The sequence below is a fragment of the Camellia sinensis genome, chromosome 12 (assembly GCF_055761805.1).
Source record: "Camellia sinensis isolate YWXY chromosome 12, ASM5576180v1, whole genome shotgun sequence".
NCBI lineage: Eukaryota > Viridiplantae > Streptophyta > Magnoliopsida > Ericales > Theaceae > Camellia > Camellia sinensis.
Window position 1 is genome coordinate 64,799,750 of NC_138972.1, and position 72,089 is coordinate 64,871,838.

Consider the following 72,089-nt stretch of genomic DNA (forward strand, 5'->3'; position numbering starts at 1 on the left):
CGTTTGAAGAACTAAGTGAGTGGTATTTTTAATAAAGCTATGTTATAATGTTTTGATAAAAGTCTCGTTTGCTTCGTTTTAGAAAGTAATTGCAAAGCATGAATGGTTATTCCTAATTGGAAAATATATTTATATTGTTTTGATGACATTCTTGGAAGTCCGTACGTGTTAAGGGACTATAAGCACTTGTAGCACAAAGTTTGGAAGTCCGTACGTGCTAAGGGACTATAAGCACTTGTAGCACAAAGTTTGGAAGTTCGTACGTGCTAGGGGACTCTAAGCATGAGTAGCACAAGTCCTTAGTGTCCGGGGACTATAATGCAACGACACCATTGAATTGAGATATCTCCCTTGTCTTGTCTTGTTCGCCACTGACGGTTTACCGCGTGGGTTTTGTTTGCCGAGATGTCATCACTTGTATTGTAATGATGTTAGTAAGCATCCTTGGAACTTGGCAGATTTGCTAGTTGGACTTGGTTCATCCTTTGACTTGCACTAATTATGTTATGTATTGTTTGATAAAGATCTTGAATACCAGTCATGCAAACCCCTTTATTTCTTATACCATTCACTGAGTATCCAAGCTCACCCTCTCTATATATATGTAGGTGATGAGCAGGAAGGCGGTGACGCCTAGGTGTGACTCGCAAGCTTGTTTTGGGTTTTTGTTATGTCGGCTTAACTTGTGTTCATGTCGGCAGTCTTGAAAATTATGCTTCTCGGCTTATAATGCTTGTAATTTACACTTGTCGACTGGAGAAGCCTTTTGACCAAGATGTAAAATGTATTTTTGTACCTTATTGTATTTGTATCCAAGTTGTAATATTATGTAAAGTTGTATGCCATTCCATGTAACTTACGCACTGCTCTTATGGACCACTTGTATTTTAAGATTTATGCTTCTGCACTTGTGAGCCCCATATATATAATTATACTCTGTTTGTGTGTGAATTTTGAAAGTTGGCCTTCGGTAATCTCGGATTACTGGCCATCACGGCACTAAACTACTAGGGGCGGTTTGGGGTCGTGACAGTTGTATCCTAGAAGTTTGATCCCATACCCATATAGTTACCTAAACACATACTCATGTTAAGCAATTGACATTCTTTCCTAGCATGGCAACCCATTATGGCGCTAGCCACTTCCCACGAGCTCAAGGTATTCAAACCTGGTTGGCTCTAATACCAATTTGCAAACCCCCTAATTACTAATAATAAAACATTGCTCATAATATAATTAATTCTACACCATTCTTCACCAACCAACAACATTAATCCAACACCCTCTTTATCATTGAAATACAACCTCAAGATAACAAATGTCATGTTCAACTTTTAGTTACATCAACATTAATATAGTTCAAGAAGTTAGAGGAGATGATACAAAAATGCCCTATTGGCTTACAAATATCAAGGTCACGCCTTGTTACAACAAATGGACTCATAGTCCCAAAACATGTATGCTCGGAGCTTCCATAAAATATATTCATGAGCTTTGCGCTCCAACCAATACAAAACTTGCACTTCCTTCTCATTAGGGCGGTGTGGCACATTACCAAGTCCTGAAATGTTAGACAAGAATGAGTTAGATGCTCAGTAGAAATTTTTTTAACAAGTATCTAGTTATTCAAAGACCCATATGGTATCATCACAATCAAACCGTATTTAGTTCAACTAATAGTATTACTTTAAAGGAGAAAGTGAGAACCCACTGCTTGTACAAATTTGATAAATTTAACACCGGGGGTAAATACGCTATGAAGTCCCTAAAGAGAGTCCCAATACATACATATATATAGGTTTACATCGAAAAATATCCCCACATTAGCTGGCTATTAATACGGCGGGAAATGGGCACCCCAAATCATCCGTTTTTCCACTTTCACCGACTATAATATGGCAGGACCAGTGGACACCCAAAAATATTTCCCCACATTCGTCCGACGATATAGTGATTCTTGTTTAGACCCAACCCGTTGATGTTTTGGATCTGGGTTTCATTGTCTTATACAATTTTTCATGTCTTATTTCTCCTTATTCCTCATTGAGTTTGGTTATTAAAGTGTCTTGGTTGCATTTGGAACAAGTTGTGAGTTAGTTTTTCAAAATGGTTCATGTCTCTTCGCTCGAGCGACACTTCTTGTGCTCAAACTATTTTTGAGAATTCTTAGTACTTTTGTAGGACTGTAGAGATACTAGGAGTTGGCATTCTACGCTCGAGCGGTGTTGGCTTAAGTAGTCCTTCTTGAGCTCGAGCTATGGTCCTCTGTCCATAAAACTTCTGGAAGTTTGTATTCTTTGCTCAAGCGATAAACTTCTTCACTCGAGTGGTCTCACTTATTTTGTCTAGTCACTCAAGTGACACTTCCTTCGCTCGAGTAGTCTGCGTGTATATCAGTCCATAAAAGTCACTTTTTGAGTCACTTTTTCATATCTCTCTCTCTCTCTAAACATTCTAAAAACCCTAGTTCTAGAACTTCTCTCTCTAAAACTAACCTTCTCTCTACAAATATACTCTCATCCATTGATTTCTCAGCCTTAGTCCATTTGTTAAAAAAGGTAGAGCTCATCTAGAGCTTTATTCTAATCGGAACAAAGTTGGGTTTCGGCGTTTTTGAAGTTTCTCCATTCTCTCTTGTCTTCTAAGCTTGAGGTAGGGATTCTCTACACTTTCTTATGATTTTTAACTTAGTTATATGCTATTTCTAAAATAATATTATGATTTGGAGATTTTTGAACAAACCTAGGGTTTTGGTTTAAAAATCAAAATGAGGTTTTCAAATGGTTATGGGATTGGAAATGAGGTGGAATTGGGATAAAATGATTGGTTTTGATACTTGGGATTGATTGCGGAAGAAAATGGGATTTTTGCCCTAAATATCTGAAAGGTTGATTTTGTATAAATAATTGGAATTGATGTTGGAAATATGAAATTGGGTTGATAGTGATGAGGATGATGGAGTTGGGTATGTATTACCACTCACATCTTGGAAATTGGAAAGTTTATCTTATGAAAATTATTTATCTATTTAGAGATATCTATTTTGGGCTATCGGTGGAGGATAACTCTGATTATTGTGGAAATTGTATAAGAATTAAGATAATTGAGATTATTTTCTCATCCATTGCATTGAGCATTGTTGCATATTTAACACATTGAAACTGTTGTTGTTTTGAGAAAAATGGGTAAATACCTAGGTGAATCTGAGTAGGAGTGTAGTTGTGGTATTAAGTTGGCTTCTGTGTCCTTCGCGAAAGTCTAAAAACCCGCACGGTTAGGTGTTGAGCCTTCCGTTTAATATAAGTAAAAATGAAAATTTGGTAATGCTTGTAGCCTACTTGCAGACACGTCCTAGAGATTCACAGGGTTGTATTCATTGCCATGTTTTCTATTGTAAAGGAAGTGACATCATGAATTGAGATATAAATTTGGCACTACACAGTTTTGGAAAGAGAAATGAAAATGTTTTGGCATGGGCATTTCATATGCATTCACCTTATATCTTTGTTAAGATTCATAAACTGTGTTGCAGTATCTTTACTGGGCTTTGGCTCACACTATGTGGGAAAACCATTTTTAGGTGCTGATGATATGCCTCTGCCAAGGCAATAGCTTGGGAGGACATGGAGCTGAAGGCTTCTTTTCGTGTATCGTTGTATTCATTTTGTACAGGCCATGAGCTTAAACTGTATTGGATTTAAATCCATTTTGATTGTAACCAAGCATTGCCTTGGAAAGATGTAGCCAATAGGGCACTATTATATATGTTTAACCCTTACTTCATATCTTTTGTTTATAACACATGCTATAGATTCAGAGTTAAGGCTTATGAATATATAACTGCATGTTTTATCTTTTGTACTATGGAATCATGTGAAATGGAAGAGATATTGTATTTAGAATGGTATGATTATTATTAATATTGTGGATGGTTCTATTGTAATTATTTTTGGGATGTTACAGACGATAGCTCAAGACATGGAAATTGGGCACCTAAACTTCCCCGTGCGGGTACTAACCATACACAACATTTTTCCAAAACCAACTCTCTACCCAAACTCTCATACTATTTACGTCCTCCTTAATAATCTTTCCAAAGCTTCCGAGTATTTATACATTCATCGGAATAAAAGTATTCTTTCATCAGCCAAGCAATTTGGGGCAAATATAAATGACAATATCCAATATCTCAAGAACATTCCAAATTCACAATTCTCCATTCAAATACCACTTTAATATCATAAACCAAACATCAATTTAAAGAATTACGGGTTAATTTCATTTTTATTACATTATTTCTAAAACTCTAAAATTATGGGTTTTTTTTAAAATAAAATTTGGAGCTTTTGTCCCTCCAACATATATCATATTAATTTTCATCAAAAACTTCCATAATGCATGGCTAAAAGTAGAAATCTTAAGAAAATTGTAGGGAAAATACTATTTTTGTAAGAAAAACTCAATTCATAAACTCAAACATTCATTAACTCATCAATGTCATGGCAACACCACATAATCATCTCCAAATTAAAGAGATACAAGGTTAAAAGTAGTTCTACCTCAAGAATCAAGACAAAGAAGCTAGGTTTTTGAAGAACTCTTTGTAAAATCAAGTCCAATTGGTCGAATCCAAGATCTCCAAGTGAACTTCAATTTTTGGAAGAGCTTTTAGCTTGAATCTTAGTGTAATGAGACATTTCTAGAGAGAAATAGCTAGGGTTTTTGGAGCTAGAGAGAGAGAGAGAGAGAGAGAGAGAGAGAGGAGAAAAAGAAAAAGTGAGGAAAATGATCTAAAAGTCACTTTTTAAGTGGCTGATATCGCGGAAACAACTCAAGTGGTCTTTTCAATGCTCAAGTGGCGAATGAAACCTCTTAGTATCTCTGCAAGAAAAACGAGATACTGGGAACCCCTCATCTTTGCTCGAGCGACCACTTGTTTGCTCCAGCGGTACTTCGACCTACAAAACAAACTATTGAGAGCACTTCAACTCTGTTCAAGCTGTATTTTCACTACTCAGTAGTCACCTTAAACGAATTGTCACAATCTCTCCCCCTTAAGGAATTTTGCCCCCGAAATAACATCAATCCTCAACACAACATCAACAATATGATACCAATACAATAATAACCAATTCACAACCATTCCCAAATAGCAAACAAACAACTTCTAATAGCAATATAAAGAAAATATAAGAGGAATGACATCACATCCAGTTTACTCCATATCAAAGGAAAAGCAATTCAAGTGAAAACGTTACACATTTTGAAATAAATCTGGGTATTTCTCGCGGGCCTTAGCCTTACGCTCCCAAGTTGCTTCCTCAATGTCGTGATGATGCTAAAACATTTTAACTAGCGGAATGGTCTTACCCTTTAATACTTTTTCCCGAGTGTCTAGGACTTGAACCAGTCTCTCTGCATAAGACGCATCCTCACTAACCTCAAGATCTATCCAATCTAACACATGGAAAGGATTGGGCCCATACTTACAGAGCACTGGCTCATGGAACACATTATGCACTCTGGAGAGTTATGGTGGTAAAGCAAGATGATAAGCAACTTATTCTATCCATTCTATGATGTCAAAAGGACCGATAAATCGAGGAGATAATTTCCCGCTTCAAACAAACCTCGTCAATCCCTTTCTAGGTGATATTTTTAGAAATACATGATCTCCTACCTCAAAGGACAACAGCCTCTACCTACGATTGACATAACTTTTTTGACGGCTTTGAGCCATAACTAATCTCTTCCGAATGAGAGCCACCCTCTCGGTGGTCTCACGAACCAACTCGGGCCTAAGCATATTTGAATCCCTTACCTTGGCCCAACAAACTGGTGATCTACAAGGATACCCATAAGGAGCTTCGAAAGGTGCCATCTCAATGCTAGCCTAATAACTATTATTGTAAGCAAACTCGACTAAATGTAAATGTTTCTCCCAAGGCCTTTTGAAGTCTAACACACAAGCTCTTAACATGTCTTCTAAAATTTGAATGGTGCGCTTGGATTGTCTATTGGTTTGAGGATGGTAGGCGGTACTAAAGTTCAGTTGAGTACCCAAGGCACTCTAAAGATTCTGCCACAATCGAGAAGTCACGCAAGGGTGTCTATCAGAAACTATACTCATCGAAACTCCATGGAGTTGAATAATTTCACAGATGTAAAGTTCGGCTAAATATTCAACAGAATCCCCCACACTCATGGCAAGAAAATAGACTGACATGGTGAGTTGATCTACAATCACCCATATCGCATCATTACCCCTTTGCGTTTTAGGAAGACCCATAACAAAGTCCATGTTGACATGTTCCTATTTCCACTCGGTAATAGGTAAAGGCTGCAATAATCCCTCGGGTTTTTGATGTTCGGCCTTGATTTGCAAATAGGTTACCTAGACACAAATGAGGCTACATTCTTCTTCATACCCCTCTACCAAAACTGACGACTAAGGTCATGTTATATTTTTGTGCCTCCCGGATGTACCACAAGGTGAGAGTAGTGGAGTTCCTGAAGGACTTCGTCTCTAATAGGCTCAGGTACAAAACAACCGGTCGAGATAACAAACACTCAAATCGGCGTAAATATTCAAACACTTCTCCTCCTTTCCCTTGGAGATTCTCTCTCAAATTGTCTCCACTTTCGAGTCACCCTGTTGTGCTTCCACTACTCTTGTGACAAGTGTAGGTTGTACAAAAGCGATGGACAAGGTGGCTTGTTCTGTGGACTTGCGAAGTTGCAAGTCAAACTCACTAATGTCTCCCATCATCTTCCATTCCCTCACTGTGAGACTAGTTAAGGTACTTATGAATTTTCTACTCAAGGCATCAACCACTACATTAGCCTTTTTGGGGGTGATACTGTAACTCAAAGTCGTAATCCACCATAAATTCCATCCATCTCCGTTGACACAAATTCAAATCTTTCAGAGAAAATAGGTACTTGAGACTCTGATGATCAGAGAATACTTCAAATTTTTCACCATACAAATAATGTCTCCAAAGTTTGCAGGCAAAAATGACGACATGAAGTTCTAGGTCGTGAGTCAGAAAATTTCTTTCATGAATTTTTAGTTGTTGAGTACCGTATGCCACTACCCTGCCCTCTTGCATCAAAACACACCCTAACCCTTCCTTAGAAGCATCACAATGAACCGTATACCCCCAAACATGTTATGCTATAATGATAATAGGAGCGGTAGTTAACCTAAGCTTCAATTCTTGAAAGGGACTCTCACAAGCTTCACTCCAAACGAATTTTAGCCCCTTACGAGTCAATCTAGTAAAAGGTGATGTTATAAAAGAAAAATTCCTTACAAAGCGATAGTAGTAACCAGTTAGACCAAAGAAACTATGGATTTCATAGGCATTTTTATGTTGATCCCAATTCTGTACAGCCTCAATTTTGGAGGAGTCCACTGTAACCCCGTCCTCGGAAACTACATGACCCAAAAACTTCACTTCTGAGAGCCAAAACTCACACTTTTCAAATTTCGCATACAAACGATGTTCCCTAACAAGTTATAAAACCTTACAGAGGTGCTCCTCATGCTCCTCTTTGGAAGTAGATAAGAATGTCATCCACAAAGACGACAACAAACTTGTCAAGAAATTCTCAGAAGACTCGATTCATTAAGTCCATGAATGTAGCAACCAAACGACATTACTAGAAACTCATAATGGCCATATCTGGTACAAAAGGCCATTGTAGGAATATCCTCGTCCCTAAACCATAGCTGATGATAACCTGACCTCAAATCTATCTTCGAAAAACAACGTGAACCTTTGAGTTGGTCAAAAAGATTGTCTATTCTAGGCAATGGATACTTATTTCTTATTGTACTCTATTTAATTTGCAAATAATCTATACACAATCTCAATGAACCATCTTTCTTTTTAGGAAAAAAGGTTGGAGCTCCCCACGGCGAAGTGCTAGGGTGTATGAAGCCCTTAGCTAGCAACTGTTGCAATTGTTCATTTAGAACAATGAACTCGGTCGGTGCGAACCTATACGGTGACATGGAGATAGGTGTTGTGCTCGGCACCAAATCTATGGTAAACTCAACCTCCTGGTGATGCGGTAATTCAGTGAGATCCTCTAGAAAGACATCTAAATACTTACAAACCACTCTAGGAAATACATCTCGAATCATACCACTCCCATCATCTAAGAAGGTTACAAGGAGGGAGCTAAGTTTGCCTCGACCACGTGGGTCATACAATGATGGCAACAATATTTTTGTTCTATCCCCTAGAAAGGAGAATCAATCACCACTCGATGTGCACATAGTAACTCTTATACGGTAGCAGTCGATAATGGAACGGTTAGAGGACAACCAATCTATGTCGAGGATGACATCAAAACCCGACATATCTAATAACATAAAGCTGAAAGGATGTCGACGGTCAGCAACCTTAATCACATACCCACGACATCCTCGATTCAAGACAATCTTACCCTCACCAAGTGACTCTACCATAAGTGAAGACTCTAGTTCCACAATTTCTGACCTTAAAATAGATGCGAACGCAGATGCTATGAATAAATGAGATGTCTCGGTATCTATTAACACACTACCCGAGTATTGAAGATAAAATATGTATCTGTAGACTCGACTTTCTTTGCGCACCCCTCTTTCGGAGAGGCACGAATAGGTCTTACAGTTGGGGCTCCTGTCACGGTTCTGAATCTAGTCTCACAAAGTGCAATGTGAAAATTGATAAATCACCAAAGAGTCCAAATCCGGCAAATCGTTTTGAAAAATTTATTTTTAATCAAAAAGCGCCAAAAATGGGCTGCTTTGCCAGATTACAAAGTCGCCACCTAAATATTTTATTTTGGGAAAATTTAGGAAACCTTGACTCGTGCCAAAGGCCACGTGTCTGTCATCACCAAAGTTACCTCGGCTCAGGAACTTGGGTACGAGGGGGGAAGGTCTTGAAATGAGCACCCCCGCTCGCCCGATCAAAGGATCGGCCTCTACTAAGCATGATATGTTGTCTTATAAACACATGTGTTCTTATCCGGTTATTAGCTAACTTTACTATGTGATGCGCACAGCATACAAGTATAGACTAAATCACACGAATTGGAACAAAACAACTCATGTTTGTTTTCAAAAATAGTTTGAAAGCGCCACCCTCAAGTGGGCTTAAAACATGATTTTTTTGCCACTTCGCAAAGTGGACTTAAAACTCACATTTGATGAATTGTTCCAATTCAAGCAATAAAGCCTTCATCCACAGGCATTCATGCAGTTAATCATTTAAGCAAATAGCCTCATGGCAAACATGCTATCATGGCAAAACTCACACTCATGTAAGTATGCTAAAGCGTAAAACTCACAGTGTACTCCAAGCCAAAACAAAAACTAGTTAGAAATAGGCATGATCCTAACTATGCTAAGTTCCTAATGCAACACATGCAATAATGAAACTAAATAGGCTCGGTTACCTAAGATGGCATATGAATGTAACAATTTGATACATGTATTCAAAGAAGTATTGAAATGCGATGCAGTTTGAATGATGCGCCGAGCCCGGTGCATGTAAGACAAATGAATGATGCAACATGCAAGCATAAGGTATGCTAATCAAAACGTGCCCTAATCTAACCATCGAAAGCAGGTAAATAAAAGGGAGAAAGACGTGGGGTTGGAAAACATGTACACACACACACACGCTTATTACAACATTATGCCCTCTCGAAGGAGGGTCCGAATAAATAAACTAAGCTACACTAAGCTAAGCTAATTATTACAAATCAAATAATTAACTATTCTAGCTAATTAATTATTACAACACAATTTGAATAACTAGTTATGCTAAGCTAATTAAAATATTACACAAACAGATAAACTAATTAATTGCAACACATGTACTAATTAGCTACAACTAGCTAATAAAGCAATAAAGTGGCTGCACGGGCGAGAGAGACATGTATGCTCGGTTGGCTTCGTCCCGAAAATCCACCACCTTGCCTTTAGATCCCTCTGTTTACACATCTTTGGACCTCTGAAAATTATGCCAACCTCCAGATTGCAATTATTGCCTCGGCTATAATTGGTGGCCATCGGCCAATAATGGTGGCCGGTCGGCTGGCTTTGTTGGCCGATCGGCTAGTAAATGTGGCCGGTCGGCCACTTCTCTCCTGAACTTCCTCCTTATGCTGCAACAGAGAGCAAACAGAGGCAAGGCAGTATATTTTTCAAGGAATGTGTGTACTGCCACCTTCCTTATCATTTCTCAAGCTCAAAGGAGTGTGGCACTTGGCTCTCAAGCCATCAATCAAGCATTTTCAATACAAGATGGCCAAAGAACCAAACTTGTACAAGCTTAATGAATGTACAAATAAGGCTCTAAGGACCACCACCCTATCATGCATGATCAAGGGTGACAGAGACAAAGGAGATTGACTCATTTCATCACTTTGAGTATGAAATGGACCAATCTACCTTGTGTTCAATATTACGTCCGATTGAACACATGCAATGCAAATACCACATGTTTATCTTGGTCATATTTTACTTGATTCATTTTGTTTACACATTTTAACATTACCAAGTCATTCTTTAACTGGTTAAGTCCAATGTGAAAGTCCTCTAATGAGAGAGGGGTCAACCAAATGATGATTTAAGACATGAGAGAGATCATGCCTTTTACTAGGAGGAACCCTCAAAAGAGGGTTAAAGCTATTGAGCACAAGCTCTATCTCAAGCTTAAACACAATCATAAGGTTAACCAACCTTCAAAACAAATAGAAAATGCAAAAATGAGGGAGGTTGCAGACTTTTTTAGTGCTGAAATGACATGCAAAAGAATACTACAACATGCAAGCGACTAATGCACAACATGTTAAAAGCCAAAACACTAAAGCTAGTGAAGAGCACTACACTAGAGGCATGCAATACCAAGCTCAAACAGCCAAACCAGCTCTAGACAGAGCTTAAACATGCCAAAACAATGGCTAAAACATGCTGAGATGGAAGCATAAATGGCAAGAAAAACAAGCTCACATGTTGGCTCACAAACAAGACTCAAAGCACAACTCTCAAAGGCAATGAAAGAGTGATATAAGTGAGAGTGTGACAAAGATATATGCACTGAAATCACATGTTAAATGATGCTATAACATGCAATCATCTCAGGCAAAGCATGTTAGCGGCCTTAAAACACAAAGCTAGTGACGCCATTTGCACTACAACCATGGAAGACAAGGCTCATATGACCAAGACCACCCAAAACAGAGTTAAATCATGGCAAATTAGTAGCAAAAACATGCTGAGATAGAGCTACAAAAAGGTAGAAAAACATGCTCACATGTTAGGCTATCTACACTGGCAAACAAGACACAAGGAGGGGAGGCCAAGGAGGGGAGGCCACCCCCTCCTATTTTGGACCTGAAAACCAAGTTTTTTCCACTGAAATTCCCCTAGAATTCAGTGGTTAAAAGGCCAAAAAAGAGTTTTTTGAAAAGCTTTAAAAGATGGCACAACATTTAGCAAATAAGCTACAAAAGAGGGTGGACCACCCGTAACTCCAAAAAAGCCTTAAACCATCATTTTTAAACCTTAAAAACAGAGGTTTTTGTAGTTGAAAAGTAGGCCAAAAACAGCATGCAAAGGAGGCCAAACAAACAGCTAAAACAAAGCTTAAAAGGGGATAAGCCTATACCTTTGAAGCACATCAACAAACAGCCACTTTTCTGAGCCAAAACCAGCTTTAGAAGCTCAAACAAGGCCTCCAAGAACCTCAGCTCCAAGGTGAAGGTGTTTGGCTAAAAGTTTCTTTGCAAAATTGTAGAGAATTTCTATTTTAAAGCATAAAATAGGAAGAGAGAGAGAATTCTAGAGAGAGGTAGAAAATTTGCCTGAAATTTTCGAACCCCAAAAATGGGGGAGAGACCTCCCCTTATATAGAAAAACAAGCTACAAGCTTGTATTCATCCCTCTATACACGTGTATGGAGATGAGCATCAGTGACCAACAGCTGGCACAGCTGGCAAACAAATATCTGAAAAAGGAGAAAAATGGCTGCCGGCCATCATTGGTGGCCGACCGGCCACCACTGATGGTCGGAAGGCACAAGCCATGGCCGATGGACATTAGGGATGGCCGACGAGCCACCCTCTCCTCCAGATGCAAAGCAACAATCTCTTGGTCCACAACCAAGCACAAAACAAAAAGGGTTTAGAGGCTCAAAGACAAGGCGCTCAGCCGAGACCTTCGGGCACTCAAAATGAGCACAAACATGCGCAATCATCGAGTACACAAACGATGACGTCAAAGTCTTGAGGTCGGTCAAAAATGGGATGTCTACAGTACCTGTCACAACGGATGGTCCTGTAGACTGCTCAGATGTGGTGACGGTATATACCCTTCTTTGTGGCCTCTGCTTTTCTAGGTCACCTCCCAGAACATAGGCCTACTACATAGATTGTGCTGATATGGCCCCGTGCACTACTCTGGATGCTTGGCCTGACTAGACTGGCTGATGAGACTACCGCTGCCCCTGCCCTGTCTAGAAACCTCCTGACTGACGAGATCTCGATACACTAACCGACCCTGCTCTCTGTGGGCAAAACTTCTTCAAATGCCCTAGCTGACCGCACTAATAACAAGATGGCATCGGACCTCTATTCTGAGATTGGCTCTGGGAACGAGTTGACTGAGACTATGGCCAGCCCTTCTGTCTACACTCTAAAGCTTTCTGACCCAGTTAGCCACATCGATAACATGTACCATGGGTTTGACTTGTGATCCTGGAACTTCCCCCTATCACAGAACCCGAAGACTTAGTCTACTGCGCTGTGGTGGTGACTGAAAAGAAGACGAACCCCTAGATTTCTTAGAGGGCTCCAAATCACCCCGTGATTTCAAGTATCCTGACCCCTTCAACTTCTGCCTTGCCTCCTCTGCCTCTACCATGATTTCCACATGTGCTGCGGCCTCCACTAACTGATTATAATCCCTAATCATGTTACTCACAAACTTCATCAAAATTTTCGGTCTCAATCTCTTCTCGAATTCTAAACATCAGCACTCTTCTATCGCTACAAGCTCAGGTGCAAAACAGGAAAGACTGGTAAACGTGGTTTCAAACTCAGCCACTGGCATGTCAAACTATAATAGCTCCTTAAACTACCTCATCAATCGCTCCCTAGCAATGAGAGGAAGGAATTTCTCTTGGAAATCTTGTGTAAATGCCTCCCAGGTATGCTCAATACAGTTCTTGGCATATTTTCACCACTACCCGTCCTCTTCTTTTAGTTAGCAGACCGCCAATGCCACCCGAAGTTCACCCTCACGGATGTCTAAGATCTCAAAATATTTGACTATATGTTCTAACCACTCATATGCTTTAATAGGGTTAGGCCCACCACTGAACTCGGCGGGGTTGGAATGAAAGAATTCATTTTTTAGAAAAGTAGTTCTAGTTTCTCCTTCTACGGTCCTAGCCGCTTGCTTGGCACTCAATATGTCCATGGACTCTCTAAGAACCCCTACCATCTCTCGGACCAAAGCTCCCATTGCATCTTAGGCCGATGAAGCGGCCATGTTGTTCTGACTCACTCATTCTTCTTAAAAGGAGATCTTTGTTTGGACCAGAACATCTCGACCATCCCGACGAGGTCTGCCATGGCCTCTACCACGTCCTAATATCCTATAAGAAAGAGAGATAATTTAAATTCGTGAATCACATACCCCATACATAGTCTTACCCGTCACACACGCACTAGCAGGAGACCACACATACGTTTAAATCGCATTAAGCAAACCACATAAGCACCTTGTCACATAAAGCACATACGAACCACTCCTCTAAGATATCAACATGTTCCACGACGCTCAAAGATTCCTAACTGGAAAAAGTGTTGATTGAGTGCCTTTCCAAAAGGACTTAAATGAGTGCAAAGAATGCAAGTCGTATCCTAGAAGTTTGATCCCATACCCATATAGTCACCCAAACACATAATCATGTTAAGCAATTGACATCCTTTCCTAGCATGGCAACCCATTATTACGCTAGCCACTTCCCACGAGCTCAAGGTATTCAAACCTAGTTGGCTTTGATACCAATTCAAAAACCCCTACATTATTAATAATAAAAACATTACTCATAACATAATTAATTCTAAACCATTCTTCACCAACTGACAACATTAATCCAAAACCCTCTTTCTCATTGAACTACAACCTCAAGATTACAAATGTCATGTTCAACTTTTAGTTACTTCAACATTAACACGGTTCAAGAAGTTAGAGGAGATGATACAAAAAACCCTTATTGGCTTACAAATATCAAGGCCATGCCTTGTTATAACAAAATGGAATCCCAATCCCAAAACACGTATGCTCAGAGTTTCCACAAAATGCATTCATAAGCTTTCGTGCTCCAACCAATACAAAACTTCCACCTCTTTCTTATTGAGGTGGTGGCACATCACCAAGTCTTGAAATGTTAGACAGCAATGAGCCAAATGCTCAGTAGAAAAACTTTTAACAAAGTATCTAGTTATTCAAAGACCCATATGGTATCATCACAACCAAATCGTATTTAATTCAACTAATAATATTACTTTAAAGGAGAAAGCGAGAGCCCATAGGTTCTACAAATTTGATAAATTTAACACAGGGGTAAATATGCCATGAAATCCCTGAAGAGAATCCTAATACATACATATACATAGGTTTACATCAAAAAATATCCCCACATTTGCCGGCTATTAATAAGGTGGAAAATGGGCACCAAAAATCATCTATTTTTTCCACTTTTACCGACTACAATACGGCAGGACCAATGGATACCCAAAAATATTTTCCTACATTCGTCCGGCGATAAGATCAAGATAGGGAAATTGGGCACCTGGACTTCCCCACAAGGGTGTCAACCGTACACAACACTTTTCCAAAACCGACTCTCAACCTAGACTCACATGCTATTTATCTCCCCCTAAATAATCTTTCCAAAGCTTCCGAGTATTGAAACATTCATTGGAATAAAGTAATCTTTCACTATCCAAGCAATTGGGGCAAAGATAAATGACAATATCCAATATCTCGAGAACATTCGAAATTCACAATTCTCCATTCAAATACCACTTTAATATCATAAACCAATCATTAATTTAAAGAATTATGGGTTATTTTCATTTTTATTACATCATTTCTAAAACTTTAAAATTAGGGGCTTTTGCCCCTCCAACATATATCATATTAATTTTCGTCAAAAACTTCAATAATCCATGGAAAAAAGTAGAAATCTTAAGAAAATTGTAGGGAAAATACTATTTTTGTAAGAAAAACTTCAATTCATAAGCTCAAACATTCATTAACTCATCAATGTCATGGAAACACCACATAATAATCTCAAAATTAAAGAGATACAAGGTTAAAAGTAGTCCTACCTCAAGAGTCAAGACAAAGAAGCTAGGTTTTTGAAGAACTCTTAGTAAAATCCAAATCCAATTGGTAGAGTCTAAGATCTTCAGGTGAACTTGAACTTTTGCAAGAGCTTTTAGCTTGAATCTTAGTGTAATGAGACATTTCTAGAGAGAAATGGCTAGGGTTTTCGGAGCTAGAGAGAGAGAGAGAGAGAGAGAGAGAGAGAAGAGAAAAAGGAAAAGAAAAAGTAAAGAAAATTATCTTAAAAGTTGAACAACGTGAGCATGCAACCACAAAATGCAATGCAACAAGCAGGCAACAACATAATGCAATGCAACAAGCATACAACATGCTATTTTACCAATGCTAGGATGGCATGCACAAAATTCCAAACACAATGCAAGGCATGCACACACTATGCAGTGCATGCACATGTAAACTACATGTAATGTAACAACATGTGAACAACATGCAAACAAACATGCTCAATGGACTTAAACCGAATATGGACAGACCTCAATCATGCCCAAAACAGTGGCCAAAATGCATCAAAACTAAGGCACAAAAGGGCCAAGAACGCATGCTCATGTGAGGGGCCCATCAACTAAGCATAACAACACAACTCTCAAACATGATCAAGGAGTGACAAACATGGAAGTGTGACAACACTAAATGCACTGAAATCATGTATGAAATGGTGCCAAACCATTCAAACAACACAAGTATGGCATGCAAGAGCCCTTAAACATGAAAGCTAGTAAATGAGACTACACAAGAGGCATGCAATGCATGGCACAAATGAATGAACCAGCCACAAACAACGCTCAAATAGGTCAAAACAAAGACTAACACATGCTAAGAGGGGAGCTCAAAGGTCTAGGCATGCATGCATACAAGCTAGGCCACAAACAAGGCAATAATGCATGCCCCTTAGAGGCACTCAAAGAATGAAAGAAATGGGAACATGGCAATCCTATATGCTCTGAAATAACATGTTAAATGATGCCAAATCATGCACATGTTACAAATGAAGCATGCTAGAAGGCTCAAAGCTTGAAACTAGCATAAGCACTTGCACTATAGCTATGCAATACATGAAGCATATGGCCAATACAACCCAAAATAGTCCTAGAGCATGCCAAAACAATGACAAAACATGCATGGACTAAAGCCAAAACAAGCTAGCATGAAGGGCATGATGCATAGAGTATGCAAGGCCAATAAGGAAGGTTATACTACACCTACCAAAACTAAGCATGAGATGACTTTACCAATAAAAATTAGAATTATGGCATGTCAAATTAACACCAAAAATGGGCTAATACCAAGTCAACACATGCTAGAATAACAAGCTCACTCATTAGGCATGCAAGACTAGTAAAGAGGACTTACACTACAAGTGTAAGAAGCAAATGAGGGATGCCCTAACCAACCAAAAACAGAGTCAAGGCATGGAAAAAAAACACCAAAAACATGCTCAGATATGGCCAAAATGGGCTAGCAAGACATGCTAAAACATAAGGCATACAAGGCTAGTTTGTGAGGATTACACTACAAGTACAAATAGCATGCAAAGGGTGACCAAACCAAGCCAAAACAGAGGTATGCCATACTGAAATAAGGCCAAAAATAGGCTGAGAACAAGCCAACACAAGCTTAACAAACATGCTCAAACATGAGGCCAATAGGGCAAGCATACAAGATACAAGGAGAGGGGATGACCCCCTCCTATTTGGGACCTCAAAACTACCATTCCACCACTGAAATTCCTCTGAGTTTCAGTGGTGAGAAGGCCAAAAAGAGGTGGTCCCAATAGCTTAAAAGGATGGCACAAAAACAAGGCCAAACAAGGCACAAGAGGGGGTAGACCACCCCCAACACCAAAGAAACCTTAAACAAACATTTCAAGCATATAAAATCAGAACTTTTTGTAGTTTAAAGTTAGGCCTAAATTAGCATGCAAATAGGGCCAAAAGCTTAAACAAAAACCAAGGTTTAAGGGGTTAGAAACTCACCCTTGAAGAACAACTTCAAAGCTGCAACTCCAGTAGCTTTTCTGAGCTCAAACCAATCCAAAAACACTAAAACCATCTTCTAGGTGCCTCAGCAACAAAAGTGTGGTGTTTCACTATGTGTTTGTGTGCAAAAGTGTGAAGAATAACCACTTTTAAGCACAAAACAAGAGAGAAATGAGGAATTATAGAGATAGAAGATATGTATAGCTGAAAGCACTTTTTTCTGAACCTGGAGAAGGGAGAGAGGACCTCCCTTTTATAGAAAACCAAGCCTCAAGATTGATGAACAAGCTTGAAGCTAGATGCAATCCCTCCATACACGTGTATGGAGGATGGTTTTTGTGCTCACCAGCTGTCACAGCTGGCAAGAAAATATCTTCAGGAAACTGCAGGAAAGCTGCCGACCACTTCCACTTGAAGTGGTCGGCTAGCTACTTACACTGGTCGACCGACCACCCAAAGTGGTCTACAAGAAGACCAACTGGTTGGCAAGGGGGAGAGGTGGTCTGCACACAAAAAGCAAGGTGGTGGCAAGGCTGCCAACCACTTTTGGTGGTCCAAAGACCACCAAGACTAGTTGGCCGACCAGAAAACTGGCTGGCGGCTTAGAAAAGTGGTTTTCAGGGAGAGAAACTGGTCTTCAACCCTTATTTCACCCTCCAAGCAAGGAAAACAAGGTTTGTGCCAAAAACAAACCAAAAAGGATGAAAGACGAGAGTTCGCGAGTCAAGGCGCGCAGCTGAAAACCTCGAAAACTAGTCTACGAGGACCAAAAGTGGTGTACGACCACAAAAAGTGATCTCCAAGACCTCAGTGTCCCTCTAGTAGGCAACAAGGCATGGTCCGAAAACCAAGCCAAGAGGAGAACGTTGAGCGGTCCCGAGACAAGGCGCGCGGCCAAAGGCTCTGGAAACCAGAAACTAGTCTCCAAGAGAGAAAAGTGGTCTACAGACCTCCCTCTCTCTCCAGGGAAGGGAAAACAAGGTTTGGTTCAAAACCAAACCAAAAGGGAAACAAGACAAGGCGCTCGGCCAAAGGCTCCGAAAACCGGAAACTGGCCTTCCAGAGGGAAAAGTGGTCTACGACCACAAAAAGTGGTCTACGGACCTCTCTCTCCCTCTAGGCAAGGGAAAACAAGGCCTGGTCCACAAATCGAGCCAAAACACAAAGAGTTCAGAGGCCCGGAGGCAAGGCACTCAGCCAAAAACTCCGAAAACTAAAAACGAGCACGAACATGCACAATCATCGAGCGCTCAATCGATGACGTCTGAGTCTTAAGGTCGTTCAAAAATGGGGTGTCTACAGCACCCCAACACAATGTTGTATCATTCTACTAAGTCAACCCCAAACAAGTCCACTACGACAATCCGTCTGAGATGCCAACTCAAAACCACTCACACCATCCACAACAGCCTAGCACACCTCACGTTGTAACATGCTTGGGGGGGGGGACTCGTGCGCATTAAACAGTTCGAACCCTCAATTTCTTTGATCTAGTCTCACAAATGCAATGTGAAACATAGATGAGAGTCCAAATTTGACAGCTTTTATAGAAAATCCATTTTATTACGAAATCTTTGCCAAAAATGGACTGCATCACTAGATCATAGAGTCGCCACCAAATATTTTGGAGAAATTAGGAAACCAATGACTCGTGCCAAGGACATTGTTCATTTTCACCGAAGATGTCTTGGTTCGGAACCTTAGGTATGAGAGGGGAAGGTCATTATTGAGCACCCATGCTCACTCAATCAAAAGATCGGCCTCTACTAAACCATGATATGAATTTTATTTTCTTTATATGTTCATGTTTTGATTATTTAATAAATCCTAAAATTTACTATGTGAAGCAAACAAGTATAGATTATGTCACCCCCTTTGGAACAACTTGATTTCATGTAGTTTTGAAACAATTTTGAAAATGTATAACCCAAATAAATTGAGTTTACAAACATGAAAAATCAATATCATTCCAAATTAAGCGACACAACCTCCATCCACCGGCATTCATATAGTTATATCAAATAAATAAATAGTCTCATGGTAGGACGCTTAAACATAGTAAGAAACACACACATACACAAATGGAATGCTAAAACATAAAAACTTGCATATTTACTGACATCCCGTGAATAACTACAAAACAAAGTAAAATATGCATGATCTTATATATATAATCCTAATGCAATTCACACATGAGATGCAACTAAAGATTCGGCTTTTAGGGTATGACATGTTAATTATCTCAAGAACATGAGGTAGTGCACATAATCACATAGAAATTGATTGAATCCACAAATACAAACTTAATTGAATCAAGATGCGTGAAACATGGATGCAAAGCATAGATAGGATAAAAAATCAAAATATGATGCTTATACACAAATAAGGAAAGAAAGTAAAAGAATGGGATAGAAATGGGGCAGGAGATTATTACAACACTTTTAAAAAAAATAATTACAAACCAAATTAGAGAGGGAGGAGGAAAATATTACAACAAAATAAAAACCTCACAAAACACTCAAATAAAAAACAAAATAGAAAATTCATGTGCTTTGGAAACCACCGAAAATTGGTCAACATCATAAGGCTACGTCGTTTTGTCAAAAAGAAGCTAACCAGCCGACCAAATAGGTTGGGCAGCAAAAAACCTGTCTTGTTACAACACCAAGAAAAGAACAAACAAGAAATATGTAGGTGGCTCAACTAATCACTTCTAGTTAGCTTACAACAAAATTAATATACAACTTAAAACAAAAAAAAAAAACGATTATAAGATTGAAAGTGCAAGAAAATGAAAGAATTGAAAACTAATGGCTTCCGGTTGGATTATAACAAAACAATATGAAACCAGGACAAGAAAATAAGCAAGAAAATAAATATGAGCCAAACTAACCCCTTGGATTACAACAAAATACTATGAAATAGAAAGTAAGAAAATAAATATGAGTTAAACTAACCCCTTAGATTACAACAAAACACTATGAAATAGAAAGTAAGAAAATAAATATGAGCTAAACTAACCGCTTGGATTACGACAAAACACTATGAAATAGAAAGTAAGAAAATAAATATGAAAATATAAGAAAATGAAAAACTTGAAATCACCTTCCAAAGAAATATTGAACTTCTTGATTTCCAAACTTCCTCTTGATCGACCTTAAGGTTGTGAATTTTGATCTCATTCCTCAATTCAAAAGCTTGGAATTTGAACCTAAAGTAATGGTTTTGGACAAGTGTATGATCACTCTTTACTCTTCCTTAACTTAGCAAGACTACTCTCTCTTTGATCAAGGCTTTAGGGCTTGGTTCTTGAGTGGTGTTTACAAGGGAAGATGAGATGTATAGAGGATTGGTAAGTTCACGATTTTGGCAAGAAGTTTTCAAGGCTCTCTTTTCTCTTAAATTCTAACTCAAATTTAACTTTCTCTCTACACTTCTCTTCTAATTCCTCCACAAATTCAAGACTAGAGCTCTCATTATATAGGCAATGCAAGTGGGCAATGGTGGAAGACAAAGTGGATCATTTAGGGAAGATAATGGAGCTAATGGGGCACTAATGGAGCTAATGGGAGACAACGTATAATGGAGGTGAATGGTAAGTGGAGATAGTGGTGTGTGATTAGGAAAATGGATGATGAGTGGAGATGGTGGAGTGTGATTAGGAAAGTGGATGGTGGGTGGGGATGGTGGGGTGTGATTATCAAAGTGGATGATAAGTAGAAAATTTGGTAATGGAGATTGGTGAATTTTGGATAAAAAATAATTTGGCCAAAAATGTGTGAATGTTAGGAATAAAGCTCAAATTTCATCTCTCTTATTGAGGATTTTGTGAGAAATACATTCTGATTGTCATCATCAAGTAATCAAGAGAAAGCGCCCAAGTCTTAAGGCCGGTCAAAATAGGGTGTCTACACGCGCCTTACAGAATTACTCATAACAACTATACATCTACCAAGTATTCAACCAACTACTCCACCCAACTATAGGAAACAACCCCACTTATTCCAACTAATCACACATCATATACAACGAGAAACTCATGGCCTAAATGACCCAACCAACTTTACCAAACCCGAGGGAAGTCAAATTACAACTCGCATTCCAACCAACCACATTCCATAACATTGATTTCGAGGTTACCAATACCATAGTTGGAACCATACACCAACACTACCGACACATACGAGTTCAATCCCAACTCTTTGTGTCCCAAAACCCGACACCACCTAGACCTCTTCACCGAGTTACCTGACTTAAAACAACACACCTCAATTAGGGAAATACATCCCATACCACAACTCATACACCTGACCGACCAAGGTCACAGCAACTCCGAAAACACACTAGTCCAAAGACTAACAACCCACACCAAACTTACAAGATGTCACCCAAGTGAGTATAAGAACTCAACCCTCACACATCGCCACAAAGGACTCAGAAACACCACCGTCTCTCAAAGATGTACCAACTACCTCCAAGGGCAAACCAACACCGACTCAATACAAAAACTACTACACAACATATATGGCACACACCGAGGTGCCCACTCCAGGTTCACTACTCAGTTCCAAAACGTCTATAAAAGAGAAAACACACACCCTGGTGTAGACACCTCATTTTTGATCGTCCGTATTGGTCATGCGCACTCGATAATGAAAATTGCATTGTGAATGATTTGAATTCTTAATAGAGAAACCCAAGTTCGAGCTCTAAAATGAATCCCAAAACCTTCATATTTACCTTATTCTTACTTCAAAGGTTCATTTTTGAACTTTGTGCCGCCCTACATTAAGTCTGAAATAGAGGAACAGGAAAGCACATTGGGGCCCAGTTGTGCCTCATTGAGGGCCGGCCGTGGCCATTTGGGGCTAGCTGTGCCTTTTGGGCAATAAACACTGTTCTGGGCGGGAGCCTGCCAACTGTCTATTTTTGAAGATATTTTTGACCTTTTTGGCTCAAATTCTATAAATACGAGCTATTGGCTCTGTTTTGAGGGTTAAAATTTTCTAAAGAGCATATATACACCCTTGAGAGCTCCTTCTTCTTATACAAGCTACATTTGAGCTAACTTATCCCTCTTGAATCATATCTATACACCATACACAACCTTAGATCATCACCTTAGAGCCTTAGTTGAGACTTGTGAATCACAATTCAACCTTGAGAGTGTGCTTTGACCAAGTTTGGTTTACAAACAAGAGCTTGTCTACTTCAAGAGGTACAAGCTTACCACCTTTTCTCTTGCTTTCATTTATATCTCCTGCTACCTATTTCTTGTGTCTTTGTGTTGTTTTAGATCCATTTCAAGTGTTTGAACTTGGGTTTGGATAGCTACCAAAGGTAGAAAGGTTTAACACCCTTTCTTGCATCTTACTTCATAGCTCAAACCCTTGTTTTTACACTATTTTCTTTGGTCTTCAAACTAATTTTCAAAGTATAAAAAAGGCTAAAAAAACATGGTTTGAGGTCTCAAAAGTGGAGGGGTTAGCCACCCCTCATTGGTCTTGTTTACTAGTCTTGTATCTCTTGCTTTTTGTTTGGATTTTTGGGCTCTTCTCATGCACTTTGAGCCATTGATTTTTATATATTAGGGGCTGTTTAGACTTGTTTTAATTCATTTAATTAGTTTATGCTTTGGATCATTTGCTTGTTATATTGTATGTCCTCATAGCTTTGGTTGTTTAGGCCTTAGACACTGAGTTATTTGAGTTGATAGCTTTGTTTGTTTGGTTTCTATTTTGAAGAGTCTCATTCTAATAATCAATCTAGCATTCATCTCCTGCTTTTCTTCTTTTCTTTTGTTTGAGAGTTATTTCAATCGATCAACGGTTATTCAAAGCATGAGAAAGAGATCTATGCTTAATGGCTTAATCTCTACGGAGGTTCATCATCCAAGGCATAGGCTCTTTTTCATGCTTAGAAGCACTTCTCGTTTGACATTTCTTCTCATTTAGTGGACTTAACGATCACTTTGGACAAATGGATTAAAGAATGGAAAGGACTAAGATAATTGGCTTAAAATGGACCAACCAACATAAAGAAAATGAGTAAGGTTACTTGGGTTCGGCCGGACGTTATGTCGAGTCCCTAGTGTCAAGAGTCGTCACACGTCATTTCATGGTGTTTTGACGACACTTGAAGCATTTCTATCTCCCTCTTTGAGCTCACTTCATGATTAGACAGAGAGGTGGTTATTGTTCATTGCATTTATAAATTTTTTTTCCAATCGTGTCTGAAATCATCAAGCAATCAACTTTCTTATTGATGGTTTTGGAATCAACTTTGTTCTTCTCTTGAGCCTCTCCATGACAGAGAAGAGCAGAAGGGACAAACAGAGCTCAGAAAGGCTTTGTCTGTACTATTTTACCTCAGAGCACATAACCATTTTTTTACATGAAATTAGGGCACGACCGGTTGCTTTTGGACACAGTCAGGCCTCATTGGGGGCCAGCCAGCCTTCAATGCTTGGTAAATAGTGAGTTTTGCAGAAATAGAAAGTAGTGGCTGGAGGTGAAACAAAGCAAGTTTGGCCAGACAGAGCAGTTTTTGGACGCTGTGCATGCGATCATTGTGCCTCATTGTTACTTGTGTTAATATTATTGTAATTATTTTTGTTGTAAATATTATTGTTGCAATTTCATTGGCATAATATTGTTGTACTTAGTGTTGTAATTGTGCTAATACCCTCGTTGTAATAAAGTAAATAGTTGGCTATTCATTTGGTATTCCTTGAAGTTGTAATAAAGTAGGTAGTTAATTTAGATAATTAGTGTTCATTCAAATTTGTAATAGCTAGTTTAATCCGGACATTTGGACATTCGGACCCTCTTGCACGAGGGCAAAATATGTAATAAGTGTGTATGTCTTCCAACCTCCAATTCTTTCTCTCTTTTATTTCTCCGCTTATGATGGTTGTATGTTGCATTCATGTTTTAATTCCATAAGCATTACCATGCCTTGCATCCATTTGTTTTGCTTGCATACGGGTTCAGCTCAGCTCATCATACTAACCAATGTCAATTTTGAATTCCTTACTTGAATCAGTGCTTTATTGCATGCCTTGATTTGATTCATATGCCATAATAGTAGCCGAACCTATTAATTGCATTTTGTATGTATTGCATTAGTCATATTGCATAGTTAGGATCATGCATTTTTTCTAACTCTTTTATCTTTTTTTTTTTTTTTTTGGCTTGACTTGGAGTACTGGTTGAGCTTTTATCGCTTTAGCATATTGCATAGTGTGATAGTGTTACCGTGTCAAGCATGATTCTATGAGGCTAAGTGCTTAAGTGATATACCTATTTGAATGTCGGTGGATGAAGGTTAATTGCTCAAATTGGGATGATTTGATTAAATGTACATGTAAGCTCACCTTTTCAAGTGAAGCATATTCAAAACATTTTCAAACAAATATGAAATCAAAACGTTCTAATTTTTGCAAATTAGTCTATACTTGTGTGCGCATCACATAGTAAAGTTAGCCTAAATAATCGAAACAAGAGCATATAATGTAAATAAAAATCACATCATGATTAGTAGAGGCTGATCTTTGATTGGGCTAGTGGGGTGCTCAATTCATGACCTTCCCCTTTCATACCTAAGTTCCTGAGCCGAGACACTTTGGTGATGATGGACACGTGGCCTTTGGCACGAGTTATGGGTTTTCTAAATTTTTCAAAAATATTTAGGTGGCGACTTTGAAATCTAGCAAAGCAGTCCAAATTTGGCATTTGATTCAAAATCGATTTTCCAAAAGATTTGTCGGATTTGGACTCATTTGTGTTTATCTATTTCACATTGCACTTGTGAAATCAAATTCAGAACCACAGGAGTCTGAACTGTAGGGCTAATTGTCATTCGAAAGGAGCATGAAAAGCAAGCTACACCTGGGATACATAATCCTGGTACCCTTCCTCAGAACATTAACACAACACCATCACATATGCAATTACTCAAACAACCACATTGAGACTATTCAAACCACATGTCATCTACCACATAACACATAACACATAATCAAGCTAAGTCTACAAAGATAGTCATTCGTTCTAACACTCCCTTTGAATTCCCATTGGAAACAACGTTGATCAAGCGTGTTTCCAATAAGACCTTCAAATTAGTCAATTAGACACCGAATAATATCTATGAGTCTGAACACCATACCACATAAAATGCAACACATAAGCATGTTATCACCTAACACACAACATACAAATGTCCTTACCGAGCATGATAAACCCATTATGGGTAACCACTTCCCACGAGCCCAAGGTTTTTAAACCCAGTTAGCTTTGATAACACGATGTCATGCCCCAGATTTATAGAGTCTGGCCCACATGAATAAACCCAGAATCCGACAAACAAAAAATGACAAACAAGTAGAATAAAATAATATCTCTCATGCAAATGGATACAATAATGTCACACACAATACGTGTTGTCCGATTTCATACACTCTACATTCACATCTACGTGGAATGGATGATCTTTAACTAAAACATACAACAAATGTTATATATATATATATATGTAGCTCGACATTTTGTGCTTCTTTCGAAAGATGATAAGTCCTACAGTTCGGACTCTCGTGGTTCTGAATCTGATTCCGCAAGTGCAATGTGAAATAAAAAAACTCAAAAGAGTCCAAATCTGGTAAATCTTTTAGAAAATCTATTGTGAATCAAAATGCCAAAAATGGACTATTTTTCCAGATACAAAGTGGCCACCTAAATATTTTTGAAAAATTTAGGAAACCCGAGACTCATGCTAAAGGCCACTTATCCGTCATCACCAAGAGTGTCTCGGCTCAGGAACTTAGGTATGAGAGGGAAATGTCATGATTTGAGCATCCCACTCGCCCGATCAATGATCGGCCGTTACTAATCATGATGTGATTCTTATTTAAATTATATGTTCTTGTTCCGATTATTAGGCTAACAAGTATAGACTAATTTGCAAAAATTGGAATATTTTGATTTCATGTTTGTTTTTGAAAAGAGTTTGTGAATGTGCCATTTTGAAAAAGTGGGCTCAAATGTACATTAATCAAACTATCCCAATTCAAGCAACTAGCCTTCATAGACAGGCATTCAAATAGTTTATCACTTAAACACTTAGCCTCATGGTAATTATGCTTTGACATGGCAACACTAACACACGCAAGCAATATGCTAAAGCGATAAAAAAAACTCATCTAGTACTCCAAGGCAAGCCAAAAAAGATGAAAGAGTTAGAAAAAATGCATGATCCTAACTAATGCAATATGACTAATGCATCACACACAATATGTAATTACTAGGCTTGGCTACTAATATGGCATATGAATCAATTTGATAGCATGCGGTCTAAGCATGTATTCAAAGAATTTAAGCGATAACAATGCTTTGTTTAGAATGATGAACCGAGCTTCATGCACGCAAGACAAGTGGTTGCAAACATAAGAAATGCTAAAAGAAACATGTTGTTCTAAGCTAACCATCACAAGCGAGTAAATAAAAGGAAGAAAGACGTGGGGTTGGAAGACATACCCATTATTACAATTACGCCCTCGCACAGGAGGGTCCGAATAAGCTATCTAGCTAACTACTACGAGTTAACTAACTATTACAAAATGAATTAAATAAACTAACTATTCTAGCTAATTAAATAATTACAACGTAAAATTAATCAATCTAACTAATTAGTTAATTAAAACATAAATTAATTACATACTCTAACTAATTAATTACAACATAAATTAACTAGCTATTCTAACTAATTAATAATTACAACACAAAATGAATTAATTTACAACACCAAATTAACTAGCTAGTTATTACAAGTCCACAAGCTAACGGGTCTCGATAAGTGAGGGAAATGCTTTTGCATGCACATGATTTGCTCCCAAAAAAGTCCCTTGTTATGCTACCAGAATACCTCTATTGCATAGTTAGAAAATTGCATTGTTTTTCACCTCAGCCTCTGCTCTGTTCTGTGCCAAAAAGTTACTGTTTGGTTTGACAAAAGTGGCCGGCAAGACGGAAGTGGTGGCCGGCCGGCCATAAAAAGTGGTCTGCTGGCTACTAAAGCTTGGTTCCTCCTGCTGCAACAGAAAGCATACAGAGCACAAACAGAGTATTCTCAGGGGATGTTTGTCCACTTTGCCTCTCCTTATCATCAAACAACTCAAAGGAGGGGTAGGCTTGATTCACAAGCCATCAATCGACGCAATTTCATTGCGTGACGGCTTATGAACCAAGGGACACAATCTTAATAAATGGTAAAAAAAGACCAACAAAACCTCCTCCCTATCATAAATTAATCAAGGGAAGTGGTTGACCTTAGAAACTTGAACCATTTCATCACTAGCAAGTATAAAATGACTCAAGTTTCCATGTGTTCAATTAACATCCTATTGAACACCAAATTGCTTTATTATCTTGCATCACTTTCAGTCCCAATTTTATTACTTCATTTTAATTACCATCCATTCCTTAGTTCATTAAGTCCAATAATGACCTATAAGTCCTCTAATGGAAAGAAACATCAAACAAAGAGTTGCTTTGGGCATGAGAGAGACACCATGCCGTTGGTAATGAACCCCCAAAGGGATTAAACCATTAAGCACAATACCTCAATCTCAAGCTTAAACATGTAATTGGTTTGAAACAACTTTCAAAATAAAGAAAAAAGTCAAGAAATGAGGGAGGTTGCAGAGGTGATTAGAGATGAACACAAGTATGGAAAACAAGAAATAAACACTATCAACTCAAATAGGTTGGTAGCTAAGGCCTAAACCACCAATCCTATGAGAACCATTACACTACAAGCCTACTATACAAAGCATGGATGGAACAAACACATAAAAAAAAAAAAACAGTCCTAAAATAGACTACAACAGTGCTGGAATTGAAGTCAAAAGGGCTAAAAGAGTAAGCTACAACATGGAGCAAGTTAAGCTAGTAAACAAGCACAAGGAGGGAAGGCTACCCCCTCCATTTTTGGGACCTCAAAACCTGATTTTAGCCTCTGAAAAACCTCTTAAAATCAGTGGCAAAAAGCTCAAAAAAAGATAGTAGAAAGGTGGGAAACACAAGGGCAAAGGCTTATGAAGTTAGGTGCAAAGAAGGGTGATCTACCCCTCCACCCTTAATGGCCTTAAACCACAAGTTTCAGTTCAAAAATTTAGAGTAAAAATAGTCCAAAAACAGTAGGAAAGATGGTAAATAAAGAAAGAAAACGAGCCAAGAATTATACCTCTTGAAGAGGGGTACCCTTTTTTAGTTACAAACCAACACTTACACACCCTCTAAAGCTAAAGGCAAGCTCAAAAACACCTCAACACAAATACCACAAGGTTTGGTTTAGAGTGTATAGGCAAAGAGTGAAGAACTTGCGAGAGAGAGAGAGAAATTATTTTTGCTCCAAAATTTCTAACCTTTCTAAAATGTGAGAGAGGGTCTTCTATTTATAGAAAAACATGAGACTAGCTTAGAAATATCTATACAGACACGTGTGGACTGGTGCATGCATCTGTGGAAATAGCTGGCACAGTTGGCAAAAATATCTAAAAAAACACACAAGTGGCCGGCAAGCCACATTAATGGTCGGCAGTCCACCTTAGTAGCCAGCAGTCCACATTAGTGTGTCTGCAGGTCCCTGGATGTTTAGGCTTGAAAAACTGTTGTTTTGGTCCAAAAACAAGACACAAGGTATGTAGGGTTTTGGGGCTCAAAGCTGAGGCATTCTGCTGAGGACTTTGAGCATTTGACAAGCATATACAAATTCATCATTGGGTGCATAATTGGTGGCGCCCAAGTCATAAGGGCAGTAAAAAATGGGGTGTCAACAATATCAAATTGAAATGTCCAAAGGCTTAATCATATGCAAAGGGTGTAACCCTTACAAGAATGGCACAGGGCCAAATAAATAAAACAAATGGCCCAAGGCCTACAAATAATGGAACCGCCCTACCCAGCTCCGATCATAACTCCAATATTCGTACATGCAACACACCTGAAAAATATTTCAGCCACGTAGAGTGAGCATAAAGCCCAGTAAATAATATTTCAAAAACTAAATATGCTCCACTAGCATAAATGATCATGATGCAGTATATATATATAATATGCCAATGCATTTTCAAAATCCATTCCGATTTCTCAACAAAAATCCTTTTTCATTCCAATCATCAAAACCACTTGTTTATTCAAAATGTTTTCAGAATTCAAAACATCTATTTGAATCAAATCCATTTCCAAAACGAACTCGTTATATTACAATACCAACCAGCAAATACATTGCTAAAATCATTTTCCAAAACATCCTTTTCAAAACCAAAACGACAACAAATAAAATGGATAAATCTCCAGTGCTAGTGTTCATAATAGTGCGCTATACAAGTCACTATGCCATTTTACCAAGATTATCCAAATGGATCGGCACTTACCGCGCGATTTTAAGACTTTCATCACGAACACACAGGCCAACTCAATTCTGCTCTAACACCTCCTCATAGCTTTACCACTTAATTTACCCTTTCCAATAGCACAATGCATGTGATCCAAAATATTGTTTTCAAAATGATACAAATATTCTTAAAACATAATACGAGAATTTCCAAAACATTCCTTCCAAAATATACAATTCTGGTTCTAAAATCCATTCCAAACCCATGATGTGCACCATGATATGTATGATTTTCCCACAATCCAGTTTGCCTAGCCCACATGCAATTTCTAACACACGACAATGCTATCCTCCATCGATAGCCAAAACAATTATCTCTAATGCAATAATTAAAAGACAACAATACAAATATATTCTCCAATAAATTCCAAACTTGTATATTTCTCAACAAACCAAGATTTCCCAAAAGAGTAATAATACTCGTTGTTTTCAAAATCCCATAACCATTTCCTTTCCAACCAAACCATTTATCGAATCAACCCAAACTCTCAAAAACAACATCTATTAAGGTTTTTTTTTACACATTGGGAATTTTCCATTTTTAGACATCCATATGCAATTTTGCATACTGAAAATAGCTATAGTAGCAAAACTACAGCCCAACAACCCTCAACTTAACAAAACCCTCAAGCCCAAAACATAATTTCAAAATCAACCAAATGACCACAAAATCTATATACAAAATACGCCACAAAATACACTACGGAACTCATATTGAGTTAGGGAAATAAACCCTACCTCTTGAAGTGAAGATGAGACAAACTGAAAAATCGTCGACGAAAGGGTGATCCGCTCAAATTAAATGGAAGCCCTCATCGAGCTCAACATTTTGGTATATGGAACTAGGGGTCAAAAACAGGTAAAACTAGATGAAACGCAAGCTCAAAGAGCTAAAATGGTCAGAAATGGCGAAGAAGAGAGAGAGAGAGAGAGAGAGAGAGAGAGAGAGAGAGAAATGAAACCAAGAAAAATAAATATTTTCATCTTTTGGAGACTTTTATAGGCTAACAGGTCGCGGGCGCGAAGGCCACACTGCGGCTGCGAACAAGCCGACACAACAGATCGTGGACGTGATTCATGCAACTGCGGGCGCGACTAAAACACCTCACCAGGTCACAGGCCTGACCACTCTGACCACGGGCACAACTATGCTATTCACGGCCCACACTATGGCCAACGCACTTCCCCCTAGCCAAAGGACCTGAGAGCCACTTCTTGTCGCGGCCCCTTGTGGGCGTAACGCCCCCTGCAGAGCTCATTGCGGGCGCAACCAGCCCAACCAGCCCAACTCAAAAGACCAGAGCAGCAGCCAGCCCGACGCACGCCAAAGGTCCCAACCACCTAGAAAGGTCCAAGCCACCCGGGACAACTCTGTGTCCCAACCAAAAAGAAAGTCGGGTTAACCTAACCCAGGCCATTACAAAGTAAAATAAATTTTATATAAATTTTAAAATTTAGAATTCAGATTGAACACATAAATTATATACAAGTCTCAATTCATTTTAATTTTAAATTTATAACACTTAATCTGAATAAAATTAAATTTGTCCAAATATGATTTTTTTTTTTAAAAAAAAAAAATACCCTAGTGATTGAATCTTTGGTCCTAATTCATGATTTTTTTTCTTAATATGTAATTAAAAAAATTATAATTTTATCAACATGATATTGAAAAAAAATAATAAAAATGTTACAAACTAAAAACAGTAATAAAAGAGAATATGAAACAGATACTTATAATAATGAAAAGACTAATAGCAAAAGTAAAATAATAAGACTGCAGCAACTCCAAAACCCTCTTTAGTTTTTTTTTTTTTTTTGTCATCAGAAAAGAAAGTAAATTTTTAATTATATTTTTTTTCCATGTTAAGTTATTCTTTTATTTTTTATTTTATTTGTTTTTTAAAGAAGAGACCAAGAAAAAAGTGTGGAGCATTTAATAAATAGATGGGGGCCGAAAAAAAGGTGGGGGACCATCTTTCATAAACAATTATCTATTACTAATATCAGGTTCAAAAGTATTATATATTAGTATTTTATTATTGTTATTATTATTATTATTTGAGTAGGGCCATGGCTCCTGTTAATTCTTTCATTGGCTCGTCCTTATTTTCAATATTTAAATTATATCAATTTAATCTTTAATGTTGATATATATTACACTGCAGAAAATTCAGCTTTTAGTGGCGTTTAAAAAACGCCGCTAAAAGTGCCAAAAACGCCACCAATTCTTTTTGTGACGCTTAACACCAAACGCCGATGACGCGGCCGTCGCTATAGCTTTATGGCGTTTTAAAAACGTCGTGATATTAATATAGGCGGCGTTTTTAAAAACGCCGCCAAATGTCCTCCTAAACGCATGCTGACGTCATTGACGATATTTAGCGACGTTTTTTGAAAAACGCCGTCATATCTTTTTAAACAAATATGACCATTAACATGTAAGGTTTCAGAGGCGTTTGTAAAAACGCCGTTATATCCTTTTTTTTTTTTTTTTTTTGGGAAATTGTACTAACTTTATTTGATTGAACTAAAAAAATATCTGTAATAACACTAATATAAAATAACAACTCCCATTCAAATAATTGTAATGAAGCATTAATTCACTTTCTCATTCAATTAATATCCAATCACCATTACCCACAAAATTAACATATCCAAAATCCAAAACGTTAACCACAAACTAACATATATCCAAAAATCATGTCTTAACATTAACCACAAACTAACATATATACAAAAATCATGTCTTAGCATTAAAGTTGTAGTCTTCACTGGTCTACATGCCTGCATCATAACATAAACTGTAATGAGATTCACCAAAATAAACACAAATTGAAGAATTCGTACCCAATACTTATAAATAGTACTTAAAACTTGAAGAAGCACTAACAAGAAGATTTTATCACATACCAAGAAGCACTAAATACATATAAAGAAAAAATAAAAATAAAAATAAAAATGCTTTTCAAATTTGAATCCAACCAAAAATCTGGGCCAATGTTGAATGCTTATTGTTGAATGCTTATTGTTGAATACAGTTTGTAACACAAGAAAGACTAGAAACTTACAGTTTGTAGCATCATCCTCATTCATTCCCAAGAAGAGAGAAGCATCTTGAATGCTTATTGTTGAATAAGCAGCTAGCAGTAGCTGAAACATCTTTGTGGTGTAAACATCTGCAAAAAAATGATCAAAAGATAATTTTGACAACAAAAAGTGCCATAAGGTAAAACTTCTCTCAATAGAGGAAGATAACAAGAGTCATTGCCTCTTAACTAATTCAGGACCCTATACATAAACAAAAAAACAAAGTAACAAACCCCCATCTCCACCTCTAAGGTTTCCCCACACACAACAATTACATCATTTAATCGGGGAATTGAAATATATGTTGGAGTATCTTGAGGCGTTCTTACAATATTAATCATTTCATGGTTGATAACATATCTCAACATGGCATATCTCATAATATACCCATGCATCATATCTATCTATTTATGGAGAGAGAGGAAACTACGTACCCTGTTTCCTTAAAAGAAAACTCCTTCAGTTTTCTAGCCAACTCAATTTCAGTAGCTGCAGCTCTAGGTACTATACAACTGTCCCTGCACATTGCCTAGCACAAAGATGCATAAAGCCACATTCAGATTAGCTTCTTAAGGTCCAGTAGAAACTGATGCAATACTTTTTATAAAAGATGACCTACCTAAAATAAGTATCGTAGATGTGTTGGACAGAATTACCTTGTATGTATTCACACCATCATCAACTGCTCTTTCAAGGTCATCTAATATACTGACAGTAATTCCCCAAGGAAAAAGGGTTGAGGATATAATCTCTAAGTCTATCTGTTGTATGTGGGACAGCCACCACCAATGCACAGACCACAGCAACTGTAGCTTCATGTGATCCATCTTCAAGAAAAGCATCCATTTGAACACGTATTTTGTCCACGATCTAGCAAGTATAAAATTTGATCAGCCAGATTCCTTGAATCTGCTTTATTAAAATGTCAATATCAGATCAACACCAAAAAATATATACCATGTCATTTTTAAAATGCTGTGCCACAGTTCCAAATGCGTCAATGCTTGCATATTTTACATTCAAGTTTTGGTCAGAGCCAAGAGTGACAAGAGCAGGCACAACATGAGTGGAAGCCACTTTAGCATCAATATATGGTACCTATCATGAGAAAGATAACAGAGAGTCACACACAATAGTAGAAGAGGTTGGAGATAACTACTCCAGGTAATTGAATACACTTACAATAACTTTCAACAGATTGGTGGCACTGATTTTCATATTTATATTGGAGCACACAACCATTTCCCACAAGATATTGAAAATCATATTATGATGTGCTTCATATGTGCTGCATTATGTAAAAGTTGAAAGTCAAATAATGAAATTCAAAACTAACCATAATCTCAATAATACCAAAATGATTTCACAAAATACCAACCAGAGGAAGCGGACAGAGTTTACAATCTCAGCATGGTGCTTCATTGGCTGACCCTCCTGCACTGCACTTTGAACTAACAGATTTCTCAAGTACTCTGTCAATTGTTCTTGTTTGCTTGGAGATCCTAACACCCCCGCCAATAGAAGTGGTAAGACACACAGAGTAGCAAGTCTCTGTCAATTGTTCTTGTTTGCTTGGAGATCCTAACACCCCCGCCAATCCCTGGAGAAAGTTTAATTATATTTCAGAGATGGATTATAATAAGTTGTCCCCTTATGGCAATACTAACAGGCTCTAAAGCATGAATGCTAGTAACTTACCATCTTTTCAGGAACTGGTTCAGTACCTGGACTGTCTGATTTTAGAAGTAGCCCATTATCTTCTGGTACTGGTTCACCATTGTGTTTCGAGACATGCTCAGCACTCTCAATAGCACCATTATTATCATTTGAACAACTTACTAATGTCTCTCTTGGTGCTGTATCGGATTTATCATTGGTGTCATCAGAGGTTTGATTTGCAAGTAATTGAGCACCCACAGTTTCTAGAACTCCAGATGTCATGTCAACTGGAGGTGCTACAGCACTATTTTCATGGAAATCAACAACTTCATCTTTTGTCTCTATAAACTTTGTTTCATGATCAATAGATTCCACAGATTCTGTCACAATAAATTTTCCAGCCTTTAAGCTTTCTATTTCCTTCTGCAGCAATTTTATTTCTTCCTTGTAGCTTTCTAAGGACTCTGATTGCGCATGTTCAATTTCACCAGCTACCAAATTCCATCCAGATCGAGAACCTTCAATGTGCATTTTTAGTGAAGTGATTTCAGCTCTGCAGTCATTGAGTTCCTTTCTTTGGCGTTCCAATGACTGTTTCAGATCTTGAACCTGAAAATCATAACAACAGCTATAATTCCCACAAATATATTATTGACAGGCTACAGAAGATACTCTTAATCAGAGAGAACTACCAGAATTTCCTTGTCTTTCAAATCCTTCTGCAGAGCTTCCAAGGATCTTGTCAACACCATAACTTGACCATCAGCCAAATCTTTGTTTTTCAGCAAAAACACTTTTTCTTTTTTGAGCTTATCATTTTCTTTTAGCAAAGACTCATTTGCTCGAAGCATCGCAATTTTTTCCTGCAGCATGGGTAAGCTGTCTCATATATGTTGCAGTTCAGCAACAAGAAGCAAGATTCAAATTATTATTTATAAAAAAAAAAAAAAAAAAAAAGAAATAAATAATTTAAAAAAAAAAGAAAAGAAAGAAAGAAAAGAAAGGAAAAGAAAACTTTGGTGAATAGTGATTATGAATCATTGAAACTGGTTGGGTATGAAAGCATCCTAGCCTTGACTAAAGAGGCCCGCTGAAACATTTACTTCATAAAAGCTGATCACTCATTGAGTTGGTTCCAAAGGAAATTAATGTCAGATGATCTATAAAGGGTTACTAATTCATCTGCAATTCCTTTGAGAATACACAAAAAACAACTTGCCTACCCCATTTGTGTTTTGGAAGTACCTCGGCAGCCTCTGCAGTGGATGAGAGGTACTGGTAATAGTAATGACGGAGCGCATCTGATACGCATGCAGATGAGGTCTCCCAAACATCTAGGTTCTGGTCAGTAACCTGCAGTTAAAGATATGAAAAGCTAAAACATAAGACCAGACCTGATTGAGTGATTCCTCGCATGTTCTTCAACTTGTCTTTTTCATTATTACATTTATGATCTTCTTACACCTCCAAAACATAAGACCAGACCTTATTAACCTTTGTTGTATTCTTAGAGATCCTATTTTGAAGCCCAAGCCAAATCACTCTTGGCATCACAAATTGCAAGACTAAAGTAACCTTGACAGTCCTGTTCAAAACCCATAGTAGCCCAAAACTTTGCATTCTCTTGCTTAATGTAACCATAAAATCAACCCTCATGCACCATTAAAATGCTGAAACTCCTTAGTTTCAACAACCTTCAAAGGCATAAATGAAATAATATGCAACCTAAATAAATCCCTGCACCGCTTCCCTATAATTTTGCAATGAAAGGTTGTAGGAGAGTGTTCATCATCACACTTGTCCTATATATCTACTAAATTTAACATCAAAATAATACTCCCTAATCCATGTTTGCATCAAAGAAATGTCTAGCAATTCCTAATTTCTAACCCATAAGGCAGCATTAAATTAAACCATTAAAATGATTGTAACAGACTTGTTCATATACGTGTCCACAAACGTGATAAAAACAAGCTTTCCCTCATGAGACTCAAGGTTATGCTAAGAAGGATCCTATGTCCGATTTAAGCATATTCAAAACACGATAACATTTTTTTGTTCATGTAGGTTTCAATTAATTTAAGGGACCTAAAGATTTCCAGGTCATGAACCAACTCCCAGAACCTGTAAGAACCTGTTAAAGATAATCTTTCATTACAATCGCACTGTAATATACTCCTTTCCTTTAATTACTTGTATCTGTCTTCTGAATCTGTCAACACTTCAAGATTGCTATGAACTCCCAACACTTTCTGTGAGCCCATAAAGCAAGGAAATTTATTGCCAAGAGAAATTATGGAAGAAAAAGGATCCAGCATCTATCCTTTTAAAAGCTATGGTGGATGCAAGCTGGGATTGGATTAGACATTGACTTATCTGTGTTGTTTAATTCTTCATTGAAACAAACACCCATGAATTTGAAAAAACAAATCTGTAGTAAAACTGGGGGCTAAGTGGATTCAGAACCTACAACAGAGTAAGAACCTTGTTTAATACTTTGTATACTTGAAACCTAAGGCATCTCCAATTCATAACACAAAACCTATATCAAATTTAAATTTGGATAAAAATCACTTAAAAAACCTCTCCACTCAAACTAATATCAATTTGAGTTTTACCCATTGTTTTTATCCTAATCAAGGGAAGACTCAAATGTTACTCAAAATTTTCAAGACCCTTTTGTAACTTCCAAATATACAACTCTGTCAGCACTGAAGATTTACTCAAATTTATACTTCAACCGGATTTTGTCCATTGGAGTGTTTCATCTATCTATCGATCTATCTATCTATCTATACTATTATAAAGAGAAGGCTCAACTTGGTGTTTGTCTCAATTTTTCGATTTTCCCAAAGTGTCCGTATATAGCAATTAGGTGGTTAGTTATGCCCTAAATTCAAGGTTTTTTATTTTTATTTTTTTCCAAATCTGTTCCCCTCTGATTTCAGAATTTGAATTCAATCATATAGTTTACAGTTTTATTTTTCTAAAATAAAATGACACCACTTCTAGTATCAAATAAAGCTTTTACTCAAATTAGAGTAAATTTTACAACTTGAGATCAAAACTCACCCAAATTTAAGCAAATTGGATACATCACATCAGTTAAAAAGTCATAAATTTTTTATACCTTTCAATCACATATTCATGGGGAGCACAGGTTATATAAAATAGAAATTTTTAGCAAACTAATCAATATTAAACATATTGCAATATAATGTAAACAGGGGAAAAGAATTCTACAATGTTGAATTGCAGCAGTAAGATGTACAATATGGTCAACTTAGCTATCACAAAAGGCTGGGACGATCATAGAATATCAATTTGATGAAGATTAACAGTGGCACTATGGAACTTATTTAAAATCTGAAGATGAAAAGTAAAAACCTTAGATTGTTTCTGAACAAAATGTTCAAGGCGCAAGCTTAAGACCAAGGCTATCGAGGCACACTGTTTGAATCTGAAACCCAACCAAAGATCATTTCAGTTATATAAATAAGATACAAAGCACAATACACTGCATATGATAGGAAATCTATAACCTGTGCGTTTGCAGAAACTTCACCAAGATTATCTACTACTGCAAAACTTCGATGAACAACAGTATACAAATCCAAAAATGACAACATTGACTCCATGTAATAAGGTGAAAGCCAACTTTATGATTATCCAACAAATAAAATTATGAACATCAGACTGCTCAGAATTAGAATTTATCTAGCGGGTAAATCAGCTGAAAACATTCATATCATATCATTAACAACTAAAAATCCTTGAGGAATAACAGTGAGCCAAATCGGTCCGCCTAGGGCGCCAGGACCAACCGATAACAAGGCCGATCATGACAGCGAGCCAAATCGGGACTGAGGAGAGTAAAGCGTCAAGGAATGTCTCGGCGAGGCCTGGGCAGTGTAGAAAATAGATCAAATCGAAGAAGCTCTGCTCCATTATCGATCGGTGTCTATACAGATACGTGTATGTACATGAGAGAATCGATAAATATACATATATGTATATGTATATACAAAGTAGAAGAGATAAGAAGATGAGGTGCTAAGCCATGGAAGCTTGCATAGATGGTGGTGGCGGTGGAGCTTTGAAATTGAGAGAGAAGAGAAATCAAAATCGCTCTGAGATGAAATCAAAGATGAATCTCTGAGAGAGAGATCTAGAGAGAGAATCGAAATCGGGGTGGCAGTGCAGACCGATCTGAATCGAAATCGCGGTGGCGATGCAGATCGATCTGAAATCGGTGAATCTGTGAGATTTGAATCGGTGAATCTATGAAATCGGTGAATCGATGAATCTCGCTACCTCGCCGGTGCAGATGGCGGTGGAGGTAGAGCTTCGAAATTGGTGAATCTGTGAGATTTGAATGTGAGATTCAATGTTTAGAGAGGATTGAGAGAGAGGCGACGTGAGGATAAGGGTTAGAGAGGATTGAGAGGTCTGAAGACCTAAGGGTTTACAAAGGCTTTATTATCAGATTCAAAATAAGCGCGTGTGACTTACCGCATTTGAAGGCGTTTTTTAAACGCCTTTGATCATAAAACGGTGTCGTTTTAATTAAACAAATATGCGACGTTTTTAAAACGTCGTTAAATATTAATAAAAATGACGTTTAATAAAACGCCGTTAAAAAAACGTCGCCAAAACCCTTATTTCTTGTAGTAATTAGGGATCAGAATTACACAATTTAAATATTAACGGTCAAATTAAAACATTTTTATACATGTGTAAGCAAATTGATACAATTAAAAAATAACATAAGACTTGTATTTTGAGAATAAAAAATGTAATTAACTCTCAAATTTTTATAAAATTAAATTTTAAACATAAAATATGCATTGCATGGGTATAAGATTGGTGTTATGCATGTTCTTTGGTCTTTTTGACTTTTGGCTTTGGTGATGCGTATGATAAACTGATACATGTGCCAATTTAATTGGGACATGCTTTTTAAGCATTAATGCTAGTTTCGCCTTAGTTTCCTTTTCTATCGATGTTTTGCATACCTATTGTATATTATTTGTATCAATAATATTTCTTTGAAAAAATTACAAAAATTATTCTAGAATTTTAACTTTATAACAAAATAAATTCTGAATTTTAAATTTTATTAATTTAAATCTTAATTTTTATTTATTTATTTTTAATTTAAACCATTAGTTTATTCTCGTTAAGTAAAACTAATAGAAATGAGTATTTTAGTCATTCAATGTAGTTGTACCTAAAATGTTTAAAATATCACTTTTCATTAAGTTTAATGATTAAAATATCACTTTTTCGTCAAATTTACTTAATAAAAATAGATAAATAATTTAGATTCAAAATAAATCAAAAAAAAAATAGCATTTAAATTGATAAAATTAAAAACTCATAATTTATTGGGAAATTTACCCATACATCTCATCTTGGGGAATGGTGATCCGTTTAGTCCTAAATATTTTATTATAGACCAATTAATCTCAGTGATTTTGGAAAGGTAGATTTAATATATTATTTGAAAATTTGATTGACGATTGTACACTTATTTCTATTATATTTCTTTCTTCCTTTTTTTTTTTTCTTTTATCAAGAAAGGTAGATTTAATATATTATTTGAAAATTTGATTGACGATTGTACACTTATTTCTATTATATTTCTTTCTTCCTTTTTTTTTTTTTTTTTTCTTTTATGCTAGAAAGGTAAGATACACAATCTATAGGAATCAAATTTTGGATAATTTTCATATAGAAATCTTTTTTGTTTAGAAAATATTTGACAAAAAAAATACAAAAATGACTTGAAATATGCGATTCTTCAAACATTACAAAAGGATGTGAAATTTTTCAAACATGTCAAAATGAGTACAAAAACTCCTTAGTAAGTTTTGGACAAATGTATAATTTCAAACTGTAACACTCAAACGTAGTATTCCAATATAACACTCTAATATAACACTTCAAAAAAATTCCTTAATGTAACACTCTAATGTAACACACAAAAAAATCTCTTAGTGTACTTTTTTCAAACGTAACACTCTAATGTAACACTCAAAAAAAAAAGATGTCGGCTTCTTCAAACCATTCTAAAAGGATATGGGATTTTTCAAACCATTCCAAAAGAAAAAAAAAAAAAATCTTAGTAAGTTTTGGATAAATGTATAATTTCAAACTGTGAGTGTTACGTTCAGGAAAAATACACAGTTTTTTAATTTTGTTTGTGTTACATTAGAGTGTTACGTTTAGAATTACATTGATTTGAGTGTTACGTTTGAAAAAGTATACTAAGGTTTTTTTTTTTTTTTTTTTTTGGAGTGTTAGGTTATTAAGTTTGAGAAAAATACACTAAGGAGTCTTTTTGGTTTTTTTGGTGTATTACATTGAAGTGTTATGTTTCGAATTATACTGATTGGAGTGTTACATTTAGGAAAAGTACACTAAGAAATTTTTTTGTGTGTTACATTAAAGTGTTATGTTTGAAAAAAAGTAAAATAAGGAATAATTTTTTTTTTTTTTTTGAGTTTTACGTTGTTACGTTTGGGAAAAATACACTAAAGAGTTTTTTTAGTATTTTTGAGTGTATTGCATTGGAGTTTTACGTTTGAAATTACATTAATTGGAGTGTTACGTTTGAAAAATGTACACTAAAAGTTTTTTAGAGTGGTACGCTATTACATTTGGAAAAAGTACCCTACGAAATTTTTTAGTGTGTTACATTGGAGTGCTACGTTTTTGTTCGTAATGTGTGATTTATTCTAAAAGGAGGAAAAATCCAAAACTTCTATAGTGCAGATTGCCTAAATGTGTAATTTCACATTTGAAGAAACCTACTTTTATCCCTTAAAAATTAAATCCAATTGTATGAATAACTACCCTTTTGTGTAATTTTCATTTTAATGGGACCTTTGAGTTCATAAGAAAAAATTGAAGACTAAACAGTTCACGCGATCACATTTTGATATTTGTTAGTACTTCACCTTAATTTATTTTGTTACGAACCCTGAATTTTTTTTTTTTTTTTTTTTTTTTTTCTTTTTGCTAAAAAATAAAAAATAAAAAAAAAGATAAGCATAAATAATTGCTTAGCATTTAGCGACAATAGACAAGTTTTTTGGATGACTAGTTTACTAGAAATTTCCTTTCGTTTACTAGGAAACTTTACTTCCAACTTCCATGATTGATTTGAAACTAGCTTGCACGCAGGAGAGGGAGCCCCGATCCTTCTTCTTCCGATAATTATTCCATCAAAAGTGCTAGACTTTAAAAAATATATATATATATATATATAATATATATAGAATAAATTATCAATAAATTCTAATAATTCAATTTAATTCTCATAAAATCTTATTAAAAATAAGTCATAGTACAATCGTTACTAAAAATAATTTTTTGTGACTTTTTTTATATATGTCGCTAAAAATTGATAATTAGTGACTTTTTTTGTCACAGTTTTTATAAATTGTCGTTAAAACTTATAATTAGTGATATTTTTATGTGACAAAATTTTCAAATTATCGCTGAAAGTTGAAAAATAGTGACTTTTTTGTGACGATTTTTTAAACTGTCGCTAAAACTTATAATTAGTGACATTTTTGTGACAAATTTTCAAACTGTCACTGAAAATTAATAACTAGTGACTTTTTTTTTTTTTTACTAATGTATGATAAAAAATACTATTAATTATCATAGAACTCATTAAACAATAAGTTCACTTAGTAAGACATACATGTAAGTCCCCTAAAAATATATCAAGAGAAGTTTCAAGAGATCTTTAGAAATAATCTATTGTGATAGACAATAAAAAATATAAAATAAATTATAAATATTTGTCTTGAGATTTTTTTAAAATATGATTTGTCCTTGTAATTTTGGAAATTACATTCTGCCCCTTGAAGTTTTTAATTTCATAACAGTGGCCCCTTTTATAAATAAATCATCAGGTCAATTAACAATTTTTAATGATATTAAAAATTTATTTCAATTTATAATTTAGGTAATTTTATCATTGTATAAGGGAACAGTTAGAATTTTATTTTTTTAGTTAATTCTATTAAATAAAAAAAAATTGACAAAGGGATTTTTGTAATTTTTCAAATCAGATGGGGCAATCCGTTCTTTGAACAAATCTCAAATGGTGTATTTGTAATTTATCCTAAAATATATTTTTTTAAAAAATGAAATTAAGTCCATTAAGTTTTTAAAATTTATAAAATAACCCTAAGTTATTTAAAATAGTTTTATAATTATACTTTACTTTTAAGTTTTAAGTTATTTCCCGTAAAACCCTGTGGGACACTCAAACTTATTATACTTTAATTTTGAAGTGTTAGTTTGCAAATAGTATAAATTTAGTTTTGTCTTATAATACTCTATGATTGGTAGATTGCAACTTAGTGATTGTGGTTGCATTACATATAACAAAACATGCCAAAAACTAATCCAATGATGGAGAATCTTCGTGACTATCTCTCTGAAAAGTTTTCCTGAAGTGCAACATTACTCTTATTCACTATTGTGCGGCTTACCCAGTAACTCGCAGGAATTATTTTGGATTTTTTTTGATAATTTAAACTGTTTAATTTTTAAAAAATGTCGAATAGAATATACCAGTTAAAAATCAAGTTGATCAGACATCAATAGTCCCTTCATCAACAGCATTTGCATTCAATTTAATACTTACATATTTATTTTGTATGCATACAAATGTGTTTCGATGAAGAAGCTACTGATATCCAATCGACTTTATTTTTTATGTGCATATTAATTTTATTATTTCAGATAATTACGTTAGGATTTTATTAATGGTTAAAAAGAAATTTTGAGCCTTTGTTTACTTCGTCAAACTTCTTCATAAACAAAAAAGCAATCAACGTGAAGAGTGATGTGAGGGAAGACTAATGCAGTAGGATAAAAGACAACGTATACTGGAAAAATGTAAACGTGTTCATTACTCACTGGTTGCCCGTAAACTACAGAGTTTACTTGTAAGCCGTATGGAATTTAATCTCATGGCAATCTTTGCCTATAAAAACCTAAGCCCTTGCAAAATTTTAGCAAGCGTGCCCACAAATACATTCACTCACACCATGGCTTCTACTAACCATTTCCAAAGCATTTTCTTGGCCTTTGTCTTTGTCTTGGGAGTTTTGTCCTCTCAAGCTTCCTCTCGCATTCTCAACGAACAAACCATGCTAGAAATGCACGAGAAATGGATGACACGCCATGGACGTGTTTACAAGGATACCGAAGAGAAGAATGCACGGTTTCAGGTATTCAAGGACAATGTCCAATATATAAATGCCTTTAATGAAGGTGTAGACCGAGGCTACAAGCTTGGTCTGAATCAATTTTCAGACCTGACCAATGAGGAGTTTCGTGCTTCTCATACTGGTTACAAGAGGCAGCCAACCAAAGAAACATTTGTCTCAAAGCCAACATCTTTTAGGTATGCAAATCTAACTAATGTGCCAACAACCGTTGACTGGCGAAACCAAGGTGCAGTTACTCCTGTCAAGAACCAAGGCACCTGTGGTAAGCAGTACATGATATATTTCTATGCCTATATTTATATCAATCAATAATTTAAAATAGTGGTATATATCGATTATCGGTATCAAAAGTATTGACTGGTATACATAAAGAATTGAGACATGTAGTGGTGAATATTTTAAAATCATTAGCTACCAAAAAAAAAATGAAGAGAGCTTTGTAGCGATCGAAGCACCTATGTCGGCTATAATCGAGTCATGAATTTGCTCTAAATCAATACATACCATGAACTAGTTGATATCCATACGATTTTCATTCCTATGATATATCATAGTGTATCGTTATTAAAAGGACGAAAAATCGATAAATAATAAACGGTAATTAAAACCATTATATCAATAATTAATAGTAACCCAAGCATATTATTGTCATGCCCTTTTGTAAAATAATCACAACCCACTTGACTGTACCTCCTTTTCTAATTATTATATTTATTTATTTTATTTTTTTTGGGTGGTTGTCGTATGTATAGCATGTTGTTGGGCATTTTCAGCAGTGGCAGCTGTGGAAGGTATTAACCAAATTACAACCGGTAACCTAATATCACTATCTGAGCAAGAGCTTGTTGATTGTAATGTTGATAACCATGGTTGTAGAGGCGGCTTTATGGATATAGCTTTTCAATTCATCCAACAAAACAATGGTCTCACATCAGAAGATAATTACCCTTACATTGCACAAGTTAACACTTGTGACAGCACCAAAGCAGCAAACTCTGTAGTCCAGATAACTGGGTACGGAGATGTGCCGCGTAATAATGAGCAGGCTCTTCTGCAAGCTGTGGCGAACCAACCGGTTTCTGTTGGCATTGAAGGTACTGGATCGAGCTTCCAGAATTACAGAAGTGGTGTCTTCGCTGGGCCGTGTGGAACCCAACTTGACCATGCTGTCACTATAATTGGATATGGAGCTACTACTGATGGGATTAACTATTGGTTGGTTAAGAATTCATGGGGCTCTACATGGGGTGAGAATGGATATATGAGGATCGAAAGAGATGTTGTTGCGGAAGGTCGATGTGGCATTGCCATGCAAGCTTCTTATCCAATTATGTGAAAGAACGGGAATAGTTGTGTGGTATTTAGCTTTTGTTTGACTATATAATATAAATAATAAAGTTACCTGTGTCTCTACTAATTTGTATACTATTAGATGAGTTGGTGATGAACATTCTAATTATGATAATGATTTATTTGGGAAGTAATAGTTTTAGATTAAAAGTTAAAAAGTTATTAAAAAATTAAAAAGTCTATAACTTATTTTAAAAAGTCAAAGATTCTCTTTTCTATTTACTTTTTGCATATCTTTTCGTAAAAAATTAAAAAATCATTCCAAACGTACAAATTTTTTTACCTCATATTTTAGTCAAAAAATTACTAAATTAGTCTACTCTCAAACGAGACAGAATAGGAAATAGACTTTCTATTTGAACCTCACAGTTTATCCCATATCTTGTTGAGGATATGATATAAATAATAAAGTTATTCCTCTCTCTAAATGTCTAATCTTTTAGAAGAATTGGTAAATACTAAATAACAATTTCAGTATTTTTTGTCTAAACTCTATGTAGTTTGAATACATACACACACACACATACATACATATATATATATATATATATATATATATATATATATATGTCCATTTTATGTTTGCGTTTTGTTGATATTTTAATTTTCTACTAAATGACATGCAAAAAAAATAAAAAGAATAGGGTTTTTTTTTTTTTTTTTTTTGTAGTGAGTTTTTAACTATTTTAACCGGATTGTAATCTTCTCCATTTTAAAGTAATAATGAGGGATTTCAATTATAGAATTGAGAGGATTAGTCCATTTTAAGGATATGACTTTCCTCCATACTCTTATGTTTCATATATTTGCATATTTTATTATTTTGAGTTTCATTTTAGGCCCACAGTAATAATCTAAATTATTTATCTTGTAAATCTCACGATGAATACCATTTATGCCAAAAATCAATAAGACATGGCCTAGAATATATTGACTAAGTTTTTTTTTTTTTTTTGTAGCCAGATGAAATTTTCATTAAAGTAAGGAAGTCATATGGCACTTACAAGGAGATCAAATCAGCACAAAGCTTACACCAAAATAAGAAAAATCATAGTTCAAAAACAAAGAAAAAAAATCCTCAAATGATGCACAAAGGAGAAACTATGTATATATTAAGATCAAACCTGAAAACGTTTATAATAATTTTAAAAATGATAATTAAATTTTAAATTAAAATAATATGTTAGAAATATTTTTGTAATTAAATATTATTCAAATGAGCACTATTTTAAAATGATAAATCTTAATGTAATTACAAAATTTTATATTTTTTTAAAAAATTGGTATTAAATCTAAAGAAACAAAAGCATATGGGACCTTAAAGTCAGTGGCAGATTCTTTGAAGCAAAATAGAATTTTTTTTTTTTTTTTTTTTTTTTTTTTTTTTTTTTTTTTTTGGGGTGAAAAAGACATTTGTGATAGTTTTATCTTTATATTCTTTCTATTTGTTGTTTATCTCTCTATTCTTAAACGTTTGCCAACCACCATAGCTGAAAAAGTTGATAACGGTAATAGTGAACAGATGACACATGCATATATTGGTAGACAGATAGATAACATGTGGACAAATAAATGGACATGCGGATAGATATATGAACAGATTGACATATAAGTAGAGATAACACGATCTTTCAAGTTATTTTTGTTCTTATGGTCTCAAAAGAATAGGTCTTGGAACTATTATTCGTTAAAAATTTAAAATTGAACCTTTAACCTAAGTATCCTTTTCTATTTATATATCAATACTGATTAGAAAAATTAATAAACCAAGGTTTGAAGGATACAATATTAAGTGAGCATCAAGCCTTGGAAAAAATGAGTCATATTAGAATTATTAGATGAATTAACAATGTGAAAATTTTATAAAATAAATTATTCAAATTATTAAAATTAAACTCGTGATGGGCCGATTAACCTCCGAAGTTTTCTTAAATTCAAATAAAAACTCTACTCTTAATTTTAAATTTACATGATACATGCATTCAAATTCTAAACAACTGAATAACATTTTAGTTAGATGGGTCACGAAGTGGATTGATCGTATCAACCATCATGAGTTTGGTTTTTTCTATGACCAATTGGTAGAAAATAGATATTTTAGTAACGGTATATTACACTCATCTCCTTTTGTCGAGATTTGAAAAAAAATAAATATAGTTGGTCATATATTTTTGGGTTTATTTTATTTTATTTTTTTGTGGTTTGGAGTTAAAGTACTTTATGTTTTATAGATTACATATAGTCAAAAAAATCTCATGTGATTTTAGACTAGTGCTATAGTTTGTTTTTCTATCTAAACTAACAAAAGTTGTATCACACACACCATAATTTTACTCCCATTAATTCTCTCCAAACTTAAAATTAGATTAATATGTCAATAAAAATAAAATAAAATATAATATAATTAAGGATTGATTTAAGATATAATTAAATAATAATATATAATAAATAATAATTAAGAATTAAATTAAAATTAACATTGTCACGTCCCCGCATTTTATTACTCAGATAACATTACCAAATTCATTAATTAAGTCAATTTACAAAAGACAATTCATCATTTGATGAAATGATGAATAATTAAATATATATGTTCTTTCCCGTTATACTACAATGTCATTTACATATAAATAAAAGAAATGCCCAGAGACTTACAATAAATAAAAGAGCATCGCCCTTTTACAAAGCATAGAACTCAGCCAAAGAAACAATTAAAAAGCACTACGGCTCATCACCACTTTACAGCCATGCCAAGTTGTTTGATCCTCAGATTTGAAAACATTCCCTGTACACATATACAGGCACTACAAGAATTTACACATTTTGCGACCACTTTTACCGACTAAAAAAATTTTGGTCACAAAAAAATAGCGTTTGGCGACCAAATATTAATTAGTCGCGAATGATAATTAATTTTGGCGACCAAATTTTATTGGTCGCAGAAGGTTATATTTTGGCGACCAAAAAATATGTTGGTCGCAGAAAGTGGTATACTTTTGCCGACCAACTACAAATTTGGTCGCGGAAGGTCACATATTTTTTGGCGACCAAAAATTTGGTCGCGAAAAACTTATTTTCAGCAACCAAAAAAAATTAGTCGCCAAATTAGTACTTTAGCGACTAATATTTTAGTCGCCGTTGATTGAGATTTGGCGACTAAAAAAATTTGTCGGCGAAAGAACCTATTTTTGCGACTAATTTGAGAGTTTGGTCGCCAAAAGTTTGGGGGGAAATTTGAAACGTGGGGCGGGAATTGAATTTCAGAAAAAAAAATTCCAGATTGGGGTAATTTTCTACTTCACACACTGTTGATGCATCAATCGAACCCAGATTGGGGTAATTTGGTTTAACTCGTCTCCTCCCATTCCCTCTCTGTCTCTCTCTCCCTCTCTGTTCTTCTTTCCTACCCTCCCTCTTGCGCTCGCTCCCGACGCTGGCCTCGATTTCTGCCTCTCCCCCATTCTCTCTCAGTGTCTTCAAGTCGCAATCCTCCCACTCGCAAGGTAGGGTTTCCGATTGTGAATCGCGGCATTGTGCTTCGATTGGGTCACCGAAGGCTACGGTTTCCACCACCACAGCCACCTTCATCATCATCAGCTTCCTCAAATTCTACATTGATGCCGCTGTCTTCTCTTTCTCTCTCTGCTTCGAACCCCCATGGGAGCTCTCCGGTACCTCTCTCTCTCTCTCTCTCTCTTTCTCTCTATGCTTCTCTATGCTTTAAGTAAATCGATATTTGTTGGTGGAATTGAGGTAATGGTAAAGACTGATTATTGTCAATAATCAGTCAAGTAAATCGATTACAAAGTGGAATTGAGGTAATGCTTTTCTATGCATTTGAATTCAAAAACATGTATTTGTTGTCAGAAAAGTTGTGTAATTACATATCCTCTGGGATTTTGACTTAGTTAAGGAACTCATTATCTTTCCTTGGACTTGGGATCTCATACTGCTTTTTTTAGAATTTCAATTAATTTCACTGATTTAGGTTGTGTGATAATTTCAATGTTTACATTGCATTTTCTTTAATTCAATCTGAATTTCAGGGTACTGCATCAATTTTTGAAAATCAGGATGCGACTTCGCTGTTGTAAGGTAATCTTTTTAAAAACCAATATCTACTTATTAATGAATGAACAAAAATGAAAAGAAAAAATCATCTCGAACAACAAAGGCCTGGTAGTTCTTCATCTTTATATGTGTATGTGTGCATCTACTCATCTTTATGTGTGTATGTTTCTTTATATTTGTTGGTGGAATTGAGGTAATGCTTCTCTATGCATTTGAATTCAAAAACATATATTTGTTGTCAGAAAAATTGTGTAATGACATATCCCCTGGGATTTTGACTTAGTCAAGGAACTCATTGTCTTTCCTTGGACTTGGGATCTCATACTGCTTCTTTTAGAATTTCAATTAATGTCACTGATTTAGGTTGTGTGATATAGTTACTTCTAATTTTCTCCCTTTGATTATCATGTGACACATCTAGTTTGATCTGTCTCATTATCAAATGAGTCCCCAGGACCCCATGCCTCATTGTATGACTGCTGCAATATCTGCTTATTAGCTCTGCCAAGTTTTTGGTGCCATTGATACCTGGCGAAGCTACAGTATAGTACCCATAGTATGCTGAATTTTTTTAAAGGTCGCTTTTTGGTGGAAGAAAATCTTTTCGAGGTTTTGCAACATAGTATAACAAATTTCCCCCCTCTATGTTGCTTCGCACTACAAAAATTCTCCAAATGATCTACAATTAATGGCGGATGCTCCAGCGCATCACTTATTTGTGTTACTTGGTATATTACTTGTTATGTTTGCTATCCATTAATGCTTGTCTATCTCCCTCCCTTAATGCCTGATGTATTTATTGAACTCTATGCAGGTCCTGTTGATGAGTCCAAAAATCACCTCCCTGATATTCTCTGTGTTATCCAGGTTTGTTTCTTTTTAATGTGACACACACACCAGTACTTACACACCAGTATTTAAGGATTGGTAATCTTTTTTAGAAATTGAATGACTTTGGTCTTATTATACATTCATGAGGAAGGTAATCAAAAAAGAAAGAAGACGAGTTCTTTGTTTTATCACTTAGGAGCAGTGTGAGATGAAAGTCTCATGCACGGTTTTGAATGAGAGAAACAAGTGAGGAGATGTCTGCAACTCTTTTCTGTTACTGCAAACATTATTCTATTGTGACTTCTTTGACATGACATGAATATCCATTTCGCCCCTTTTATACATCCTTTTGGTGCAATGTTTTCTCCTCTTTAACCAGACTTCCATATCAATCAAATACTATTGTTGCTAGAGTTCTGTCCTCTTCATAATAAACTATAACGTGGAACATTTGCTAAGCATAATAGTTTGGAAAAATAAGTATGTTCTTGAAGGAAATAGGCTGTAACATGTTAAAAGACACCTCTTGCAAGGGAATTGGCTCTAAATTAAGAAGTTAATTTGCAGTTCATCTCTATTCCCTTTCTTATAAACACATTCTCATCATTCCCTAATCCCTTATGTTATATTTCCTTACCATGATAATCTCTTAATAGTATCCTCTGTCTTTGTGGTCATTTTCTGAAAACCTTTTTTCTCCCTGCTTCTTGTTTTTTTTGGTTGAAAAGAGCTATCCATTAGTGCTTTCTTGTATAACTTCATCCATTTCTGCTGGAATTATGCTTGATATTAATTCTAGATCATCTTGGGGGATCTATAAATTTATGATGACGCCTCATGCTAGTTCAACTGATAATGGAAAATCACTAAACCATAGTAACATTTGCCACAATGTCAACAATGTATTCATTCTACGGTCAACAATGTATTTTGCAGGTACTGTATTTGCATACGGTGTGACTAGGAGTGGGAAGACTCATACAATGCATGTAAGTTGCTGTACTAGTTTTACGCTTGGTGCTTGTTTCCTCACCCAAAAAGGATGTGTGCACTAGACAGTAAAAGGAGAAAGGGCAACTTATTCCTCCCAAATTTATATAATTAATAGGAGGATTTTTTATGTGAAACCAAGCTTGGGGCTGAGCATTAATAAAAGCCATCTGACAAACTACGTGCCACACGTTGGCTGGTCCAAGAATATATTTAGCATGAGTTTTAGAAAAAATTGTTTATCTGAGATTTGGTTTCAACAATTTGATTATTATGATTTGATTGAGGGATCTTTATGCTTTTGTGGAGATCTATGACAACATCATCTGTAGCCTCATTTCTTGTGTAGCTTGTAGTTTCTCATCTAGCTTATGGCTCATATACCTCTACATCTTTGGGACGCAAGCTGTATGATGTCTGAGATTTGACTGCTTGCAAATATATTTATTGTCCTTGAGGATTGATGTCATTTTGGAGGCAACATGGCTCTGGGCACTGCCAATTAACTAGAAAATTTCTCTAAAATATTACAAGCTAATGTAATAATCTGCTTGAGAGAATAATTTTTGACATCATAAAGAAAAACTTTTTTGATTTTTCCAACTAAATGTCTGTCCACAAAACTACATTAAGGCAAGATGGAAAATGTCACTTCATTGACTGATGTGGACCATGATAACAAGAAAAGACTGGAGAATACTTCAGACCTTGTCTAGTCAAAATTTTAGGTTGAATGTTTATTATGTATTTTTCCATTTAGTATGTCGCTGGTACAGTTTGATTTGGTTTTATGAGTAATGATATTTTGGTGATCTCAAGATTTGCTGAACACAAATGTACATGGGTCTTATAATGTTAGGTAAAACCCAGCTTATATAGAAATCTTTGTAGTTTTTTAATTCAGTGGATTGAGCTTTAGAAACTTCAGGCTGTGTTTGCATGAGTTTTAGAAATTCAAGACTCTCCTAGCAATAATGCCACAATGACCACATTTGTGTACCTTAAAGTGTTTACCATCTCATGTGTCATTGTTGCGTTGGTATCAGACATGACTGGTGCGGCCCTTTAAACCAACGTAATGATACCATATAAGGTGGTTAAAAATGTGGTCATTATAACAATATTGCTATGTAAGATCACCAATTTTTCCAAAAGCTTAAGATGTTAGGAAATTGGACCAACAATGTATGTCAAACTTTCCACACCTTCCTTCATGTGCAACCCGTCTTGCGTGTGGAGATGCTAACATCCATACATTGAGAGAAGTAAAATGCAAACAGGGAACAAATTAGTCATTTGTTGGTTTTATAGGCTCAGATTTGGACAATTGTGATCCATACTAGGTATTTTTCTGAACACATGCTTCTGTTTGAAATGCATGTGCTTTATTAAGCTCTTTGATTTTTATTTTTTCGTTGCTAAGGGTTGCTTGCAAGATTATTAATGTATGAAATGATGTGTTGGGGACTTTCCATAAATGTGTCCATTGTTTAGACACATGAAATACATTGTTAGTTTGAAAAAAATAACTTGGTATCTAATGATAAGATAAAAGCAATGGATTTATAGCTATTATTTTCTTAACCTTTAGACTTTTTAATTTTAGGTGTTCTATTTCAATTTGTGTTTTAATAGAGTTTTCTAAAATATATACTACTTTTTGTTCATTACTTCTTTTCCATATGTAGAATGTGAAAAATGATTTCTTATTAATTTGGTATAATAAAGAATATACTTACTTCCAACGTAAAAGATGATGAAATTATTTTTATTTTCATGTGTTTATATATATATATATATATTAATTTGGTATGATTTTTTTTTTGTTCATTCTTTATCTTTAATTATCTGTTGATGTTGATCTATCTTTGCTTATTGTGCATCAGTCATTGGTTCATTGCTTATTGTTGAATTGCAAGACGAACTATAGTTCTATTCTGTGCATGATGGTGTGAAAAATTGTATCCAATAACAGATTAAACTCGACTATCGTAGTATATGATTATTTACAGATTTTATTCATATAAAGCTTGTATTTTTGTAACTACTGCTTCATTGTTGAATAGCATGGTAGTATTGACCTATGCAACTTTTTTCTTTACTTCTTTGCATTTGTTATCATGATTCATGAGTTAATAGCTCTAAAGAATATGCTGTTTAGATTCTCTCATTAATTTCTTTTTGATTGGTTGGAGTAGGGGGAGTGTATATCTTACATAGAAAGCACTGAATATCGATGGGGCCATCATTGAAAAGTGGATCAAAAGTTGGGAAAAGTGGATCAAAAATTCACGAACCAGACGAGCACCCTCCCCAACATATTTCTTAACAAGTTCACGAAGCTAAATTGTACAAGACTACTTGGCAGTATAACATTTTTGGGAGGATTAAATATTTTTGGATGGATGTGTATGGATAACAAATATTAGTAGTTTTATTTGTTGATAGCTGCGCATGGATAACAAATAGTTATGTTTCAATTTGTTATGCTAGATGGATGTGACTTGTGAATGAAAATTTAGAATAGTTGTATTGTGTCGAATGTTAATGATTCGGTTAATTTGAATGATGCTTTAAAATTATAGGTTTATTATGGATTGAATGAATTATTAGGAATTACAGGTATATTGTTTTTCTGCTTTGGCGACCAATTTATTAGTCGCGACAAATAAATAATTTTTTTTTTGTAAAAAATGACAATTGCCGACTAAGAGTTTTGGTTGCAAAAAATACATCTATTGCCGACCAAAATAGCTCTTGGTCGTGGAAACTCACTTTTGCCGACCAAAAGTTTTGGTCGCGAAAAGTAACAAACGGCGACCAATTTTTTTGGTCGCGAAATGTGATAATTGGCGACCAAAAATTTTGGTCGCGAAATGTAATAATTGGCGACCAAACTTTTTGGTCGCGAAATGTGACAATTGGCGACTAAGAAATTTGGTCAGGAAAATATCACTTTTCGCGACCAAAGTGTTTTAGCGACAAACTAAATTAGTCGCGGTAATTAAATATTTAGCGACCAAAAATTTAGTCGGCAAATCCAACTTTTGCCGACCAATCAAAATTTTGGTCGCGAATTACTTTTGCCGACCCTCAATTGGCGACCAAAGTAGCGACCAAAAAAATTGGTCGCAGATAACTTTTGCCGACCAAAAATTGACTTTTAGCGACCAATTTTTTTGTTGCCAAAAGTGTTAATTCTTTTAGTGAGGTAGGAGGTGAGCAACCACTAAGCTCACCAAACAATCTCATATTATAACATTAGAAGATATGTGGGTACAAAGATACTAATACATATACGTGAAATCATAGCATATCAAAATCATATGATTCTATTACATAATCTCTTAGATCCAATTTATTTAATTAACCATAACTAGTTAACTTAAATAAATAAACATGCTTCACTAGCAACAAGACATCCTTTTCAATCTATTCAATTACCCCATTACCAATTGGATCAAATAGTTAAACAATTCATAATGACATCTAATAAAGCATCAAATTCGTTTTATACAATCTTATGAGATGAATGCATATGCCATGTCATGCTCAAAATATTTTTCTCATCTTTTGAAAATCTTGTGCACAATACAAATTTGAAAACACATTAATCCAACAATTTCAATATATCTTCAAGGTGGTAAATACGACTCAGATAATCTCTAGACTGGTGTCTGCAAGTAGGCATATCGAGCACTACCAAATCTCCACTTTATCGGTCTCTCACCGGAAGGCACGTGGTACCTTCTGCGCGGGTGTTTTTGGTCTTTCACCATGGACACTCAGACCAACTTAACCAATATCAAACTACACCCCCTATCTGAACTTACCAACGTATTTACCCAAAACAAATCAAAATGATCTTGTTTCACAAAACCTTTCTCAAAAAAATAGTTTTGAAGTGCAATTCGAGATCCATGATAACAATGAAATGGAATGGCAATGCAATATGTAACAATGTATTAGAATAGTTCCAATTTCAATTCCTCCACACAATGCTTTATTGTGATCAAATTCCATATCTCTATCAATATAATATCATAATACAATCCCAAGAGATAATACAACAATATCCACATTCATCCAGTCTCCACATGTTAATCAACATTTCCAATTTAGTTATTTCGAGATAAATCCATAACATACTATATATCAAACTTCCAAAGTTCCAACGTTTCTCATCCTTTCAAGAAATCCCTCATTAAATGAAAACATGGTAAATTTCCACCGATAGCCAAAATAGTTATCTCTAATGTACTTATTAAAAGATAACAACATGGATATACAATCTAACATATAACCATAACTTGGAATCTTCCGTAATTCCTAAATAAACAATCCACATTCCACAGTTTAAAGACAAACTTTCAAGACTTATATAACTTTCCATTAAACTCAACATATCAAAGGAGTAACTAATACTCGATATTCCAAAAGTTTTATAAGTGTTTTCCAAATCACATTCTCAATTTTGAAACCAAACAAAATCTTTTCTCAATAATCCAACAACTGCCAAAACATTAACATTTAGGATTTTTCACAAATTGTGTAACGCCTCCAAAATAAATACACAAGCCCATCTCATAAGAAGAAATATAATTGAATTAACATGCTTTTATTCATCAGAGTCTAATATACAGGAGAGACAGATACAAGAAGAAATGAAGGTTACACAGATATTCATTTGCCCTAATGGCTTACATTTTTCTGAGTCGCTGCTTGGTTACAACAAAAATGAGCTTAACTCAACACAATTTAAAGCCCTTGGCTATACAAAATAGATATAACAAAAATAGAAGCTCTTGCTCCAGATTTTCCGAAGCTACTGCCTTGGCAGAGATATATCACGAATACCTAAAAATGGTTTTTCCCAAATAAGGTGAGCCAATGCCCAGTAAAAATAATCTAACACAATATATGGATCTTAACAAAGATATAAATATGATGCACATACATAGTACTAGTGACAAAATCTTTTACAACTCATTTGCAAACCGTGCCATACTAAGTTTTATATCACAATTCATGCTATCTTAGTCTCATTTTTATCTCAATTCGTTTAATCTCATTTCATGAGCTATTTCCATTTATCACAAACAACCATACTGAGGGTACAACTCAAAGGTTCTCAAAACGATATAATCATCACATAATCACTTCCATTTCCCATTTTATGGAATTTTCGTCCGCAGGAATCGGTACCCATGTATGCACAACATTTCGAGACTTTCACCCTAGACACACAAGCCAACTTAATGTAATGGAGTCCATCCCTTTTCGCCTCCCAAACAATAGAGTATATCCCCTATCTCCTCCCAAACAATGGAATACATCTCCTATCTCCTCTCAAACATCATGCATATACAATGTATTAAAACACACAGTCATATTCAATGACAACTGAAAAGAGATTAGTTTCAATTCGCCTAATCCTCATGCAATTTCTATAACAATCATAGCTATCCTCCGCCGATAGCCCAATATAGATATTCAATCTCAAGACAAATAGTTTATCCAAAATTTCATAACTGAGTGATAATACATATTCTTCTCTAACATTTATGTCAACACCCATTCAATTTCACATTTTTAATACCAATTCCAACTATTTATACAAAATAAATATTTGAAACATTTTAGGGCAAGCTCTCGCTTTCCCAAATCTCAACCCAAATGCCAAAACCAATTATTTTGTCACAATATAACCTCATATTTAACCCCATAACCTTTTATAAGTCATTCACTTAGAAAGTCCTCTTTTGATTTAATACCCCAAATCCTAGGTTTGTTCATAGTACACCCAAATTCTACCATTGTTACACAACAACTCATAGCTAAGTTAAAAATCATATAAAAGTGTAGAGAATCTCTACCTCAAAGTTAGGAGACGAACAAAGCAAGGTGGAACCTTCAACAATGCCGGAACCAAGTTTTAATCGGATCAAAATGGAGCTCTTGAAATGCTCTAACTTTTTCTCAAAGACACTAGGGTAGAAAACCCAAAGGATCTAAGTCAAAATGTAGAGAGATGGTGAGTTCTAGAGAGAGAAGCTCAAGATATAGGGTTTTGAAATGTTTTAGAGAGAGAAAGACATGAAAAAATGATGTAAAAAGTGGCTGTTGCAAACTGATATACGCATAGTCCACTCAAGCGCAAGGGTTGATGTTCGAGCGTCAGACACAATAAGTTGTTCCGCTCGAGCACAGAATACACACTCCCAGAAATTTTGCAGACAACGGACCATTGCTCGAGCACAAGAAAGGCTACTTGAGCTCCCAACCGCTCGAGTGTAGGAAACGACGCTCAAGTGTAGAACACAGTCTCCCAGTAGTTTTGCATACCTGCAAAAGTACTAAGAGTTTACAAAGCCCGCTCGAGTGCAAGAAGTGACATTCGAGCGAATGACCAAAAACCTGGGCAACATAAGTTTGAAAACCAAATGACCAACCTGTTCCAAACATAACTGCAACAACCTAATAGCCAAAATATGAGGAAAAAAACAATGGGAGCAAGGTGTAATCAACAATACAGAATCATGAACCCGTATCCAGAATACAACAAGGGTCGGGCAAGACTGGAAACGCTATAAGCTCCCTCCCTTTAGGAATTTCGTCCCTGATATTTCAAATCAAGTTTTCAAAATTATGACTAAATCAATTACAATAATGATAATCAATCCATTCCATCATTATGACCCATTCTCCTGTCATCCATTCTCATCAACTCAGTACATAAGTTCCAACATTGAAAATATAATCCACATTTTTCGAAACATATACAATACTTATATTGAACCCGAGTTTCCAAAACATACACAACATATACAATGTTTCTATATTTTCAAACATATATAGACCTTGTTTGGTTTGTTTTTGAGAAACAAATTTTGGAAAAAAATTTCAAAAATTTTGTTTGATTTAGTGATTTTGGAAAAAAAAATTTCAAAATCACTTTCTCTCTTACACATCAATCAATCACTTTTTCTCTCTCCTTTCTCATTTTCAATCACTTTTTCTCTCTCACACATCTATTCAATTATAACAAAATATCTAATCATTCCAAACTCCCATACTCCAAAACTATTTCCAAAATATACAACCAGATAAACTAAAAAAATTTCTAAACTCTTTCTCCAATTTTTTTTTTTTTTAATTTATCTCCCAAAACCAAACTAAACACACCAATAATGTTTTCAGATTTCATTAATCAAAACAAGATTTCAAAATATGCTCAAACATCAATAAATAAATCCGGATACTTCACACGAACTTCCAACTCATGTTCCCAAGTTGCTTCTTCAACTTTGTGATGTTCCCACAGCACCTTAATTAATAGAAAAGCCTTACTTCACAAGACTCAACTCAACTGCAAAGAATGAACAGGATGCCTCCCCAACCAGCGGAACTCACGGCGGTTTATAAGACAAGAACAAATACTCCCAAGAACAAATACTCCCAATAACAATAATCACAGTAACAACAACTTCAACAACAACAGCACTCTAAGACATCCACCACATCTGGACTACCTACAATACCTGAACCACCATCGGGTACCTAACACTCCAACATAGGGAATAAGGAAATCACTCATACACAGGGCTTTCGGTCAACCCTCGTAGAACAAGAATGCAAAATAAAACATGATTTAATCAACAATGTCATGGCACATCAATGCCCGACGATTCTAAATCCTTGCGAAAAAGACATACAACATGTAACTAGCAACTTAGGCTAGATCAAAATGCGACTTCTCAACACTAGATATAAGATATTCCGTTCAGATTAAAGAAAATGCTTTATTTATCCCTATTTGTCTCAAAACACTTGGTTTTCCTCAAAAGGTGTTCAAACTTACACCGTCACAATTCAAATACATTATCAACTGGCCACGACAAAACTTAGAGATTTCCAAATTGTTTTTCCCAAAAACCAAAACTGCAAATTCACGTTTTAACCCAAAACCGTTTTAACCCAAAACCATTTTAATTTATAAAAAGTACCCAAGGTCACAACACTAAAAAGAGAGTGTTTGGTTTTCCTCCAAAGGATTCATCAACATTCCTCCAGTGAATCACGATGCAGTCAGCTAACAAAACCCATCACACTCATGGTGGTGCCACAATACCCAAGATAAGATTTCCACGATTAGAACCTCTATAAATTTTTGAAATGCTAGCAACGCAATAACACAAGGGAAGAAATTTCGCACCCATCAATCACATAATGGCGCAAAGCGCTTATAAGACCAAAGTTCTTAACTAGAATCCTAAACCAGTTACTATAACTCAAACAACCTTCCAACTATCCATGTAGGACTTACATCTCCTACCAAGACACCGTTCAATTACACAACCCTCAATTTCGACCTTTTCCCGAGGTAGTCATGTCAACCAACCTAAGGCCTTTAAACACTAACATACGACTTAACTTCACCCAATTTAGTATCAATAGCAACATCTTGCCTAATCTCACCAACTCTGAAATGGAGTTCCATGCACACCCTCTCAGGTCTATTGAATCACTCCGGATTCTTCAAAGTAAACCCATGGTACTCTGATTCCCTATTCACCCCTCACACGTATGCTTAAGTGGCATGCACATCCTCGCTTCACATTTGAGTCCTAACTGGGTTTCTCAAGTCAAACACAATACACCCTTTCAAGTCAACACACACACAGTACCTTACACCACATACAGAAGGACTGAATAAGTCGAAACAATTCTGACTGAGCGCACCACTCACTCCACACAATCATACTACTTCACTTAGAGTTCTATTATCCAAACTAGACAACAAACACTCATACCATAGTGACTCAGTACTATCGAATATTAAACTGCTCAATCCAATCATTAACCACACTATTGCCTTACCTAGGCACCCTCCTAGGATCACCCTGTGACCGATTCCCTTTCTACATATCCTCTAGCGACAATATACGAACCATACACCGCCATACACCATACTAGTAAAACCTCATCACTTATTGCACAACATTGCACCCTTAACCCCAAATGGGTTATCTCCGCACTGAATCTCTCTTTCTGTGGATGTACTTACAACCTCGACCGAATTCACAATAACGAAATTCATATACTTATTCTCTCGCACCAAGTTAACTCGCAAAGGCCTAATACGCTACAATGCTATCGTTACCACGTAACCACCCAAACCGAACAACAAGTAGACACAACACCTCCATCCTTTAGTAACCAATAAGGTTAACCCCTTAATCCACATTCTACCCGTCACTCAATACACAAGTATAACCAAAATACTAAGTCTCCTAGTCAATCTACCAGCTATTGATACTCATTGAACAATTGCCCTGAACCAAGCCCCATGCACACACACACAACACCTACAAAGCTCTCAACGTCTTACCATCCTAACTCTATAGAAGGACAAAAAAAGTTCTCAACCTCCTTATCGTTATTCCAAACCTTGACCCATAAACACAAAATCACTACGACCTTACACATAGGTTTCACACTAACCATAGGTTATATGCCCAACCAACCCTTCCAACAACATCTCTTGCCTTAACCAGAATTGAGGTACACACCTCTCACATCCAAATACCATAAAGGAATCCTAGAACTTAGGAAATGCCCGTTATATCACTGTTCGAAATACCAACTACACAAAACACACCACCCACCAACACCAACAACCACTACTACAATAAGGGACTAGCATCCCTCCACAAGAACCAACCAACCAGATAACATGAAGATCTGTTGCCATACCCTGCCATTAAGGTACAAGTCTATATCTAACGAAACTATACGCAATTCAACTTTGAAAACAACACGCTGTATGTACAAAACCTAGTGCCAATCGCACACTTCACATTTCTTCAAGGAATTTTCAAGACAATAGACCGAAACCTCTATCACAAACATAAGGCCAAATAAGGAACGCTCACGAAATGACACACATGGCGAGCATAACTCTCCTCGCCCCATGGTAACCCCAACCAAAATATGCATCCCTCAACAACTTTTTTTTTATTTTTTTATTTCTGAATATGGCTCACCAGTCATCATCTTACCAAACCAAATCACAAGAATATATATGCATCAATACGAAAATTTTCTGATTCCACAATAACTTATCATATTAACAAAACTTTAGAGTCATTACATGCTCCAATCCGCCCAATCCATGGAAATAAACAAGCAAAGGTACACATATATATAAACATGCAGTTATGATGTCTCAACATCCCCAAAACACATTGGTTACACAACAGAATCTAATGATTACAAAACAATAACCCACTAGTTACAAAACAGAATAGCCAAAACGAAATCACCCCGTTGGTACTACCACCGTTATCGTCCTTCACTGGACCGCTAAAGTTGATTATTCTCAAACCCATGATACTCTAAAAGCTTACAAGCCACAGACAAGAACTGCTGATGTGTCCTAGCTGGCCACACCTGGAACAAATGCGTAATTCCCCACCAGAGGTCTGAGAATTTGGCTCTCCCGAGGCCCTCAAAATCTGGTCTGCTTGGTTCCCATAATGGTATTGCCCTTGCTCGGGCGAATAAGGTTGAACCCGACTAGGTTACGAAACTCTCAAAGAAGCCCCCGGTTGGGTACAGAAACATTTAGCATGACCCGGCTGATTACACACCTGTAGCTTGACTTTTCGTGCTCGCTTCGGAAGACAAATAGCCTTATAGTATCAGACTTTACCTATTGGTCTGAATCTGATTTCACAAATACAATGTGAAATAATGAAAGCAGAAAAAGAGTCCAAATCCGACAATTCTTTTTAGAAAATCAATGTTTGAATCAAATGCCAAAATGGACTATTTTGCCAAATTTACAGAGTTGCCACCTGAATATTTTGTTTTGGGAAATTTAGAAAACCCGTGACTCGTGCCAAAGGCCATTTATCCGTCATCACCAAAGTTTCTTGGTTCGGAAACTTAGGTACGAGAGGGGAAGGTCATGAATTAAGCACTCCACTCGCCCGATCAAAGATCGGCCTCTACTAATCATGATATAATTTTTACTTACATTATATGCTCTTGTTCCAATTATTTAGACTAACTTTACTATGTGATGCATACAAGTATAGACTAATTTTTCAAAAATTACAATACTTGATTCATGTTTATTTTGACAAAGTGTTTTGGATATGTACCACTTGAAAAGGTAATCGCATATGAACATTTACTCAAATTATTCCAATTTAAACAAATAGCCTTCATCCACAAGCATTCAAGCAGTTTATCAATTAAGCATTTAGCCTTATGGCAAGCATGCTAGACATGGCAACAATCACACTTATGCAACATGCTAAAGCAAATAAAAATTTACCTCATACTCCAAGCCAAAAGAAAAACTAGTTAGAAAAATGCATGATCCTAACTATGCAATACGATATGTGTAGACACCCCATTTTTGACCGCCCTTCAAACTTGGGGGCCACTGATTGATCACTCGATGATGAAAGTTATGCTATGCAAATGTTCAATTTCTTCAGCAAGAAGAGCTTCTAAATCCCAACCTTGCGTCCCATTTTGGACCAAAACTATTTTAGACCTTAAAACCCTTTCTTTCAAAATATTTTTGAAAATTCTTCTACAATGTTCTGAGGCTCGCGTTTTGTTAAAAATTGCACTTTTCGGTAAACCGAGCAAGGACAAAGTGGAAATAAACAAAAGAGAGGTGAAATCTTTGAAAAAGCTATAAAACATCTTATTTGGAGGTTTGCAGTTGAAGAAAATTAGAGGAGAGGGAAAAAAACTAGTTAGGGAAGAAGTTGGGTATCAAACTATTGAGAGAGAACTGGGCAGCCTCACTAGATCAATCCTATCCTTTTGTACACTTGGACTTTAGTTGTAAGGCCACTTCCATTGGAAAGTAGACTTCCGTGGCTTCAATTTAGACTCACGAATGACCAACAAAGGAGTCCGGATGAAGGAGATATGCTCATTTAAAGTTGGGCCAAGAAGCAGATTTTTGATGGCCGACCAGCCACCATTGATGGCCGACAATGCACACTTCTGGCCGTTGGCTACTGGTGAAAAAGCTAGATATTTTTGGCCAGCTATCCCCTACAAGCTCCAGCTGTTGAAGGCTTGATATTTTCGACCAAAGCTCACATTTTTCTATATATAGATGACCTATCTCTCATATTTCAAGGTTAGTAATTTTGGAACAAAATTCTCTCTCTCTCTCTCTCTCTCTCTCTCTCTCTACATTTCTCTCTCTCTCTAGTAATTTTGTGCATAGTTGCTTGAATACACTTCAAGTTTTCATATCAACCCTTAACCAAAGTGTCTTGTCTTTGGGTTGAGGTTACTTGAGACCCTCTTTGAGCTCTAGAAAGTGGTCTAGGCTTGGTTTATTGCCTCATTTGTGTCTTCCCTTCAAGAGGTATAACACTCTCTCTTTATACTTGTTTTGTACCCTTGCTTTGCCATCTTTTTCAACTGTTTTTGGGCTGGTTTTGAATTGTCAAAAACTCTGTTTTTGTGGCCTAAAAGTGTTGGTTTGAGGCCATTTTTAGTTAAGGGGTGGTTCACCCTTCTTGCTTCTTTGTTTGTAAAGTTTTTGTACCTTTGTACACCACCTTCAAACCAACTTTTTTAGGCCTTTTAACCACTGAATTTTAGAGTTTTTTAGTGGCAAAAAACTCATTTTGAAGACCAAATTTGGAGGGTTTAGCCTCCCCTCCTTGTGTCTTGTTTGCATGCCTAGTTAGCTTCACATGTTAGCATGCTTTTCTAGCATAACTTAGCTTAAGTCCAACATGATTTAGCCTCTAAAATAATCTATTCTAGCTCTGTTTTGGGATGTTTGGGTCTTTTGAGTCTTGTTTTGCATAGTTGTAGTGTAAGTCCTTTCTCTAGCTTGGTGTTTTAAGGCTTTAACCACCATGGGTTTGAGTTGATTGTATGTTTTAGTGCTTTTCTCCCCTAATTTTAGCACTTATAATCTCTGCAATCTCCCTCATTTCTTCACTTTTTCATTTTCTTTGAGGGTTGTTTCAACCTTAGGATTGTTTAAGCTTGAGATTGAGGCTCATGCTTAATGGCTTAATCCTCCTTTGAGGGTTCATTACCATCGGCATGAAACTTCTCTCATGCCTTAAACTATCCATTGGTTGACACTTCTTTCATCTTAGAAGACACTCACCAATGGACAAATTGATTAATGAATGGGTTGTTAACTAAAATGTGTAAACAAAATTGGTAAGTAAAAGTGACAAGATAAGCATTCGTTTGTGTTGCATTACATGTGTTCAAATCGGACGTTAATTTGAACACAAGGAAAATGGGACATTTCATACTCAAAAGTGATGAAATGTGCCATTTTCCTAGGTCTCCATTGCCCTTGATCATGCATGATAGGGTGATGGTCGTTTTGGTCTCATGTTGCATTTATTAAACTTGCACAATTAGTTTCACAAGCCATCATGCAATGAAATTGCTTGATTGATAGTTTATGAACCAAATTTTGCCTCTCCTTTGTTTTCCCCATGAAAAGGAGAGACAAAGTGTGTAAACAACCCTTGAGAAATACACTGCTTTGCTCTATATACTCGCTGTTACAGCGAGGAAGTCCAAGCCAGTGGTAGCCGATGGCCACTACCAGTAGCCGACTGACCACCACCAGTAGCCGACCAGCCACCATTGTCGGCCGACCAACCATCAGTAGTGGCCGACCAGCCCCCCTGTCGGCCACTAATGCAAATTCAATAGTATGCTCCTGAGACAAAATAGAGTTGATCTGGAGAAGGAGAAAGCGTAAGTGCTTCTGTGCAACAGAGGCTTGTAGCAACAAAACAGTGGCCTTTTGGGTGAAAAATTAAGCATGCATGCATCCCTCGTTTCCCGTGGCCTTTTAGTTAGTTTGTTTAGTTAATTAGTTGTAGCTAATTAAGTATTGTAAATAATTAGTTAGTTAACTAGTTATTCAATTTCGTTTTGTAATTAGTTAACTAGAATAGTTAATTAGTTTCAAGTTTTGTATTAGCTAGCTTAATTAGCCTAGTTAGCTAGTTAGCTTTTATTCATTCGGACCCTCATTCGCGAGGGCATAATGTTGTAATAAGTGTACGTGCGCGTGTGTATGTCCTCCAACCCCACGTCTTTCTCCCTTTTATTTTCCCGCTTTTGATGGTTAGATTAGGGTCGCGTTTCAAATTAGCGTATCTTATGCTTGCATCCATTCATTTGTATTGCATGCACCGAGGCTCAACGCATCATTCAAGCTGCATTGTCATTTCAATACTTCTTTGAATATGTGTTTAATCGCATGTTGTTCAAATTGCTTCATATGCTATGTTAGTAGCCGAGCCTATTAATTGCATAGTGCATTTGTTGCATTAGACATCTTGTATAGTTAGGAAGCATGCATTTTTCTAACTTTATCTTCTTAGCACGGAGTACTAGGTGAGTTTTTATGCTTTAGCATACTTGCATAAGTGTGAACGTTACCATGTCTAGCATGCTTGCCATGAGGCTATGTGCTTAAATACTAAACTGCTTGAATGCCTGTTGATGAAGGCTTGTTATTTGAATTGGAACGATTCAACGAATGTATGTTTTAAGTCCACTTTATTGAGTGGCAAATCATGTTTTAAGCCCACTATGTTTGGTGGCAAATCCGCAATCTTTAAGCCCACTTGAGGTGGCAAATTCAAACCATTTTCGCAAACAAACATGAGTTGAATTGTTCCAAGTCTAGCAAACGAGTCTATACTTACTTGTGCGCATCACATAGTAATGCTAGTTTAACAATCGGAATAAGAGCACATAATGTTTATAAAAAATCATGTCATGATTAGTAGAGGCCGATCTTTGATCGGGCGAGTGGGGGTGCTCAATTCAAGACCTTCCCCTCTCGTACATAAGTTCCCAAGCCGAGGCAACTTTGGTGATGATAGACACGTGGCCTTCGGCACGAGTTAGGGTTTCCTAAATTTTTCCAAAACAAAAAATATTTAGGTGGCGACTCTGTATCCGACAAAGCAGTCCAATTTTGGCATTATTTGATTGAAAATTGTTTTTTCAAAAAGATTTTCCGGATTTGGACTCTTTGGTGTTTTTCAATTTCACATTGCACTTGTGAGACTAGATTTAGAACCGCAAGAGTCCAAACTGTAGGGCTTTCTTTCAAACCTTCTGAAAGGGGGCGCGAAAAAGGCGAGCCACAATATGCAATTAAATAGGCTCGGCTACTAATATGGCATATGAATCAATTTGATAGTATATAGTTTAAACACATATTCAAAGAAGTGTATAAACGATGAAGCAAGTTAAAATGATGAACCGAGCCCCGATGCATGCAAGACAAGTGAATGCAAACATGAAGTATGCTAAATGAAACATGATGTCCCTAATTTAACCATCATAAGCAAGTAAATAAAAGGGAGAAAGACGTGGGGTTGGAAGACATACACATTATTACAAAATTGCGCCCCCACACAGGAGGGTCGGAATGTCCGAGTGTCCAAATTAACTATTTATTACAAATCCAAATAAATAACAATTGAAGGGCTGTCTAATGTATTATAACAACAATACATATGCAATGCTCGTGCAATGCTCCTCAGAAACCACTCTGTCTGCCTTGTTGGGAACTGCTCTGTTTCACCCTCAGTCACTATTGCAGTTACTACTGTTGACCAAAAGTGTATGGTTTGCCACATATTGAGGTATGGCCGGCCCACAATCAGTCAAGCTTAAATAAATCTGACTATGCCTTATTTCTTTGTAGAAGACTGTTTAGTTGTGCCTGAGGTGAAAACAGTGCATACAGGGTGTTTCGAATTCTGTTTGTCCCTCTCACACTTCTTTATCATGGGAAAGCCTCGAGAGAAGGTTGGAATCGTTTCTAAAATCATTAATAAGCAAGTTGATTGCTTAATGATTTTGGATACAATTTGGACAAAAATTTAATAAATGAATGGAACCACCCCTCTCTCCTATCATAGAGTTAATTCAAAAAGGGAGGTAGATACGCTTCAAAGTTTATCTAAAACATCATGAATTGATTTTAGACTAGCCTTGACACAATATGCTCGGCATAACGTCCGGCCGGATCCAAGCAATATAACTCATTTTGTTTATGTATTGATTGGTTCATTTTAGCAATTTTGTTTAGTCCTTTCCATTCTTTAATTCATTAAGTCCAAGGTGATGATTATGTCCACTAAAATGAGAAGCATGCCAAATAAGAAGTAATTCTCAACATGAAAGAGAGATTATACCGTTGGCGATGAACATCCGTGGAGATTAAGCCATTAAGTATAGATCTCTAGCTCATATTTTGAATAACCATCAACCATTTGAAATCACTCTCAATTTAAAGAAATGGGTGATAGGTTGCTTGTTAATATTTAAACACGGAATTTTAACAAAGAAAGGTCAAGAACAACATACAACAAGCTATATAAGTGAACTTATGATGCAACAAACAAAATAATCAAAGCATAAACTAATTTAACAAATTAGGACAGCCCTAAAACAGCCACTAAAGTTTAACAAAACAATAGTTAAAATAAGGAAAATAGGTGGGAAACACAAGGATATAAGCTTAGAATAAGGTTCAATGAAGGGTGGTTAACCCCTCCACCTTTGGTAACTCTTACATCACAAGTTTCAGCCCTTGAAATCAATCCCAAAACAATATGAAAACACAAGAAAAAGATGCACAAAGATTGAAATGAAAGCTATACCTCTTGTAGAAAAGGTGTTCTTGTTGTAAACCAAACTTGATTCTAAAACACTCTCAAGTTTGAGTTATGATTTCCAAATCTCAATCAAAGTTCCAAGTCCAAGATCTTGATATGGTGTGTATGGATGACATGAGAGTATGAAGATGGCTTACAAAAGAGGAGATTCAACTCTTTGATATTTTCTACACTTAATATCTAATCCTTGATATTTTCTAACACTTGATATATGCTATTCTTCTCACCCCAAAACACAGGTCTAAGGTGTCTATTTATAGAATTCGAGCAGCAGATCAAAAATATCTACAGAATTGAACAACTGGCAGATATTTGTTCGATTTGCTTGAAAAGTCAAGAAGGCTGGCTGAGTATTGGTATCCATGGCCGACTATCACTGAGCCACGGCCGGCTATCAATGTAAGTCTACTGGTTCTCAGTTTCAGGTTCAATGTAGGTTGGTACAACGTGCAAAACTGAATTTCTGGGACAGAAATATAGTGTGTATGGCAGGTTAGGATTGTTTAGAGCTTGAAATCAAATTTCTTTGTTGAGAATTCAAACCACTTACACAATATAACATTTATCATCAAGTGTTTGGAATAAAGCGCCTACGTCTTATGAGCGGTCAAAATTGGGGTGTCTACAACATCCAGCAAATAAGTGGTTCCCAAATATGTGACTGGTTCGAAGTCTGAACTAGGGGGAATCCCAATGACTGCTCCCCCCGCGAGCACTCGACCACTCCAAGGCCTGGCCGGCTAAATGATCCCGGTGGTGCAACTACTAGTTGAGCTACTGGCCTTGCCCCATTCCTTTGTGGGCAAGCCGGAGACTTGTAGCCCAGCTGATCACATTTGAAACAAGTGAAAACCCTCTGTTTACCCTTCCCCGAACCCAAACTCGGTACTAGAAAGATAGATCTAGACTGCACTCCCTGAGACTGTTGTGGGTTGAAACCCTTCTGCCTCTTAAAAGGTCTGCCAACACCCCGGGTCACCGGGGTCGCCAAAAATGGTCTCCTCCCTTCTCTGACCCATGACTAATACCGCTACCTCTATATGAGCTGCCGCTTCAACAAGCTCACTATAACTTCTATGCCAAGACTCGGCAATCTGCAATTCTTCCCATGTGGAAGGGGGGAAATTGTCACTTCCTAATCTAGGCATCTTAATAAGGGTAACCCAAAGATTAGCACAGTCACAAATATGCCGAAGCCAATTTACTCAAGTCCTGGTACCGTGGACAACATTTAATCCACTCCACATAAACACCTAGTCACATGAGCACATACGAATTTCCTTCATGAATAATGACCGTCCCGCGACGTTGCTAGAGTTCTAATTAGAAACAGTAGTGATCAAGTGTTTTTCTAATAGGACTTCTAGAAACACATAGACCGAATCAACATCTTAGGAGTGAAATCTCATACCCATATAGTCATATAAGCATGTTGTCATGTAAGCATACTATACATGCTAATGTCTCTGCTAAGCGAAACAAACTCATTGTGGTAATAACCACTTCCCACATACCCAAGTATTCAAACCCGGTACGCTTTGATACCAAGTTGTAACGCCTCCAAAATAAATACACAAACCCATCTCATAAACGGAAATATAATTGAATTAACATGCTTTCATTCATCAAAGTCTAATATACAGGAGAGACAGATACAAGAAGGAATGAAACTTACACAGATATTCATTTGCCCTAATGGCTTACATCTTTCTAAGTCGCTGTTTGGTTACAACAAAACTTAGCCTAGCTTAACACAATTTAAAGCCATTGGCTATACAAAATAGATATAAAAAAAATAGAAGTTGTTGCTCCAGATTTTCCCAAGCTATTGCCTTCGTAGAGGCATATCACCAATTCCTGAAAATGGTTTTTCCCAAATAAGGTGAGCCAATGCCCAGTAGAAATAATCTAATACAATATATGGATCTTAACAAAGATATAAATATGATGCACATACATAGTACCAGTGACAAAATCTTTTACAGCTTATATCACAATTCATGCTATCTTAGTCTCCTTTTTTATCTCAATTTGTTTTATCTCATTTCATGAATTATTTCCATTTATCACAAACAACCATACTGTGGGTACAACTCAAAGGTTCTCACAACGATATAATCATCACATAAACACTTCCATTTGCCATTTTACAGAAATTTTGTCTGCGAGAATCGACACCCATATATGCACAACATTTCGGGACTTTCACCCTAGACATACAGGCCAACTTAATTTAATGGAGTCCATTCCCTTTCTCTTCCCAAACAATGGAGTACATCCCATATCTCCTCTCAAACATCATACATATACAATGTATTAAAACACACAGTCATATTTAATGACAATCGAAAAGAGATTAGTTTCAATTCGCCTAATCCTCATGTAATTTCTACAACAATCATAGCTATCCTCCACCGATAGCCCAATACAGATATTCATTCTCAAGACAAATAATTTATCCAAAATTTCATGGCTGAGTGATAATACATATTCTTCTCCACCATTTATGTCAACACCCATTCAATTTCACATTTTTAATACCAATTCCATTTATTTATACAAAATAAATATTTGAAACATTTTAGGGCAAACTCCCCCTTTCCCAAATCTCAACCCAAATTCCAAAATCAACTATTTTGTCACAATATAACCTCATATTCAACCCCATAACCTTTTATAACTCATTCACTTAGAAAGCCCTCTTTTGATTTAATACTCCAAACCCTAAGTTTGTTCATAGTACACCCAAATTCCACCATTGTTTCACAACAACTCATAGCTAAGTTAAAAATCATATGAAAGTGTAGAGAATCCCTACCTCAAAGTTAGGAGATGAACAAAGCAAGGTGGAACCTTCAACAACGCCGAAACCAAGTTTTAATCGGATCAAAATGGAGCTCTTGGAATGCTCTAACTTTTTCTCAAAGACACTAGGGTAGAAAACCCAAAGGATCTAGGTCAAAATGTAGAGAGAAGGTGAGTTCTAGAGAAAGATGCTCAAGATATAGGGTTTTGAAATGTTTTAGAGAGAGAAAGAGATGAAAAAGTGATATAAAAAGTGGCTGCTGTGAACTGATATACTCATAGTCTGCTCGAGCGCAAGAGTTGACGCTCGAGCGTTGAGACACAATAAGTTGTTTCGCTCGAGCGCAAGAAGTGATGCTCGAGAGCAGAATACACACTCCCAGAAGTTTTGCAGAGAATGGACCATCGCTCGAGCGTAAGAAAAGCTGCTCGAGCTTCCAACCGCTCGAGCATAGGAAACAATGCTCGAGCGTAGAACACACTCTCCCAGTGGTTTTGCAGGCCTGCAAAAGTACTGAGAGTTTGCAAAGCTTGCTCGAGCGCAAGAAGTGACGCTCGAGCGGAGGACCAAAAACCTAGGCAACATAAGTTTGAAAACCAAACGACCAACTTGTTCCAAACATAACCACGACAACCTACTAGCCAAAATATGAGGAAAAAAACAAGGGGAGCAAGGAGTAATCAACAATACAGAATCATGAACCCGTATCCAAAATACAACAAGGATCGGGTCAAGACTGGAACCGCTAGACAAAAAATATGGGGATGACTCCCTTTCATACTATTATTTTTCAACTCTTTCGATATTCCATTTTGTGAGTTTCAACCAAGGCCCACAATGATAATCAGAATTGTTCATCTCATAGCCCCAAGTAATTATGAGTTATGTGAAAAATCAATTTTATTGGACATTACTAAACCTATGAATACTTTAAATATTATTTTTTTTATAAGGATGAAAACTATAAGTTTATACATAAACAACAAAAAAAAAAATGATTGTTCATCTATTCATTGATATTCGATGAAACTAATTTTTTGCACGAATGCTCTTCATTACGAAATGTATTAGTTGAACAGTTTGAATCATCTCTGAGGACCTAGAGTGCAACCCACAAAGCTAAGTGTAAAAGAGTATGATGGATAGTTGGATAATTTTATTTTCACACACTAATTTCCTGCAATGCATACACTTAATAAACACTTTCTCAGTACACACATTAAAAAAATATAATAAAAAATTCCGTACACATCTCTTTATTTCAATAATACGCTCATCTTCAATTTTAAAATCTTTAATTTTTCTTCCATCCACCCACTACTCCTTAGCCATCATTGTCACAACTCTTAGCCCTCTATCGCTACCACCACCACTACTCCCAGCTTATCTCCTTCCATTCTAGACCTCTACAGTCAATCTCAAAAGTAGGTGGTTCGTAGCGGGAGGCTTGTGAGA

The 72,089-nt window shown here is 36.2% G+C and overlaps 2 protein-coding genes and 1 long non-coding RNA gene across 4 annotated transcripts; 2 read left to right on the forward strand and 1 right to left on the reverse strand.

Moving 5' to 3' along the window:
* Positions 1 to 32,441: 32,441 nt before the first annotated feature.
* LOC145803631 (uncharacterized) lies at positions 32,442 to 38,237 on the reverse strand. Its single transcript, XM_082896948.1, has 11 exons — positions 38,142 to 38,237; positions 35,845 to 35,952; positions 35,292 to 35,462; positions 34,639 to 35,208; positions 34,319 to 34,491; positions 34,123 to 34,228; positions 33,898 to 34,038; positions 33,597 to 33,810; positions 33,375 to 33,469; positions 32,922 to 33,029; positions 32,442 to 32,637 (listed from the first exon to the last, which is right to left on the reverse strand). Exons 1-8 carry the CDS (start codon positions 38,235 to 38,237, stop codon positions 33,637 to 33,639), a joined length of 1,539 nt encoding a protein of 512 aa, XP_082753074.1. The 3' UTR covers positions 32,442 to 32,637; positions 32,922 to 33,029; positions 33,375 to 33,469; positions 33,597 to 33,636.
* Positions 38,238 to 43,624: 5,387 nt separating this feature from the next.
* On the forward strand, positions 43,625 to 45,273 carry LOC114307691 (senescence-specific cysteine protease SAG12). Its single transcript, XM_028253090.2, has 2 exons — positions 43,625 to 44,118; positions 44,609 to 45,273. The coding sequence occupies exons 1-2, from the start codon at positions 43,674 to 43,676 to the stop codon at positions 45,190 to 45,192; spliced, it is 1,029 nt and encodes a 342-aa protein (XP_028108891.1). The 5' UTR covers positions 43,625 to 43,673; the 3' UTR covers positions 45,193 to 45,273.
* Positions 45,274 to 49,163: 3,890 nt separating this feature from the next.
* LOC114307692 (uncharacterized) lies at positions 49,164 to 53,677 on the forward strand. Of its 2 annotated transcripts, none has more exons than XR_003645205.2 (4): positions 49,164 to 49,301; positions 50,092 to 50,144; positions 51,045 to 51,097; positions 53,297 to 53,677. It is a non-coding gene; the product is annotated as an uncharacterized LOC114307692 (long non-coding RNA). The 2 variants fall into 2 exon arrangements; XR_014346506.1 differs by lacking the exon at positions 49,164 to 49,301 and adding an exon at positions 49,699 to 50,005.
* The last annotated feature ends 18,412 nt before the right edge of the window (positions 53,678 to 72,089 follow it).

Excerpts from the sequence above, each read along its gene's own strand:
- LOC145803631 (XM_082896948.1), bottom strand. The coding sequence starts at position 38,237 with ATGGAGTCAATGTTGTCATTTTTGGATTTGTATACTGTTGTTCATCGA. Across the intron at positions 35,209-35,291 it reads TGAAAGACAAGGAAATTCTG|GTTCAAGATCTGAAACAGTC; the intron begins GTAGTTCTCTCT and ends TATGATTTTCAG. Across the intron at positions 34,229-34,318 it reads AACTCTGTCCGCTTCCTCTG|CACATATGAAGCACATCATA; the intron begins GTTGGTATTTTG and ends TACATAATGCAG.
- LOC114307691 (XM_028253090.2), top strand. The coding sequence starts at position 43,674 with ATGGCTTCTACTAACCATTTCCAAAGCATTTTCTTGGCCTTTGTCTTT. Across the intron at positions 44,119-44,608 it reads CAAGAACCAAGGCACCTGTG|CATGTTGTTGGGCATTTTCA; the intron begins GTAAGCAGTACA and ends TCGTATGTATAG.